This window comes from Phyllobates terribilis, unplaced genomic scaffold, assembly GCF_046119375.1.
Source record: "Phyllobates terribilis strain yellow unplaced genomic scaffold, ASM4611937v1 Scaffold_4__5_contigs__length_816908805, whole genome shotgun sequence".
In the NCBI taxonomy this organism is placed as follows: Eukaryota; Metazoa; Chordata; class Amphibia; order Anura; family Dendrobatidae; genus Phyllobates; species Phyllobates terribilis.
In genome coordinates this window covers 209,069,024-209,141,112 of record NW_027362764.1, presented here as the reverse complement: position 1 = coordinate 209,141,112, position 72,089 = coordinate 209,069,024, and the positions used below count along the sequence as shown (strand labels likewise).

Below are 72,089 nucleotides of genomic sequence, written 5' to 3'. Positions count from 1 at the left end.
GAAGGGGTTTGGCCCAGAGGAGAGAACTTGGGAACCCAGGGAGAACATCCACGCCCCGCTTCTCCTTAAAAAATTTCTTTCAGGCCTAAAAAAGAGGGGGCGTAAGGGGGGGGTACTGTAGTATCGGTGTCTCTGCCCCCTGACAGGCAGAGACGCTGTCCCACTTACCGCCGCGCTCCCTGCCCGGTGTCCTCCGGCGCCCCTGCCTCTGTTGCTGCCGGCACACACAGCTTCCCGGGCACTGTGCTTAGGGCGCGCGCGCGCTCCCTCCCTCTTAGAGGTGCAGCGCGCGCCGTCCTAAGGAGTCCCCGGCCAATGGCCAGAGGACCTCTCATATAAAAGGCACCTCCTCCAAAATGGAGGTGCCCATGCAAGGTTGTAGCTTTGTGTGTTATACTCTGCTTCAGCCCTCAGGTCCCGCTGCTAGCCTGACTACCAGTCCAGCCCGCCAGCCTGACTACCAGTCCAGCCCGCCAACCTGACTACAAGTCCAGTCCGCCAGCCCGACTACAAGTCCAGTCCGCCAGCCTGACTACAAGTCCAGTCCGCCAGCCTGACTACAAGTCCAGTCCGCCAGCCTGACTACAAGTCCAGTCCGCCAGCTTGTCTACTCTCCAGCCCGACAGTCTAGAGTCCAGTCTGCCAGTCTGTCTATGGGCTCTGCCTGCCTGCTTACCTGGAAGCACCTGTCCGTTACCTGCCGTGCCTGCTAGCCCGCTTACCTGGAAGCACCTGCCTGTTACCTGCCGTGCCTGCCAGCCCGCTTACCTAGAAGCACTTGCCTGTTACCTGCCGTGCCTACCAGCCAGCCTACCAGAGGCTCCTGCTTGTTACCTGCCGTGTCTGCCAGTCTGTCTGCCCGGATCACCCGTCAGCCTGCCTGCCGTGCTCATCTGCTGTACCGGTCAGTCCCTGCCTTCTGACCCGTGGGAGACACCTGCTCTCATACAAGGTCGGTCCCAGAGTAGCACCTGGTCCCTCTGCTCGGTCCTTCCCTGGTCACGGAGTTGATTGAGCCGCCGTATGACCTTGGTCGGTCCGAGTTGATACCTAGTTACGCCCCTCTGGTCCCTCCTTGCACCGCAGCACAGAGGTTCCACCACCCGGATCCGTAACATTCAGTATAGTTTGTCCGTGTACCTGTGACCGCATAGGCGGTGTCCGTATCCTGAAACCACATCAGTAGTATGTGTCTGCTATCCCGAGACCTGTCAGTCTGAACCTGTCCTAGTGGCCTTCCTGTCTGCACAGTCTGAACCTGTCCCAGTGGTCGTCCTGTCTGTACAGTCTGAACCTGTCGCAGTGGCCGTCCTGTCTACACCGTCTGTTCCTGTTCCAAGTGGTCCTTCTGTCCTGTCTAAACGTTGTTGACCTTTGGGATCAGCTGCTACTGCCCGAAGCCGCCCTGGAGTGACACCTGGCAGCTATCTGCTGCACAAGCCTGACCTCAACACAAGAAGCTCCAGCAAACACCAAGGTAGCTGTTTAGTCACACCCCTCCAGGGTAAGTCCGGTCTGTGGCACAGTGGGTCCACGAACCTTGTGCGCCACCTTCGAGCGTAACAGTTTGCTCAGGCCATGGATCCCGCTGATCCCAAGATTCCCAAGGCCTCGGACCTGTATCAAGAACTTTCTCATCAGTGTGATCAGCAAGAATTTTTGTTTTCATATTTGAGGACTGTAAATCCCCGGTTGGATGCTCTGACCACAGCCGCTTCTTCTGCTCCAGCTCAAGTTGTCACAGCTATGGGCGAGTCTACCCTGCCTGCGACCTATGCTCCAGGAGTTAAACTTTGCTTATGGGCTCCACTATGATACAGCGGAGACTCTAAACTGTGCCGTGGATTCTTGAACCAGTGCACCCTGCACTATGAACTTTTGTCCCATCAGTTCCTGACTGATCGGGTTAACGTGGAATTCCTAATATCCCACCTTGCAGGAGAATGGATTAACCCCTTGTGGGAGAGAGGGGATCCTTTGACCATGGACCTACAGGCCTTCGTGGTGGCCTTCTGGAAGGTCTTCAATGAACCTGGTTGTGCTTCCTCCACTGCATCTTCCGTGCTCTGACTGCGTCAGGGAGAACTGTTCGTCAGCTAGTATGCCGTCCAGCAGAGGCGTATCTAGGGGGGAGCAGGAGGGGCATGTGCCCAGGGCGCAGCCGCCGGCAGGGGGGCGCAGTCGGGCCGTCTAATGCGGCGGTCCGATGTGTCTCCCCGGGCGGCTGCGTTCTTCCGCCCCTCGGACTGGGAGTCGGCAGTTCTCTGAGCCTGTCAAGCTAATACCCAGCTCAGAGAAGCTGCAGCGTGCCGGCTCCCAGCTTTGAAGCTCTGATCTCAGGGTCAGAGCGACGCTAGCAGCGTGATCAAGTCATGTGACCACGCTGCTGACGTCACTCACCGGCGCTGCAGCTGCAGAGGCGCACATTGGTGGAAAGTGCTCTGTGCTTCATAGCTGAAGACACCAATGATGGAATACAGGTGAAGATTCATTGTGGTGGTGATTTACTATCAGGGGGGGGGTAATTTATTGTATGGCTGGGGGGTGATTTACTATGGGGGTGATTTATGCTATGGCTGGGGGGTGATTTACTGTGGCTGGGAGGTGATTTACTATGGGGGGTGATTTATTGTATGATTGGGGGGTGATTTACTATGGGGGTGATATATGGTATGGCTGGGGGTTGATATATTATGGGGGTGATTTATGGTATGGCTGGGTGGGGAAATTTACTATGGGAGGGTGATTTACTATGGGGGTGATTTATTGTATGGTTGGCGGGTGATTTACTATGGGAGGCGATTTATGGTTTGGCTGGGGGGTGATTTATTATGGGGGTGATTTGTGGTTTGGCTAGGGGGTGATTTACTATGGGGGGGTGATTAATTGTATGGCTGGGGGGAAATTTACTATGGGGGTAGATTTATGGTATGGCTGGGAGGTGATTTATTGTATGGCTGGGGGAGATTTACTATGGGGGTGATTTATGATATGGCTAGGGGGTGATTTATGATATGGCTAGGAGGTGATTTATGGTATGACTGGTGGGTGATTTATTGTATGGCTGGGGAAGATTTACTATGAGGGTGATTTATGGTATGGCTGGGGGCAGATTTACTATAGGGGAAGATTTAGTGTGAGGGGAGATTTATTGTATGGCTGGGGGAGATTTAGTGTGGGGAGAGGGGTGGGAGAGATTTTGTGTGTGGGTGATTGGTGCGGACACAGAATGGGGAGAATGGGTGTGTACGCAATATGGGGAGCGAAGGAGGGGACTGTATGCGGACACAGTATGGGAAGCAAGGTGTATGTGATGTGTGCAGACACAGTATGGGAAATTGGGGGGGGATGTGTGAGGGTAAATATATGAGGAGACAGTATGGTTAGCAGGGGGGATGTGAGAGAAGACAGTATAAGGAGAAGGAGTAGGAGGGGAGGGGGAAATAATGGGAGAAAAGTGTGAGTGGGCACAGAATAGAGATAGAGACTGAGTAGTGTTGGGGGTGTAGTATGGGGGGACAGTGTAAGGGCACAGCCAGGAAGGGATAGTAAGCCAAGGAGGGGGAGTGTGGTGAGTGGGCACAGTATAGACACTGGGCACTATAGGGGTGAAGAGGCGGGCCAGTATGGTAAGGAGAGGGCAGTGTAGAGAGCATGTACCATAGGAGGGACAGGGTGGGGGTCATATTTTGTGCAGGAAATATAGTGAGGGGCAATTACTTATTCAGGGGCTCAGCGTAGGTCAGATATTTTTATTCAGGAGCATTATAATGACACTGCTATCTTTGAGAGCCTCTTGTGGAGATGTGCTGCAGAAGACCGAAGAAGAACCGTCTGCAGAGACGAGGTGTAGATGAGAAAACTCATCATGGCGTCTGGACAAGATGAAGAAAAGAAAGCGAAAGACTCCAGAGACAACGTCATCATCTATCAGGTACCTGGGTGTAAATGTTTTTTTGTGATACTAATTCTCATATTTTTATTTATGTTAGGAGCGTTAAAGGGGTTGTTTAAGTTTGTGATGAGTCTGCAGTCATTCTATGTGACTGCAGGCTTCTGAATTCTCACAGAGCGCACTGCACGCTGACAGGATTCTCTAATGCCGGCGATTTGTATACTTGCGGTCACATGCTGACTAAACATGCGTGGCCTCACTCAATGACAATGAATTGAGCGAGGCCAGACACGTCTAGTTGGAATGTGGCCAGAAGTATACAAATCACATACTTGCGCAAGGCAGAATCCTAAAAGTGTGCAGTGCATGCGCTGTGAGAATTCAGAAGCCTGCAGTCATACAGAGTGACTTTAATCTCAAACCTGGACAAGCCCTTTAATTATAAAATGAAGCCTTGTAGCAAATCCTAACAGTGTGTAATATACGCGCTGTCAGGATTCAGCTCTGCTTGCAGGTTCCAGTAGTCATCACATGGACACCTAACTCATATGCGCTTTTCATACTTACAGTCATGTGACAACTCGCTTCTCTTTCTGCTTCTCTCAGTTTTTCACTGAACATTGAGAGAATTAGGCAGAGCAGCTCGTCGGCATGTGACTAAGTGTGCAAATCGCATATGTGCTTGGTGGGGAGGGGGGGGGCACCAAACTGAACTCTTGCCCTGGGTGCCAGAAAGCCTAGATACAGACTCCCCTACCATCCCTAAATGGGTTCCGCACCTATCGCCGAGCAGGATACCAAATCCCTAACTGACCCTAGAGCTAGCACCTAGGTAGGGAGGGGAAGAGGTGAGCACTAGTCAGCCCCCACTGCAACCAAAGACAAACAAGGAAAACAGACAAGGGGATACACTTAGCTTTGAGAAGACACCAGAGTGAAGATGACAACAATCCACCAAGAAACTACAAGAAGAAACTAACCGACTGCTAGAGCTCCAGTCCAGAGCAGAGGAAAATAGTTCTATCAGCAGTGACTCTCTGGAGACACTGAGGGTTTTTAAATATCAAGCAAGGGTGTGTCAATTAGCAGCAGAAGGTGGAGATCACTGCTGGGTCCTATCGAGAGAAGGATACCACTACACTACAGAGATGAAAGGATCAAGAAGGTGTCTGCAAAGCCAAGCGCAGTGACCTATAGCCGGATCCAGAACGACTGTGTGTCAAACCTGATACACCCGTGACACTTTCCAAAGACCGCTGTTTCCTGAACCTTCAGAAACAGCCATCCTTGTTGAACCCATGCAGGTTGATCATGTTAGGCTGGCAGAGCGGCAGTCACAGACTAGTCGTGCCAAGGGAGTGTGCTTCGGCTGTGGGAGCACTTTATTTGTGACTGTCCTAAGAGATTTAAACTTCTAAACCTAGGGCCTGTGGTTGAAGCTTCCCTAGATGTGAGAGGAGACTCTTCATCTCTGACTTTGAACATTGCCATGTCCTATGGAGGAATCCAGTTCAATGAAACAGCCTTTCTTGACTCTGGTTCGGCGGGAAATTTCTTACTGCAAGCCATGGTGGATCGGTATTATATTCCCATTTGACGCCTCCAGAATCAACTGAGACTGTCATCTGTTGAGGGGAAGGTCTTCCCTGAAGTAGTTCAAGTTGTCATTGAACCAGTAGAGCTCCAGAGATTGTAGCACTCCATTCGGAGAAGATTGCTTTCTATGTGCTGGCAGACATTTTTCACCCCTTCTCTTAGGTCTCCCATGGCTGAGAACCCATGAGCCTGTGCTTGATTGAAGTCTGGTGAGGTGCTTTAATGAGGAGAGTCGTGTCACGAGAAGTGTCTGGTTCCAGTGCTTCCAGTTGGGTCGCCATCCTCTCCGGCAGGCGATGATTCCAATTGCCGGTTTCCTAAAGACCTACTGCCTGAAGGACATATCCTGGGTGAGACCAATGTGAAGATCGACCCTGTGAAGGTATCTTCTAGTTCCAAGTGGTTGCAGGAGGCAGAGGTATCCTCCAAGTCTCTATTATCCACCAACCAGGAGGAGAAGTCCCAATCCATCTTCGTGTCATCCAAGGGGACAGCTATTCCTGTCGAACTAAGAGAGACTCTGCAAATGAAGGTCCCGGTTTCCAAATCTGCTCTGTTCTACTCCGATGATGTCCAGCTGGTGAGAGGCATCCTGATCAAGAAGAAGGTGGGAGATGTGATCTTTTTGCCAGTGGCTCGGAGAGAACGTGGTTCTGATGAGAGGTCGTGGGAGTTCATGAAGAAGAATCTGGCTCTATCTTCTCTACGAGGAGTCATCGGGAGCTTGAAGAAGAGGGGGCGTAAAGGGGGGGTACTGTAGGGCCATGGCCAGCGCTCCTGCATGGTGTCCCCTTCTCTCTCCATGCAGGGACGCCATCTTACTCACTGCACCGGTCCTCAGCACGGCCCCCGGCATGCTCCTGCCTCCTGCTGCTGCATTGTGTCTTTGCAGCACGTCTGGTGCGCACGCTCCCCTGTTTTTAAAGTGGCAACACACGTACATGGTAAATGTCCCCAGCTAACATCTAGGAGGCATTTAGTTAATGTGTTCACCTGCAAGGTGTCTCCCAGCCAATAGCTGGAAGGCATCTTGTATATGAAGCACCCTTTGTATATAAGGCACCTGGCAGCTACCTACTGCACAAGCCTGACTTCACCACTACAGGCTCCAGTGAACACCAAAGTAGCTGCTTAGTCACGCCCCTCCAGGGTAAGTCCGGTCTGTTGCACCGTGGGTCCACGAACCATGTGCACCACCTTCGAGCGTAACACATTGCATGGCATCTACAGTAGTCTTACCATTAATAAAGTTCTAACTGCCGTAAAATATATATTTTTCGGTAAGAATAACACCGATGTCATCAAGTTCATGAAATTCTATTTTCTATATGAAGCACTAGTTACATGCCAACAATCTGGATTTTGAAAACGGCCATCAACCTTTGTGTTGGATTGCTTGTTGACAATGTGCTGAGTGATATTCTTGGAAGTGTATTAACAAGAAATGTGCATCCTTATGGGGATCTATCAGAAAGGGTTCTTTCTTTGAAAAGTCACACATCTCTCTGAAAAAGTGGCTACACATTGCTTTCCTCTGGTCTTTGGAAACCTCTGAAAAACAAGCTGCCAACTGATTGGAATATCCGTACGCGCCATAGTTGACGTTTAAAACTTTTATTGTGAAGTACCATCTGTAGTTTATTTTTATACTGACCTAATTTTGTCCAGTGCCGTGGTCATAATGTTCAGGGTGTTGAGTCTTGTTTTAGTCATAAAATAAAGATATACAGCGAAGAGCATGTCCCTCTAGGGAAGGGGTGAGGAACCTTCTTTTTTCCAAGGACCATGTGGATATTTAGACCATCCTTCAGGGCTCGTACAAATTATGCACTAACTCCGCCCAAAAAGTAAGTCTTGATGCTGGCACTGGTGTCAGAACGTAATCTTTCATTGCACATGCCTCAGCATGAAGTATGTGCTCCCCAGGAACATGCCTAGGGGCCGGAGAAAAAGGTCATTGCGAGCCGTAAATAGCCCTAAGGCGTGAGGTCTCCACCCCTGCCCTAGGGGGACATATGCTAATAACATTTGTGTCAAGTGAAGTTTAAGTCCTAGCGGGACATGATCTTTGCTTGATCCTATAAAATATTCGAAAATCTCAATAAAATATATAAGAAATGAACAGCCTATAAATCCTAATTGGCATTATGTAATAATTTATTTCCATTGTGTTGGTGTTGCAGGAGAATTTAACAATTTATACCAGTTACTCCTACAAATTATGGTCATCACTTAGCGCCCTGGCAGCAGAACCTTCTGTAGACATCTTTCTGGAATTATCCAAAGCAGAAAACCTTATTATTGCAGATTGTAAAGAGTGAGAGAAAAACAAATGTTTAGATCTTTTCTTCTCCTTATCTTCAAACCACCTCATAGTTCTAAAGACCCCCATGCACACTAGACTAATGTCGGCCAACTCTGCAGTTATCAACGGGTTCGGTTGACGGTCCAATGTGGGGAAGATGTTGATTGCGCGTGTCCGATTTTGGCTTGCCAATCACATTGTTCTCTTGGAGATAAGTCTCTGGCTGGTGTGTAAGCCTGCCAGCTTTCTCATAAAATACTTAGGAACGCTCGGCCGAACGTGCACTCCATGTGAGAGTTAGCTAAGATGGCTGCCGCTGGAGCATCGTTCGGACGACATCCATCTAATATATATGACCAGCTTAAGGCTACACTCCAGAACAGCTGTTGTCCTACTGGGTAGAAATCCTCTATTTTTTTTTCCTTTTCAGGTTCCTAATTTATTTTTTGTGTGTGACCGTGGCAGATTCCAAACAAAATGGTCCCTGAAATAAAAAGAGATGATACTTGATGTAAAGTTACAAAAAAACTTCAGATAAAGCAAAAAAGATCATCATACAAAATAATCACTATTTTGCTACATATGTTGTGTTACATAAGTCACACTTTGTTTTTTATTTTTATCGAACCTAGGCTTGTAAAATCTATATGATAGTGGAGTCTAAATGTTTTGCAGCAAGTGAACAGAAGTTTTATCCAAACCATTGCTTTCTTGATGGACTTTAATTTATCATACTGATGTTTTCCCACTGAACAAGTCCTTCTCAGTAACCTGGTAATTGAGCTTTGTGTGAAGCTCCAGGTCTGCATTTGGCAGGAGGAAGATTCTCTTAGTCTTCGGGATTTGCACGACACTCATTTTAACAAAATCTTCCCACACATTACTGCAAAGGCCACTAATCTATTATACTGGCTTATCAGAGATTAGTGCTAAATGGATAAAATCTGGCACTTAGTTTGACATTAATTAGTCATGCCTTGTACAGCAAATAACCAACTGAGGCTTTTTGGAATGATGATATTTTAAAGGAAAAAGATGTGTACTGCTTAAGCAATTTTGCGATTGTGCTTCCTTATCTTAAACATTTTGTAATAAAATATTATGCAACTGCAAATCTCTCTCATTGGAATTTAAGTTTCACCTGTACATAAAAATTCAATACTTTTTTAGCCATACTTCAATGGAAAAGACATTGGTTGTGAATAAAAAAAATGTCTATTAGGATCCAACTAATGGAGAACCAGAACTGAAGCAAAACAGGATTTAAGATCCACAAAGGCTTTGAGCTCCACAAGCGGGTTAGTCTAGAACAGGGGTCCCCAACCTGTGGCTTGGAAGCCATATGTGGCTTGCAGGTCCATGATATGTGGCTCGTGGCTGTGTGCCAGCTTGATGCATTAGCACTAGGTATAACAGTTATGAAGAGCTGGTATCTAGATGGTGACTTTTGTGAATAGCCTCACACAGAAGAACAGATCTGGATGCGCATGCACAATGTACTTGCCAGGGAGCGTATAGATTTGGTAAGCTGGAGATATGATGATTTAGCCAGTTAGAGGGTTGCTTGAAGCTGAATGCAATAGTGTGATCAGAATGCCAAACAGGGATAAGGTGGGAACCCCTGGATGTAAGTGTACTGCCTTGATGTAATTTCTATGGAGAAGCTTTGGCTGTCGTTATACCAGTTTTGGCAGCTCTGGGAGTCACTGTAAAGTTGCTAAAAGCAGTAGTCGTGTAATAGTTACTGTCCGATTATGCTCTGGCACTGTACAGGAAAACAGTGTCCCAGTCCCAATGTGCTGTTAGTTGTGGGGTGCATCATACTTACTAGCATGCTGCAAGCCTCCGCTGCCTCCAGGCTTCCATCCTCATTACAATTCAGGGGACACAAAGTTCATTACAACAAGCAAACGTTTAATAGTCAGTTAAAGTTCATGAGGGTGTAACAAGGGCGACAGGGCACAACACTTTATGGTTCTTACTTCCTTAGAACATATCTTCAGCTATACCACTCATTCGTCCTGGACTCTCCCTAAGCCCACTGACTCCGTCAGCCTCAGGGATTTCCTGTCCACTTCAGCAGTGCACCCGGGACGGGACACCCGCCCTTCATGCGATTCCACATCCACCGACCTCAAAATGTCCGAAGACCAGGCAGTCTCCCTAGTAACTGGACCGAGCCCTAGGTTTCGGACGTTGCAAAAATATCCACGAGGAATATCAGTACTGCCTCCTACTGCCTCGAACGATTGGCACATGCTGGCCCTAGCAGCCCACTGCACCTGAAGTTGACCTTGTCATGGTACTTCACTATCTGATTCAGGGCCGGCTCCAGGTTTTTGTGGGCCCCGGGCGAAAGAGTCTCAGTGGGCCCCTTTAGCACATACCACGATTCATGATGCACAGATACGGCGGAGAAATATAGGTTTACAACACGGGGCCCAGCCTGCCACCTCATCCTTCACATATGCAAACATGCACGCACACACACAGTATGCAGACATACACGCACACACAGTACGCAGACATGCACGCACACACACACAGTACGCAGACATGCATGCACACACACACAGTACGCAGACACGCACGCACACACACACAGTACGCACGCACACCTACAGTACGCAGACACGCACACACACACAGTACGCACGAACACACACACACAATACGCAGACACGCACACACAATTCGCAGACACGCACACACACAATACGCAGACACGCACACACACACAATACGCAGACACACACACAATACGCAGACACGCACACACAATACGCAGACACGCACACACAATACGCAGACACGCACACACGCACACACACGCACACAGTGCACAGACATGCGCATGCACACAGTACGCAGGCATGCACACACATACACACATGAACATGGTACACAGATATACACACACACAATACACAGACATGCACAGATACATACACATACATATTTGAACACATTCTTAAAAACAAATATAAAACAGACATAAATATATATACACAGTCATACAATCACACATGCGCACACACACATAAGAAATATTTTTTATATGGGGATTGGGAAAGCTTGCTCACCTGCCCCTGTGTCCCATCCAGCTCTTCAGTCATGTGACAGTGCAGGGCCTCAGGCGTGTCACATGGCCCTGGACCATCAGGTAGGCCCACTCGCCGTCAGGGCCCGGCCGCTTCCCCGGCATCTGTGCAGGGCCGCCGGTGCTGTTCAAGCCCTGCTCTGCTACATGCAGCAGAGGTCAGTGTGCGGTCAGTGTGCTGCTGCTCCACCAATCAGTTGATGTATCATCAACCTGGGAAAGCATGATCCAGCATGTATAGTGCTGAGAGGGTTAATAGGGCGTATCAGGGCCGTTTTTTTATGAGCAGTCATAAGAGATGGGAGGGAATGGCTGCTCACATATCCCCATCCCAGAGCATGGTTTTTGTAAATAAAATGGAGACGGAGTGTCTCATTCAGTGTCTGTGGCTGGAGGTGTGGAGACCTCCAGGCTGTGTTTTGCTAAAGGACACTGACCATGAGTGGGCAAACCCGCACTACTGTATGGACTGTTTAATTTCTGTTTTGTCATTCTGTGCCGGACAAGACTGTGTTTTGTTTACTTCTAAAAGTGCAGTTTATGAAGTTATAATAAACCTGCCTTGGACATTTTAAAGGAACCGCTTCCTGTGCCTACCTCAAAAGCAGCTGAGTGAGTAAAACCCTACAGCGCGCATGGTCCCATTAAGAAGGAGGGAGCGTGCGCACACCATAAGCACAATGCCCGGGGATCTGCGCACGGTGCGCGTACCAATGGCAGCAACTGAGTAGGAAGAAGGAGGAGCAGGACGGGGGCCGCTGCAGTGAGTGAGTTGGCGTCTCTGCCAGGGGTGGGAGGCAGAAGGCAAAGATGTTGGTGCTACAGTATCCCCCCTTTATGCCCCCCCTTTTTCAAGCCTGCAAGGAATCTCTCCAGGAGGAGAGGGGCATGGATGTTCTCCCTAGGCTTCCAATACCTCTCCTCAGGATCAAACCCCTTTAAATCCACAAGAAAAAAGGTTTTTCATCTTACCCTCTTGGTGGCCAGGATGTTCTCTACCTCAAAAACGTCTTAAGTGCTGACTGGAGCAGGAGTGGTACCAGGATCTTTGAAAAAGGACTGAGGACGACAGGCTTGAGGAGAGACACATGAAAAGAATTGGGGATCCGTAAAGAGGCCGGAAGTCTGAGTTTGTAGGCTACAGGATTGATCTGTTATAGAACCTCGAAGGGACTGATGAAGTGATGGTTATAAGGTGGTACCTTGAGACAGACATACTTAGATGACAACCAGACCTTGTCCCCGGGATGAAACAGAGGCGGATCCAGACATCTCTTGTCTGCGTGTCTTTTCATCCTTTCAGAGGACTTCAATAATGTGGACTAAGTGTCCTAACAGAGCCTAAAAATAACCTTGACAAGGGATTCAGCAACAGGAATGTTGGAGGTAGTAGAAACAGGGAACGGAATATTGGGATGTTGACCATAGATCACAAAAAACTGAGATTTGGCACAGGATTCACTGACATGATTGTTGTAGAAGAATTTGGCCCAAGGCAGAAGTTCAACCCAGTCACTGTGTTGGGCATTGACGAAGTGCCGCAGGAAGTTGGTCAGGATCTGATTGACCCACTCTATCTGACTGTTGGATTAAGGGTGGTAGGCCGAAGAGAAATCCAGAGTGACATTAAGTAATTAGCAGGTGGCCCTCCAGAAGCAAGAGGTAAACTGACGCCTCTAGTTGAAACAATACGAAGCCGTATACCAGGGAGACGAAAAATATGAAGAATGAACTTCTCTGCAAGCACTGGAGCAGTTGGGAGATCGGACAGTCGAGTGAAATGGGCCATCTTAGAGAAGCAATCCACAACCACCCAGATGAAGGTACTCCCGACTGATACTGGAAGATCAGTGATGAAATTGCAATATGCTGCAAGGGAGCAGATGGTACGGGCAAAGGAAATAGCCGACCGGTTGGAAGCTGTTTCGGGGTTTTGTTCTGGGCACAAGAGGGACAGACTGAGACGAAATCCATAATATCTTTGCTTAGGGTCGGTCACCAATAATGTCGGAAGATGAGGAGAGGTGTTTGCTTCTGTCCAGCATGGCCAGCCAGCTTAGACGAGTGACCCCACAGCAGGACCTACTTCCTATCTGGTTCAGCCACGTACGTCTTTCCGGAAGGTAGCCGAGACAAATCCAACGGGCCACCGTAAGGTTTGGGGGTCTCAATGATGTGTTGAGGCTCCTCCTCCTGGTCAGAAAAATGGAAGGATCTGGAGAGTTATCTGCTGGTCGAAAATAGAAGCGGACGAAGAACAGAGACCACCTGGCTTGTCTAGGGTTAAGTCGCTGTGCGGACGGCAGAAAGGCAAGATTCTTGTCGTCAGTGTATAGAACCACTGGATGCATCACTCCTTCTAGCAAGAACCGCAACTCCTCCAGAGCCAGTTTAATCACTAAAAGTTCTTGATCGCCTATAGAGAAATTGCGTTCGGGAGCTGAAAAGATCTTGGAAAAGAAGCTGCAGGTCACCATGCGACTGAAAGAAGACTTCTGAGTGAAAGTGGCTCCGGCCCCAGAAGAAGAAGCATCCACCTCCAGAAAGAACTGTTTGCTATGGTCCGGACGATGCAGCACAGGGGCTGAGGAGAAGGCTTGCTTTAAAGACACAAAGGCGTCTGCCACATCTTAGGGTTGGACACCTTGCGGATATAGGAGCAGGCCGAGAGGAGAAATGTGGAATAAACTGGCGGTAATAGTTCGTAAATCTGAGAAACCGCTGGATAGCTTTCAGAGCATCCTAATGGGGCCACTTCAATATGGTGCATACCTTCTCGGGAGCAATTTTCAGGCCGGTCTCAGAGATGATATACCCAAGAAACGGAAGAGAGGTCTACTCGAAGACGTATTTCTCATATTTGGCGAACACACAAGTCTACCATATCTCTGTAGAACCTGGCGAACATCCTCTTGTGAGTAGGCAGATCGGAAGAAAACACCAAGATGTCATCCAGGTAAACTACCACACACGTGTAGAGGAGGTCCCGGAGGATGTTGTTTACCAGTTCTTAGACTGCTGGGGCACTACAGAGCCCAAACGGCATAACACAATACTTGTAATGGCCGTCGCAGGTGTTAAAGGCCGTCTACCATTCGTCTCACTGACGAATACGAATCAGGTTATACACACCCTGCAGGTCGAGTTTCGTGAAGACTCTGGAACCTCTAAGGCGATCAAACAGCTCGGAGATGAGAGGAAGGAGATATTTATTCTTGATCGTGATTTGATGAAGACCCCTATAATCGATACAGGGTCGCAGAGAACTGTCCTTTTTCTTCACAAAGAAGAAACCCGCTCCAGCCAGGGAGGAGGACTTTCGGATAAATCCCCTGGCAAGGTTCTCTTCAATAGACTCGGACATAGCACGGGTCTCCGCCTGCGACAGGGGATAGATTCTGCCTCTTGGAGGGGATGCGCCTGCAGAAGATCAATCGGGCAGTCATACGGCCTATGTGGTAGTAAAGTCTCAGCCTCCTTTTTATCAAAAACATCAGCGTACATCCAATATACTGCAGGCAAGCCAGGCAAATTAGCTGGAGAAACCAGAGGTCGAGCAGGACGAATGGGAGCAAGTCAAGTCTTGTGGCACTCTTTACCCAAAAGGAGTACTACTCCAGATTTCCAATCAAAGACAGGCTCGTATTTTACAGCCATGGCAGACCTAGAAGCAGAGGGTGAGACAGACCTGACAGCACATAAAGAGTAATCTTCTCCGAGTGCAGCATTCCTACCCGAAGTTTCACTGGCTCAGTAACAGAAAGGATGGATTTGGCGAGAGGTCTTCCATCCACCGAAGAAACCACCAACGGGTCCTGTAGATGTTGGATCGTGATTTTATATTGCTCTACAATGGCCTGTTGGATGAAATTACCTGCAGAACCAGAGTGCAGGTAGGCTGACTCAACAAAACAGATGTTGCCATAGGAAACAGCTACTGACAGAGTCAGCGATGGAGAGGAGTGATTCTCGCCCAGGGTGGCCTCTCCAACATTCCCTAGGCTCTGGAGTTTCCCGATCTCTCTGGACAGGAGAGGATTATATGCTCAGAACTGACACAATAGAAGCACCTTCCCTTGGCACAATGGGCCTCAAGACGATGCTTGTCCATTGTCACCTGGTCAACTTGCATGGTCTCTGGGGAGAATGCTGAGGCTTGCTTTAAAACTGGCCTTTGAAAGGTAGGTGCCAGGCGTACAGGTCTTCTCTCACGAGTTACCTCCTTGGAGCGCTCCTGGAACCTAATGTCTATCCGTATTGACAGAGACACCAGGTCATCCAGTGAGGTGGGTATGTCATGACCGGCCAGCTCGTCTTTGATTTGCCCAGAAAGGCCCTCCCAGAAGGTGGCCACCAGAGCCTCATTATTCCAAACGAGTTCAGATGACACAGTGCGGAAACGTCAGTGCACTGGCCCACTGCGAGGTTTCCCTGGAGCAGTCGGAGGAGAGAAGAGGCAGCTGAGGACGCATAGCCGGGCTCATCAAAAACCTTCTGGAAGGCTTCTAGGAAGGACTGGAGGTTCGACACAAGAGGATCCCTTCTCTCCCGTAGGGGCTCAATAGCCACGCCAGAGCTTCGCCATTGAGATGGGACATGATGAAGGCCACTTTGGCCCGATCAGAAACGAACTGATGGGCCAAGAGCTCGAATAATAGTGTGCACTGGTTAATGAACCCCCGACATAAAGCAATGTCCCCACCATAGCGTGGAGGAGCAGACAAATGGGGTCCAAAGCCAGGTAATAACTGGCAGACTGCTGAGACACATCCGAAGTAGTTGTAGCTTAAGTAGTTGCAGATGCGTGTTTACTGTCCACAGGTAGGATAGAAATGTGTCTTGTTGGGTTTTCTGGTGGGGTGAGCAACCTCCTAGTATAGATCAGAAATGGGGGAAGCCTGAGAGCCTGCAGATTCGATGTCCCGTGTAAACTGGGTGGTGGAACCACTGTATCTTGATCCGAGGAGATCCTGGAGGGGCGGGACCTGGTGCTACACCAGGACTGATCTCGGATAGATGGCAACTGACCCCCAAGGGCAGGAGGCAGGAACCGCAAGAATAGTAGATTTGGCAAGCACTGGCTAGCACGGCTGGTACAGTGACTGGCATGACAGAAACACAGGCAGGCAGGTAGTGGAGGACATGACTGGTATTCTGGTAGGCTGATGCAGGCGGCCACAGCTGATAGACAGATAGGCGGGCACAGCTGATAGGTAGGCAGGCACGGCTGAAACACAGGCAGGCAGGGAGGCACGGCTGATATACAGGTATACTGGAATATGAGTAATGGGACCTGAGAACCAACAAGCATTTTAGAAACAGACTTACAACGTTGCCCAAGTGGAGGTTGCACGGCTGCAACATGTGGACTCAGCCTAAAGAACTCACTGAATTTTACTGTGGTACTATAATGGGATGCCATCATTGTAACAGTTTGTGAAATCTCCTAAATATTCCATTATCAACTGTGAGTTGTATTATTTAAAATTGGATTCATTTAGGAAGCTGAACACCTCAGCCGAGAAATGGCAGCCACATAAAGTTATAGAGTGGGATCGCCAATAGTACCACGCACAATGTACATAAAAGTCATCAACACTCTGTTGACTCAATAACTATTATGACAGAGTCGCAGGCAGAATACTGGAGGGGAGATATGTTTCACCGAGACTATTGGTTTCAGTGATGTGAACCATTAAAGTTTCTCCTGCACATTAGATGCAAAGAGGGTTAATAGCTATGTTTACAAGGGCATGCATTACAGGTGGATGGCTAAGTGCTGGGAAGGATGCCATCCACCCTATCTCCACTCCAGGGTGTGGTTTGGGGCTATAAAGAGAAAACCTGCTCCATAGAGGAGCTTGCAGGTGTTGTGCTGAACCACATGTGATTTACCCTGAGTGGCCGGACCCCGGCCGATATACAGACTGTGCTGCATATTTGTGTTTTTGTTTTGCCTTTATGCTGAATGGGCTGTTTTACTTTATGGATTCCAGGTTAGTTTATGAAGCTTAATAAGCTAACGCAAAAATTTAGAGACTGTTATGCACACGCCCGGGCTAAGCGGCGTGTGCGTGTGATTGGTAGTGATTCCACTGGACCGTGCCGGAGAGTGAATGCCTGGAGGGGCGTGACTAAGTATTCACCCGATCCGACCAGGGTCGCACGACGGCATACGACGCCAGTGCACCAAGGAGGAACCGAGCAGAGGGACCAGGTGCTACTCCAGGACAGACCCCGGACACGGCTGTTGACCCACACAGGGGAATACAGGAACAGGCTGGTAGGCTGGCACACAGACTGGTGGGTATAGGCAGGCACGACTGGTATGCAGGCAGGCGGGTACGCAGGCAGGGGGGTAAAGACAAGCACAGCTAGAGTGCAGACAGGGAGGCACTAGCAGGTAGGAACACAGGCGGGATAGGACCCAGTACACACCGGGACTCAGGAACAATACAGGCAGAGGGTTACAGGCAAGCACAGCTAGAGTGCAGACAAGGCTGAGCAGGGAGGACAGGGCTCTGTTCACACGGAACAGACAGGAAGGGAAAGACAGAGCCAGATACTCACACAGTACTTGCAGAGACAACAAGCAGGAGTTAGGTACGAGTTCAGACTCTGCAGAAAAAGGAAGGGAACGGACATAGAGGCAAAACAGGTAAAGGACAGGAGAGAGTTCAGACTGGAACTGAGTGTACGGAGGAGACCGACACTGCAGAGGGATACAGGAGCGGGTCTGGGAATACGGCCCCCAGAGAGGCGGAACGAACAGGCAAGGAGCGTGTTCAGACAGGTCAGACAAGATACAGGAATGGGTCTAGGTAATCGGCCCCTAGAAGGCAGGAGGAACAGGCTAGGAGCGTGTTCAGACAGGTCAGACAAGATACAGGAACGGGTCTAGGTAATCGGCCCCTAGAAGGCAGGAGGAACAGGCTAGGAGCGTGTTCAGACAGGACAGACAAGAGAACACAGAAAGGACTCAGTTCAGACACGGGAACTAATACCGAAAAGCAGGAGACATACAGGACTCAGTTCAGACACGGGAGCTGATACCGAAAAGCAGGAGACATACAGGACTCAGTTCAGACACGGAAACTGATACAAAAAGCAGGAGACATACAGGACTAAGTTCAGACAGGCCTGGAAATACAGCCTCCAGGAAAGGCAGACAAGGAAACAAAGACGGGACCTGGCACCTTCAGAGTGCAAGCACACACTGAAGGAAAACACTATGCTCAGGCAGGGATAGAAGGGAGCTGCTGAGCTATATACCAAGTGTCAGACAGCAATAGGCTGAGGACGCACAAGGGGTGTGACCCACAGCAGGTACAAAAAGCAGGAAGTGATCGGGCGCCGCCCTTAAGCAGCAGAGACAGACACAAACAGACAGCATGGAGGGAAGCCAGAGAGACATTCTGGACAGGAGATCAAGTGCGCCCTCTTGCACAGTGGGAGATGGACCACCATGCAAGGACGCCGCCAGGTATGTTACAGAGACACTGTTCCGTGTCTACCTCCGTGTACAGCCAAGCAAGCCGCTTTACCACACTACATAGTTCCAAACCTCCTCTGGCATTAACATTGGCACACATACTGTGCCTAGGTTTATGTGGCCAATCAGCTGCATGCAAGCTTTACATCACCAAGAAAGATGCCAAGCATCTGATATAGTGGTGTAAAGCTGTTACCACTGGACTTTCGAGCAGTGGGATGTTCTGTTGAGCACTGAATCACACTTTTCTATCTTGTATTCTGATGGAAGAATCTGAGTTTAGCAAATACAATTTTAGCTACAATGTGCCAGCTGTGAAGTTTAGTGGAGGAGGGACAATGCTATGGTATTGTTTTGCAAGGGTCGGCCGCCTAGGTGCCTTGATTCTTGTGAAGGGAAAATCCTTATGCTTCAGCATACCAAGACATGTTGAACAATTGTATACTTACAACTTTGTGGGAACAGTTTGGGGAAGACCCCTTTCTTTTCCAGCATGACTGTGCCCCAGTGCGCATAGCAAGAATCATGAAGACATGGTTGGGTGAGTTTAGTGTGGAAGTTTTGTTTGCTTGTCCCATATAAAGTCCTGACCTCAACCCCATCATGAACTAGAATGGAAACTGTGAGCCCAGTCCTCTGGCTCAATATCAATGTTTGACCTCACAAATGCTCTTTTGGATTCCCACAGATACTTCCGAAATTTTGTAGAAAGTCTTCCCAGAAGTGTGAAAGCTGTAGAGGCCAATTCCCTATACAGATATACGTATAAAAGTATTGGCAAACCTATATATAACATATGTGATCCACTAACCACAAAATAGGGGATAACATGGTGCTTTCTGGGTCTTTGTTCAATGGGGCCCCCCAGCGATCCTGAGAACAGGTCTCCATATTGAATTGACCGGAGCTACTCAATGCTTGACCTTAGCTCCATTTATTGTCTATGGCACTACCAGAGAAAGAGGAGTACAGCTCTCCAATGTTTCTTACAGACCCATTGACAATGAATGGAGCGGAGGCTGAGCATGCGCAATTCTGATCCATTCAAGTTTCTTGGTTTTGCAGCAGTAAAACTCCCAGTGATCAACAAGTTAACAATATGTATAGGGGATTACTTACCCTTTTGGGAAAACACCTTTAATGCCTATGGATTTAGAATGGAGTGTCATAAATGCTTCTCTCAGTGTGATGTGTAGGTGTCCCAATACGTTTGTCCATATAATGTATGTCTCTGTAAATAAAACGATGGTAGGGTTGATATATATAATAATGATTAAAAAAGTTGTCTACTACTAGGACAACCCATTCTCATTCCCCATGTTTGGCTCCGATAAAATAAAAACGCTCATACTCCCCTCCCTTGTCGCCAGTGGTGTCGGCACTCGCGGTCCCAGGGCTCAAATGAGTTTATGACAACCCCTTTAATATTTTTTTTATCTAATTTATCCAATTAAGGACTACCTATCTGATCCTTAAACTTGTGCTATAAGCATACATTGGTGCAGGTTTAAGTCAGATGCCCAAGCATTTGCTCATCCAAATGACAAGACCATGGAGTGAAAAAACAAAAGCAGATAGCAAGTGTAACGGGTCTGGGAGGCGGAACCTCTGAGCAACTATACAAGGGGGCGGTCCTTGTAAGGAAGCGGGTGGCTCCCAGGGAAGACGGGCAGGTAGTCACGGCAAGTGACAGGGACAGTCTCTGGGTAGAAGGGCAGGTAGTCACGGCAAGTGACAGGGACAGTCTCTGGGTAGAAGGGCAGGTAGTCACGGCAAGTGACAGGGACAGTCTCTGGGTAGAAGGACAGGTACTCACGGCAAGTGACAGGGACAGTCTCTGGGTAGAAGGACAGCAGGCAGGTGACTGGTGAGCGCTCCCAGGTGAGCGGGCGAGAGTCTCTGGACAGGCAGGTGGTCACGGCAAGTGACGGCGGAGCCTCCAGGTAGGCTATCAGGCAGGTAGCAGATGAGCGCTCCCAGGTGAGCAGACAAGAGTCTCTGGACAGGCAGGTGGTCACGGCAAGTGACGGCGGAGCCTCCAGGTAGGCTAGCAGGCAGGTAGCAGATGAGCGCTCCCAGGTGAGCAGACAAGAGTCTCTGGACAGGCAGGTGGTCACGGCAAGTGACGGCGGAGCCTCCAGGTAGGCTAGCAGGCAGGTAGCAGATGAGCGCTCCCAGGTGAGCAGACAAGAGTCTCTGGACAGGCAGGTGGTCACGGCAAGTGACGGCGGAGCCTCCAGGTAGGCTAGCAGGCAGGTAGCAGATGAGCGCTCCCAGGTGAGCGGGCAGGCTGGTCCATAGACAGACTGACAAGTGTCGGAAGGCAGACCGTCGGACCGCAGGCTTGCAAGCAGGTAAATGGATATCTGGCAGGTATCAAGCAGGAATCTGGCAGGTGACTGGCAGGTAAAAGGCAGGAATCTGGCAGGTGACTGGCAGGTAACAAGCAGGAATCTGGCAGGTGACTGGCAGGTAACTGGAAACGGGACCTGAGGGCTGAAGCAGAGTGAAGGCTTTGCAACAACATTGCTCGAAGACCCTACCCACAGTCCCGCACCGAGGAAACCGAAATTTAGCATTGAGATTTACCGAAAACCAGGCTCCAGATTTCTACACTTAGGTTAAGTGCACACGTAGCGTTTTTTTATGCATTTTCGCGTCGGTTTTTAGCCGCGGAAACGCAGCAAAAATGCTTGGCAATCGGTCTGCCAGCTATTGCAATGGCAATCCTGATGTGCTGTGCACATGATGCGGAAATTTCCACTCAGGATTGCAATTGTGGAAAAAAACACAGCATGTCATTTCTATGCAGCTTTTCCCGCCCATTGACTTAACTGAACCTCAGGAAATCCGCAGGTATAATATTTATACCTGCGGATTTGCTGCGTTTCAATTAAAGCCAATGGGCGGTGAAACAATGCGGAAATGCACATAGAAGTGGTACCCGGGTCGGCAGAGGAGTACTACTCCTCTCATATGACCGCCGCTTCCGCTGATAACAGCAAGAGCGGCGTGGCTGAGGGGAGCGGTAGTCTCCTCAGCCCAGCCGGGAACCACTCGCAGTAAAAAAAAGAAAAAAAAAGTAAAAATTTAAAAAAAATACACCTGTCCGGCGCCCCTTGGTGTCCTCCTGGTCCTCGGCGATCTGATCACGTCGGCGGTACACTGCCAGGAGCGCGCTCGCTCCCAGCAGTGTACTGCGCTGCCAGGACCTGCGGTCACGTGACGGTCTCGTAAGCTCTCAGCTGAAAGCTCACGTGACCTCACTTTATGGCACCGATGCTGCGTGGGAACATTCTCAAAAACGTTCCCACCAGTACTGGTGTTGAGGTCACCGGGGCTGATCAGCTGATCTTCAGCTGATGAACCCCGGTGACCTCACTCCTGCAGCAGCAATGTACACTGACAGGAGTGATTTTACACGCCTTGTCAGTAGTGATGAACGAGTATGTTTTGCTAACCCTTTCGCTGAGTATGCTCGGCCGAGCACCGAGTATTTATAGCGTGCTCGGTGATATGTTTGAATCACTCCCGTGTGCTTGATTTGTGACGGTTTGACAGCTTTAATACATGGAATGTGTAAGAAGCAGACATTCCTCACATGTATCAAAGCTGTCAAAAAGTCGCAAATCATGCACACAGCAGTGATTCAAACATATCACCGAGCATGCTATAAATACTCGGTGCTCGCCCGAGTATACTCGGCGAAAGGGTTAACAAAACATTCTCTGTCAGTATACATTGCTGTCTTCTACAGCAGTGACAATCGTAACAGCGTTAATTGTGGACTACGTCGTGACGGTGGACAGGTGAGGGATGTTTTTTTTTATTTTACGTTTTTTCAGGAGACAAGGGATTCGGGGACTGGACGTACAATTAATTTTTTTTTAAAACCGTGTTTTATTTCATTAAAATACTTTATTCTGGCTGTGTATTTATTGAAAAAGCGGCGACCACTTAACTATGCACTTAGTAATGGGGGCATCTTATAGATGCCCTCCATTACTAACTTTTACTTCACGTCAGCCGCCAATACAAGGCTGACGTGAACCCCAACCCCACTGCTACAGGGCAGTGGGAAGAGCAGAGGCTAAGCGCCAGATTTGGTGCATCTTATCGATGCGCCATTTCTGGGACTGCTGAGGGGTGATATTATTAGCAGCGGGGGAGCTAGTATCCATGGCCCCTTCCCTGGCTATTAATATCAGCCTGCAGCTGTCTGTTTAGCCATTTCTGGTTAGATTTTATAGGGGGACCCTACGTCAATTTTTTTCTGGGATCCCCCTGTAATCTAGCCAGTAAAGGCTACGCAAACAGCTGATTTCCCTCTGCTGGTCATAAAAATGAAGCGAGAGCCCACACCATTTTTTTTTTTAAATTTTAGGCTCTGTGCGCACGAACCGGATGTAGCAGCACTTTGGACACATATTTTTGCTGCGTCCAAAACGTGGCATTCTACGGGAGGACGTCGCGGCTAATGAAAAAGCTGTGAGCTGTTAATAATGGCCAGGGACCGTGTTTGCAAATGGCACCTTCCTAGGCTAAAAATAGCAGCTCACAGCTACTGAAATTACATGAATGGGAATGCTAATGAGATTGGGTGAATGGGATTAGCTGAGACCCAGCTCTTTTGTTTGGTAATGACAAGGTGTCAATCAGACCCTTTCATCACCAAACCTAATTAAAGTGAAGTAAAGAATTAAATAAACACACAGACACAGAGTAAACACTTTCTTTGAAATACAACAGACACATTCAGGGCCGGCTCCAGGTTTTTGTGGGCCCTGGGCGAAAGAGTCTCAGTGGGCCCCTTTAATACATACCACGATTCATGAAGCACAAATACCGCAGAGAAATATATATATAGTACAAGGCCAAAGATTTCACTTCTTACATTACATGAGTGATATCTATTGTAAATTCTACAAAAGCTCAGAAATCGGCGAATCCTCACAGTGCAGACCGGATAGTATAGTCCTCCATACAGTATTATTAGTACCACATTGTCCTCTATACAGTATTATGGGCCCTATATAATGCTCCATACAAAATACTGGCCCCCATATAACGCTCCATACAGAATACTGGCCCCCATAAAACACTCCATACAGAATACTGGCCCCCATAAAACGCTCCATACAGAATGCTGGCCCCCATAAAACGCTCCATACAGGATACTGGACCCCATAAAACACTCCACACAGGATACTGGTCCCCATATAACGCTCCATACAGGATACTGGCCCCCATATAAGGCTCCATACAGAACACTGGCCCCCATATAACGCTCCATACAGAATACTGGCCCCATATAACGCTCCATACAGAATACTGGCCCCCAAATAATGCTCCATAAAGAATACTGGCCCCCATATAACGCTCCATACAGAATACTGGCCCCATATAACGCTCCATACAGAATACTGGCCCCTATATAATGCTCCATGCAGGCTATGCCCCCACATAATGCCCCATGCAGGCTGTGCCTCCCCCCATAATGCCCCATGCAGGCTGTCCCGTCCCCCCACATAATGCCCCACGCAGGCTGTTCCCCCCCCTATAATGCCCCATTGCAGGCTGTTCTCCCCCCCTATAATTCCCCATGCAGGCTGTTCTCCCCCTCCTATAATGCCCCATTGCAGGCTGTTCTCCCCCCCCCATAATGCCCCATTGCAGGCTGTTCCCCCCTCCATATAATGCCCCATGCAGTTTGTTCTCCCCCCCATATAATGCCCTATTGCAGTCTGTTCTCCCCCCTATAATGCCTCATGCAGGCTGCCCCCCCCCCTCTAATGGCCTATTGCAGGCTGTCCCCCCCCCCATAATGCCCCATTGCAGGCTGTTCTCCCCCCTATAATGCCCCATTGCAGGCTGCCCCCCCCATATAATGCCCCATGCAGTCTGTTCTCCCCCCCCCATATAATGTCCCATGCAGGCTGTTCTCCCCCCCCTATAATGCCCCATGCAGGCTGTTCTCCCCCCCTATAATGCCCCATTGCAGGCTGTTCTCTCCCCCATAATGCCCCATTGCAAGCTGTTTCCCCCCTATAATGCCCCATTGCTGGCTGTCCCCCCCCATAATGCCTCATTCAGGCTGTTCCTCCCCCCTATAATGCCCCATTGCACGCTGCCCCCCCATAATGCCTCATGCAGGCTGTTCTCCCCTCCCCCCTATAATGCCCCATTGCAGGCTGTCACCCCCATATAATGCCTCATGCAGTCTGTTCTCCCCCCCATATAATGCCCTATTGCAGGCTGTTCTCCCCCCATATAATGCCCCATGCAGGCTGTTCTCCCCCCCTATAATGCCCCATTGAAGGCTGTTCTCCCCCCCCTATAATGCCCCATTGCACGCTGCCCCCCCATAATGCCTGATGCAGTCTGTTCTCCCCTCCCCCCTATAATGCCCCATTGCAGGCTGTTCCCCCCATATAATGCCCTATTGCAGTCTGTCATCCCCCCATATAATGCCCCATTGCAGGCTGCTCTCCCCCGCTCCTATAATGCCCCATTGCAGACTGTTCCCCCCATATAATCTGTTCTCCCCCCCTATAATGCCCCATGCAGGCTGTTCTCCCCCCTATAATGCCCCATTGCAGGCTGCCCCCCCCCCCCTATAAAGCCCCATTGCACGCTGCCCCCCCACATAATGCCTGATGCAGTCTGTTCTCTCCTCCCCCCTATAATGCCCCATTGCAGGCTGTTCCCCCCATATAATGCCCCATGCAGTCTGTTCTCCCCCCCCCCATATAATGCCCCATTGCAGTCTGTTCTCCCCCCTCTATAATGCCCCATTGAAGGCTGTTCTCCCCCCCCCTATAAAGCCTCATGCAGGCTGTTCTCCCCCCTATAATGCCCCATTGCAGTCTGTTCTCCCCCCTCTATAATGCCCCATTGCAGTCTGTTCTCCCCCCTCTATAATGCCCCATTGAAGGCTGTTCTCCCCCCCTATAAAGCCCCATGCAGGCTGTTCTCCCCCCCTATAATGCCCCATTGCAGTCTGTTCTCCCCCCTCTATAATGCCCCATTGGAGGCTGTTCTCCCCTCCTATAAAGCCCCATGCAGGCTGTCCCCCCCCACTATAATGCCCCATTGCAGGCTGTTCCCCTCCCCCCTTCATAATGCCCCATGCCTCCATACATTAAAAAAAAAATCAAATACTCACCTCACTTCTCACCTGCTGCCGCTGCTCCGGCCTCCTCAGCATCGCCGGCGTCTTCCCACTCTGCACTGTGATGGCTCACAGAGAGAACGGCGGAAAGACATCATCGCGCCCTCTGACCTGAGATGTCACAGTCAGGGGACGCGGAAGAGACACGAGCTGCTGCGGAGACACAGGGAGAGGTAAGTATTGTGCCGGGGCCCTGAGCAAGCGGGGGTAGTTGTGGGGGTGGCAGGCGCTGGCACCGCTCTCCTCTGCTCACGGGTCCCATAGCGCCGGGGTGCCTGAGGGCGAGTGGGCCCCCCCGCCTGCTCAGGGCCCCGGAACTTGCTCGGGTGCTGACGCTGGACACATTCTTTAATCATTTAAATTAACCAATATACTCACCCCAGTTCTGACGGTAATCCAAGGGTTTAAGCAATGTCCCACCAAATAACTTTATTTAGCTCCAAAAAGCATTCACTGATGTACAAAAATGCATCAAAAACCGCGTCAAAATCACACATTTTTTCCAGTGTTTTTCCTGCCAAGGAGATACAGAAACGCTGCGGAAGTATCCGCTTCAAATCCTGAACGTGCGCACATAGCCTAAAGGTATGTTAATCAGTATGACAGTGCCACACTGCCCATACCTTTAGTTAACATGGACATTCTTGCTGACAGGTTTCCTTTAATGATACAGCATGATATGTGGCACAACGGCCTTAAAGGCCCTTCACACTTTGTACTTTCATTTATTTAGTTTTTAGCTTTTAATTACTTTTATTTATTTAGCTCTTGTTTATTCATTCACTTATTATTGATAGCTACTTCTGCATTGGTGCCGTCCGCAGCCCGCCCGCTCCTCGCAGCCGGCGCTCGCTGTGGTAGTGTGGTGAGTGATTCAGCAGGTACTGTGTAGTGTATCTGACACATCCAGGGGGCGGAGCCAATCCCCCGCCACAACGTCACCTCCGCCATGCCTTGCGCCCTGGCTCCGCCCCTGCTCCTGTCTCCCGCCGTCCTCTCGCTTCCCCCCTCTCCTCGGCTCCTGTTTCTTCTTCCCAGGGACCGCGCCTTGTCTGTCAGGCGGAAGGGTGGCCGGGACCAAAATCACGAGAGGGGGGACAAGCTGTCCGTATAAGCATACTGAGAGCTGTCAGTAGTGAAGGAGTCCTAGGATGGCAGCGGGGAGAGCCGCCTCTTACTCGTCTCCATCCTCCAGCTTCAATGCTGGCTATGGGAGCAGCCACAGCGGGGCGGCGGCCAGTGAGGACGAGGATGGACAGAACCTCTGGTCAGTGTTGTGTGAGGTGGGGGCTGGGGGTCTGGTGCACAGCCGCGCCGCTCAGTCTAGCTGAGGCCAGGACCGTTATCAGGCGCCGTGACACTGCGGGGAGGGCTCGCGGCTCATTAACCCTTTCCAGGTTTGCGTCCAATTTCACCATCGGGGTGGAGTAACGATACCCAGTATTAACCCTGTGCGGGCGGGGCCCGACGTGGTAGGTGACAGATGACTGCACGGGCGTGAATACACGGGTGACGCGAGGCCGCGCATTACCTGTGTGGGAGTGGGCGAGGCGCGGGGTACCTGTGTCTGAGCTGTGTGCGCATGCGCGGCTGGGTGGGCGCGGCCTGTGCTGTTTGGGTGTTGGAGGCTGTGGGTGAGAGGAGCAGTATCTGTGGTGGCAGAGTCCTGAGCCCACACTGCTGCAGGGGCTGCAGCTCCCAGAACAATGGCGGCTCCTGCATTATTGCTAATGACTGACTGACAGTGGAGGATGTTACACAGGATTATTATGGAAACCCATGGACCTTGCTTCATAGTAAACTGACTTCTGTGGTGCTGTATTCTATAGTGTACGGCCATATTGAGATAGGTACTGGTGACTGCACAGTGGTGGGAATGTGCCTGATGTACAGACAAAGGGGTTGGTCAAGTCTATACCGCTGCAGCCACTCAGTGATTTGAGCAGCGTATTCTGCCTACATGGCAGAGCTACTGAGCTCACTGATTGGCTGCAGTGCTGTTGACACCAGGGCTGTGGAGTCGGTAAGCCAAACCTCCGACTCCTCAATTTCCATTACATCGACTCCACGACTCCGACTCCCTCATACTTGGCTCATGTTTAAGTGATAAATTTACTGTAGCACAGATTCATCTCAGCTAAAAGTCTAGACCCTTAGATCAGTAATAGGACAGACATTTATAGGAGATTTCATAACTTTCCCAAATTCTTATGAAAAAATATTCCCCACAAACTGCATTCAACTACTGTACCCAATTTATTATATATTTTCGGAGTCGGTCCATTTTATACCGACTCCACAGTACTGGTTGACACAGGACACCAGTGCTGCAGCCATTCAGTGAGCCCAGGTGCTGCTGTGAAGGCCAGATGCTGAGCTTACTGATTGGCTGCACTGTGATTTATGTATCATCACTGCTGCAGCCAAATAACAGCCAGGGGCAGAGACTCTGAATCCCGGGAGACGTGTTGTGTGTTTTTGTTGTTGTTGTGCTAACTATACTTATCGGGACATTTTCTGACAGGAGAAAACCCCTCTAAGTCTGTACGTCAGGAACTTTCCCAGCACAAGAACCACAATGTGAACAGGACTTGCAACAGCCGTACAGTACAAGAGCACGGCACTCTCCCGAAATGAGTTTACTATGGGGCAAGGTCCATGACATTCCATAATATTTTTATGTAACGTTCAGGGCTGTGGAGTCGGTATAAAATGGACCAACTCTGACTCCTAAAATATACACTGCTCAAAAAAATGAAGGGAACACTCAAATAACACATCCTAGATCTGAATTAATTAAATATTCTCATTGAATACTTTTTTCTGTACAAAGTTGAATGTGCTGACAACAAAATCACACAAAAATCATCAATGGAAATCAAATTTATTAACCAATGGAGGCCTGGATTTGGAGTCACCCCCAAAATTAAAGTGGAAAAACACACTACAGGCTGATCCAACTTTGATGTAATGTCCTTAAAACAAGTCAAAATGAGGCTCAGTATTGTGTGTGGCCTCCACGTGCCTGTATGACTTCCTTACATCGCCTGGGCATGCTCCTGATGAGGTTGCGGATGGTCTCCTGTGGGATCTCCTCCCAGACCTGGACTAAAGCATCCTCCAACTCCTGGACAGTCTGTGGTGCAACGTGACGTTGGTGGAAGGAGCAAGACATTATGTCCCAGATGTGCTCGATCGGATTCCGGTCTGGGGAATGGGCGGGCCAGTCCATAGCTTCAATGCCTTCATCTTGCAGGAACTGCTGACACACTCCAGCCACATGAGGTCTGGCATGGTCCTGCATTAGAAGGAACCCAGGGCCAATTGCACCAGCATATGGTCTCACAAGGGGTCTGAGGATCTCATCTCGGTACCTAATGGCAGTCAGGCTACCTCTGGCAAGCACATGGAGGGCTGTGCGGCCCTCCAAAGAAATGCCACCCTACACCATTGCTGACCCACTGCCAAACCGGTCATGCTGAAGGATGTTGCAGGCAGCAGATCGCTCTCCACGGTGTCTCCAGACTCTGTCACGTCTGTCACATGTGCTCAGTGTGAACCTGCTTTCATCGGTGAAGAGCACAGGGCGCCAGTGGCGACTTTGCCAATCCTGGTGTTCTGTGGCAAATGCCAAGAGTCCTGCATGGTGTTGGACTGTGAGCACAACCCCCATCTGTGGACGTCAGGCCCTCATACCACCCTCATGGAGTCAGTTTCTAACCGTTTGTGCAGACACATGCACATTTGTGGCCTGCTGGAGGTCATTTTGCAGGGCTCTGGCAGTGTTCCTCCTGTTCCTCCTTGCAGAAAGGCTGAGGTAACGGTCCTGCTGCTGGGTTGTTGCCCTCCTATGGCCCCCTCCACGTCTCCTGGTGTACTGGCCTGTCTCCTGGTAGCGCCTCCAGCCTCTGGACACAACGCTGACAGGCACAGCAAACCTTCTTGCCACAGCTCGCATTGATGTGCCATCCTGGATGAGCTGCACTACCTGAGCAACTTCTGTGGGTTGTAGAGTCCGTCTCATGCTACCACGAGTGTGAAAGCACAACCAACATTCAAAAGTGACCAAAACATCAGCCAGAAATCATTGGTACTGAGATGTGGTCTGTGGTCCCCACCTGCAGAACCACTCCGTTATTGAGAGTGTCTTGCTAATTGCCAATAATTTCCATCTATTGTCTATTCCATTTGCACAACAGCATGTGAAATTGATTGTCAATCAGTGTTGCTTCCTAAGTGGACAGTTTGATTTCACAGAAGTTTGATTTACTTGGAGTTATATTCTGTTGTTTAAGTGTTCCCTTTATTTTTTTGAGCAGTGTATAATAAATTGGGTACAGTAGTTCAATGCAGTTTGTGGGGAATATTTTTTCATAATAATTTGGGAAAGTTATGAAATGTCCTATTCCTGATCTAAGGGTCTAGACTTTTAGCTGAGATGAATCTGTGCTACAGTAAATTTATCACTCAAACATGAGCCATGTATGAGGGAGTCGGAGTCGTGGAGTCTGTGTCATGGAAATTGAGGAGTCGGAGGTTTGGCTTACCGACTCCACAGCCCTGGTAACATCATCCGCAGTCAGTCATTATTAATAATTGCCTGCTGGAGCCACCATTGATCTGGGGAGCTGCAGCCATTGCACCAGTGTGTGCTCTTGACTCTGCCACCACAGATAATGAGTGTCACATCTCATCCACCTCCTCCAATACCCACAGGCCGTGCCCACCTAGCCGCACATGCGCACACAACTCAGGTACTGCAGCCCACATGTAAAGCGATCACGTGATCATAAAGGCTATTAGTATGACGGAGCGCATCGAGGTTGCCGTGGCAACCGGCTACTACTGAAGGTCCCCATCACCACCATATTTGTACTTCTATACGTCATAAAAAATAGTTAATTTCATGCTCTAACACAATAATGTGGCATTACAGTATATATGATCGCAGGTCCAAGGCCCACTGTCCCTTAAATGGAATCTGTCAGAACCAGAGATGAGCACAACACTTTACACATCCTCGGTGCAGGTCCGTTCTCTCCGGCTGTGGACAGGAGCTGTGTGACTTACCTGAGCGTCTGTGTTCCCTGCTGTGATGTCATATGTGCGGTGTGCAGAACACAGGTGACGTCTGCCCAGCCCATCCAGGGGTGGTAAGGAAATTCATGCAGCTCCTGTTCACAACCGGAGACTACTGACCTGGACCACGGACCAGGCTGGCGTGAAGCTATCTGCTCATGTTTAGTCAGAACAATCCACTGCCACCTCCTCCAATTATCTATGTAGCCATGTTGCTCTGTGAAAGACTATGTCATCCATGGCTTTATTTATGCAATCTTTTGGCCCCTGACTGACAAATAGCTCTTTTTAATCAACATGCAAATGAGGCTGAAGTGCTTTGGGCATGTCTGACCACTTCCAAAGCTCCTGTCTCTTTTTCCTGCCCAATCCCACCCTCTCTGCTTGACTGACCACTCACTGGTTGTGTAGTCATGGTTGGCTCTCCTTCACAGAGGAACATGTTCATTTAGTTTGGTGGGGAGGGGTTGGATTGTGAATATTGAGATTGCCTAAGTAAGACCATCAGAGCTCTCTTGTTACTATGCCCCAACAGATGCCTGGGTATGTTATTCTACACTGGGTAAATATTCTGGCATATTGACATCTGAAATGTATTTTATGGTAGACTTGCCATTGTATCCAATATGCTAAGTTCAGATTTAAGCAGATCTGTCCAATAAGGTCATTCAGTCTTGTCTGCCCACACACATGGGATGGTTGGTAGAATGATGATGTGTAAAGCAGATGATGTGTACATGGGTTGTCCAGCGGCGCTCACTTCTGCATCTGGAGGTAAGTGGCGCTGATGACATTGGGTATCTCTTAATGAATCAGGAGCGTCTCACTCCAGCACAGCCCCTCATTAGGAGCGGCGTGAACAACTCCGGTCTAGATCAATCGGTGCGATTGTGTCTGCACACGCATCCAGACGTCAGCATGTGTTTGTGCCCACTATGCGTTTTTTTTTTAAGCGTTTCCGCAGCAGCAATTCCGTTTTTTAGAAGGTCTGCAGTGTTCCCCAATGATAATCCTCATGTGCTGTGCACATGCTGCGGAAATTTCCGCTGTGCATTATCATTGCAGAAAAATCCGCAGCACTACCAATTATTTTGCGGAATCGCGGCGTTTTCGCCACCATTGACTTGCATTGGACCGCATGACAGCCACATCACTGCTTCCGCACATGCGGATATCATGCAGTTCAATGTGCAGATGGTACCCGGGTTTGGAGAAGAGGAGACTCTTCCCTTACCCGGGTACCATAGTACCTGTAAAAAAAAGAATAAAATGTATATTTATTATACTTACCTTCCGATGGCCCCCGGTCTCCATAGCGATCTGTCCAGGCTCCCCGGCAGCTCGCGATGGTCTAAAAGGACCTGCGGTGACGTCATTTAGTCATGTGACGGGTCACGCGTCTGCTGACGTTGGCGGTCTCGTGACCCGTCACATGACTAAATGACGTCATGGCAGGTCCTTTTAGACCATCGCGAGCTGCCGGCTAGCCAGGATGGATCGCTATGGACACCGGGAGCCATCGGAAGGTAAGTATAATATTTATTTTTTACCATTCTTTTACGGTCACACTATATAAATCCATGCCATTTGCATGGATTTATATAGTGTGACCAAGTTGACAAGCACTTTCCAAGTGATGCTAAAATCACTTGGAAAGCGCTTGTCAACCCGCATGCGGAAATGCAAGTGAAGAACGCTTCACATCCGCTTGTCCCTGGCAGGAAAAACGCATGTAAAATCCGCATGCGTTTTTCTGACAGGGAGATGCAGAAACGCTCAGGAAAAATCCGGAGCATTTCTGTATCGTGGGCACATATCCCAACTCACAGTTGTGCCCTCATCTTTGCAGACGACATCAGCACCGCTTACCCTCCCGATGGAGGAAGGGAGCACCACTGGACAATCAGTTTAAGTGAAATGTGGTTCCAACTTATGACTTTATTGGGATCAGCTAGCTTTCTAATGTACAGTGGAGCTTCAAACACCAGAATTTTCCATATTGTTGCCTAAACTTGACCTAAAACTACATCAGATTTTTACATATGTCCTGAAAGTAGAAAAAGAGAAATCAAACAAATGAGTCAGAAATATAGACTTTTAAATGAGGAAAATTATCCAAAAATCAGGTGTGTGTGTGAACCTTTCCTCTGAGCATCTGGTTTGATGCCCTTGTACAGCATTTAACGTTTCTGGTAATTGATTAGTCCTGTACATCGCCTAAGGCCCCCTTCACTCGTCTGCTTAAAAGAAAAGACAGTCTGTTTTTACTCTGTGTGGTTTTATTTTGGCTGTACGTGTGTACCATCCATGTGAAGTATTGGAATAGAATGCAGAATAGAAATGACAGATTTTTAGGTGTTAAAGATGAGAGAGAGAGAGAGATATAGGGTAAATAGATATCAATGAGATATAAAAATTATTATTATAGTAAGCTATTATATAACACCAACATATTCCGCAGCACTTTACAATTTTAGCAGGGACTTATACAGATGTTACAGAATAAGCATAACTCAGATATAAAAAGGAGTGCGGGCCCTGCTCGCAAGCTTAGTCTATACTGTACATGTATACCAAATGAAAAAAATGACGTTTTGGTATTCAGCAAAGATAAAGCAGACAGCTATGAGCTGATATTATCTTGCTGGGAAGGTCCGTGGTTATTTGGCTCTTCCCAGCATAAAAATACCAGCCTGTAGTCGCCCCAGAAGTGGTGCATCACGTTAGTTGTGGCAATTCTGGTGCTTCGCTCTTCACCGATTGCCCTGGTGTGTTGACAATTGGCGTAATGGGGCTCGGGGTTGATGTCAGTTGTGATTTGTCCAAAAACACAGCTGACATCAAGTCCTGGTGTTAGTAATATCAGACACCGACGGTACTAACCCAGTAATAAAAAAAACAACAACACAAAAATACTTTCTCTGGTTCACCAATTTATTAAAAATAAAAAAAATCCCACGCAGGTCCGACGTAGTCGACAAATGGAAACCTGAAAAACATAAAAAGAGAGAAACAAAAACTAGACACTGTCTCGCGTTCACCAATCTATTTGCAAAAAGAAAAAAAAAAAAAAGTTCCCACGCAGGTCCAGCGTTTCCGGCGACATTCCCCGAATCCGGCTCATGCGGCTGTCAGCGAGATGCTGCAACGGTGAACAGCAGTAACGGTACTGACATCACCTCTCTTCAGTCGCCAGATCTCGCCTAGCGCAGGTTGACCCGGCGACTCAGCAGGTACTCTGCCTCCGTGGGACCCGCCGTGCTCCGGTCTCAGTGTTTTGACTACAGTTGCGAGGTCACGTCAACTGCATAAGTCACCGCTCTAGGCAGTCACTGACCTCAGCGCTTGTGCTCCAAGGATGACTGCACTCAACACTGCGCACTGCTGATGTGACATCCCCTCTGTAGGCAAAAGCAGTAGGACAGGAGCTGTGGACAACCCCTGTAAAGCAACGATAAATCGGCACATTTTTGGATAGTCTTGTCTAAATTTGCACTATATAATTGTTAGAATTTTTATATCTGCCACAATGTGGTTTGTCTAACCCCTTTTGCAGCCATCATGGGAAAGATCCAAACACCAGTGTGTACCCTGTGTAGGAGTATGTCCACACAGGACATTCATTGTCCATCTGTGGATGAGCTTTGGCAAGTTCTGCTGTGGATTTTCCCATATTCAGCCCCATTTAGAGAAGCGGCAAAATCCGCAGTGAGATCAGATGTTACACATCTGTATTTTAATGAGGTAAAATATGCTGTGTGTGGACCTGGCCTCAGGGGGGACGTATTTCTGCAACCCAACCCTTATACTGGTTACACTGACACAGCAGAAAGCTCAGCGAGAGCTGCAAAATACAAGGTCACTGATCAAGAACCTAGGCTGCAGTGTGTAAACAAACACAATATTATATATACTGTATGTTTCAGTAATGCTGGGCAGAGATTAAGTGCAGGGGTAACAAAATAATTGGCGCAATATTGCATAATGCCAACCTTTAGAGGGGCTGCCTTTTCTTGTGTAGATATGTAACATTACCTTGCTTCAATGTCTCACTATTTCTACAATCCCTGCTTGCGATCAGATTTGTTTTGCTGCCTGTGTATCTCTGAATTTAGACAATAAATAGCGGTCGACTGAATGATGTTTCAGCTATAGTTTAGTCTGCAGCTATCTCTCCGACGCCTCCATGCACAGGTGTGCTCACTCCCTGTGTTCCGAGAGAGCCTCTGCCCTTCTTCCCCTCCCGCAGCATCATCTGTAAGGTGAGAGTCGAAAGGCCCACATACATATTAGACAGTCTGTGAGTTTGGCCACCATTGATCTAATCCAAGGGTGGGCAATTAATTTTCCCGAGGGGCCACATGAGACCGTGACTGTTGAAGAGAGAGCCAAAACAATAGGCTAAAATTAATTCTGCTCAATAATAACATTATTTTATATTATTACTTTTATAAATTAATATTGTGCAGGCTCATCCCCCATATATTCCGTATGAGCCTGCACACAGCCCCCCTATATACCGTAAGAGCCCCACATAGCCTCTTGTATACAGCATGTTCCTCACTTAGCGTCCTATATACAGCATGAGCCCCCTATATACAGTGGGCATCACACAGCCCCCTATATACAGTACAGACCAAAAGTTTGGACACACCTTCTCATTTAAAGATTTTTCTGTATTTTCCGGACTATGAAAACTGTACATTCACACTGAAGGCATCAAAACTATGAATTAACACATGTGGAATTATATACTTAACAAAAAAGTGTGAAACAACTGAAAATATGTCTTATATTCTAGGTTCTTCAAAGTAGCCACCTTTTGCTTTGATGACTGCTTTGCGCACTCTTGGCATTCTCTTGATGAGCTTCAAGAGGTAGTCACCAGAAATGGTCTTCCAACAATCTTGAAGGTGTTCCCAGAGATGCTTAGCACTTGTTGGCCCTTTGGCCTTCACTCTGTGGTCCAGCTCACCCAAAACCATCTCGATTGGGTTCAGGTCTGGTGACTGTGGAGGCCAGGTCATCTGGCATAGCACCCCATCACTCTCTGGTCAAATAGCCCTTACACAGCCTGGAGGTGTGTTTGGGGTCATTGTCCTGTTTAAAAAATAAATGTGGTCCAACTAAACGCAAACCAGATGGAATAGCATGCCGCTGCAAGATGCTGTGGTAGCCATGCTGGTTCAGTATGCCTTCAATTTTGAATAAATCCCCAACAGTGTCACCAGCAAAGCACCCCCACACTATCGCACCTCCTCCTCCATGCTTCACAGTGGGAACCAGGCATGTAGAGTCCATCCGTTCACCTTTTCTGCGTCGCACAAAGACACGGTGGTTGGAACCAAAGATCTCAAATTTGGACTCATCAGACCAAAGCACAGATTTCCACTGGTCTAATGTCCATTCCTTGTGTTCTTTAGCCCAAACAAGTCTCTTCTGCTTGTTGCCTGTCCTTAGCAGTGGTTTCCTAGCAGCTATTTTACCATGAAGGCCTGCTGCACAAAGTCTCCTCTTAACAGTTGTTGTAGAGATGTGTCTGCTGCTAGAACTCTGTGTGGCATTGAGCTGGTCTCTAATCTTAGCTGCTGTTAACCTGCAATTTGAGAGGCTGGTGGCTCGGATAAACTTATCCTCAGAAGCAGAGGTGACTCTTGGTCTTCCTTTCCTGGGGCGGTCCTCATGTGAGCCAGTTTCTTTGTAGCGCTTGATGGTTTTTGCAACTGCACTTGGGGACACTTTCAAAGTTTTCCCAATTTTTCACACTGACTGACCTTCATTTCTTAAAGTAATGATGGCCACTCGTTTTTCTTTACTTAGCTGCTTTTTTCTTGCCATAATGCAAATTCTAACAGTCTATTCAGTAGGACTATCAGCTGTGTATCCACCAGACTTCTGCACAACACAACTGATGGTCCCAACCCCATTTATAAGATATCCCACTTATTAAACCTGACAGGGCACACCTGTGAAGTGAAAACCATTTCCGGTGACTACCTCTTGAAGCTCATCAAGAGAATGGCAAGAGTGTGCAAAGCAGTCATCAAAGCAAAAGGTGGCTACTTTGAAGAACCTAGAATATAAGACATATTTTCAGTTGTTTCACACTTTTTTGTTACTTATATAATTCCACATGTGTTAATTCATAGTTTTGATGCCTTCAGTGTGAATGTACCATTTTCATAGTCATGAAAATACTGAAAAATCTTTAAATGAGAAGGTGTGTCCAAACTTTTGGTCTGTACTGTACATACAGATATCCCATATACACATGAGGGGGGGAAAAAAAAAACCCTACTCGCCTTGATCCTGCAGCGTTCTGCCTCCTCTCTCCGATACACTGACTCTCCGCAGTGCACAGCTGATGTGATGAAATGACGTCATCATGACTGCTGGCTCACACAATAATTGGTAGAAGATGGAGCTAGCGGCGCTGATCCCCACCAATGTATTCACTGCAGTCTGCATCCAGAGAGTGGTGGCGGTGGATGGATGGCAAGTGGGGGAGGACACGGTGCGGCCCGTGGGCCACTGTTTAAGCCCTTCGGTGTCTCTGTCCATGGGCCACTTTTTGCCCATTTCTGATTTAGGGCTCTTTCACGTGTCAGTATGAGTGGTGACAGTTTCCACACGTTCTGGAGACACCGACACACGCGGACCCATTCAAATCTATGATTCTGTGCACAGGTCAGTGTGTTTCCATGGACCATGTGTCCATGTGCTCCACACGCTGACATGTCGTGTGCCATCAGTGTGACACGGACCGGCGCCTGGGAATCGGCACTACAGGTAGCGCTGTTCCCAAGTGCCGGGTGTTAAACACTGCCCTTGTCATGGTTCCCTGCCGGCGCTGCGATCAGCACCAGCAGGGACAATGATGAGGGTAGTCTTTGCTCCCGCAGTGTCCCCACTTGTAAAAATAAGAATAAAATAATAAAATCCATATACTCCCCTGTCCGGAGATGCCCCCGCTTTAATCCTCTGACCGCTATAGCCGGGGAGAATGAGCCGCTCCGGGGCTGCGCTCAGTGAGTGACAGACACCGCTCCGGAGCCGCTCCGGAGCCGCTCATTCTCCCCGGCTCCTCTGCTTCAGCAGTCAGAGGATTAGAGCGGGGGACACCTAGGAGAGGTGAGTATTTGGATTTTATTATTTTATTCTTATTTTTACAGGTGGGGACACTGTGGGAGCAGACACTACCACTACCCTCATCATTGTCCCTGCTGGTGCTGATCGAAGCGCCGGCAGGGAACCACAATGAGGGCAGCGTTCAGCATCAGCGCTTGGGAACAGTGCTAACTGTATCGCTGATTCCCAGGCTCTGGTCCGTGTGCTCCTGAAGCTGCACATGGTTGACGCACTCGGGACACTGATATCTTCGGTACCGTTTTTTCCAGTACCGTAAGTATCCGGACGTGTGAAACCGGCCTTAATATGCATAGGGGCATTTAGAAATGGTGAGAAACTGAATCAAAGTAAATTATAATGTCACCCTACCTTTATACAGTGGCATGTAAAAATTTGGGCACCCCTGGTCAAAATTACTGTTATTGTGAACAATTAAACAAGTTAAAGATGAAATGATCTCTAAAAGGCCTAAGGTTAAAGATGACACACTTCCTTTTGTATTTTAGGCAAAAAATATATATTTTCATTTTTTACACTTTAAAAATTACAAAAAGGAAAATGGGCCGATGCAAAAGTTTGGGCACCCTTGGAGATTTGTGTGCTCAGATAACTTTGACCAAGGTTTCAAACCTTAATTAGCTTGTTAGGGTTATGGCTTGTTCACTATCATTGTTAGGAAAGCCAAGGTGATGCAAATTTCCCAGCTTTATGAAAACCCAGCCTCCTCTAACCTTGTGCTAAAAAAACAGCAGCCATAGGTTCTTAGCAGCTGCCTAGCACTCTGAAAATGAAAATGGTGGAGATCCACAAAGCCGGAGAAAGCTATAAGAAGATAGCAAGACGTTTTCAAGTTGCCCTTTCCTCGGTTTGAAATGTAATTAAGAAATGGCAGTTAACAGGAACAGTGGAGGTCAATATAAGGTATAGAAGACCAAGCTAAATTACAATAAGCTTCTCGTAGGATTGCTAGAGAGACAAATCAGAATCCCCACTTGACTTCAAAAGACCTTCAGAAAGAGTTAGCAGACTCTGGAGTTGTGGTACATTGTTCTACTGTTTTCATGGAAGAAAATCTTTCCTGTGTCCTCACCATAAAACTCAGTGATGGAAGTATGCAAAAGAACATCTAAACAAGCCTGATGCATTTTGGAAATAAGTCCTGTGGACCGATGAGGTTAAAGAGGTTATCCACTACAATAAATAATGCCCCATCGATTTAAACAGTGGAAAGAAGTGTTTTTGTAAATACCTCCATTGTCATTCTTGCCTGTGAGCGGCGCTATCACTGATCACTCACTGGGCATCAAGTTCCAGGAACCCAGAGGTCTAACCCAGGTATTTACAAAAACACTTCTTTCCACTGTTTAAATCAATGGGGGCATTATTTATTGAAGTGGACAGCCTATTAAAATAGAACTCTTAGGCCCCAATGATAGAGGTATGTGTGGAGAGAAAAGGGCACAGAATTTCAGGAAAAGATCATCTCGCCAACCATTAAGCATGGAGGTGGATCAATCATGCTTTGGGGTTGTTTTGAAGCCAATGGCACGGGGAACATTTCACGGGTAGAGGGAAGAATGGATTCAATGAAATTTCAACAAATTCTTGATGCAAACATAACACCATCTGTAAAAAGCTGAAATTGAAAAGAGGATGGCCTCTACAAATGGATAATGATCCTAAACACACATCAAAATCCACAATAGACTACCTCCAAAAGGTACAAGTTGAAGGTTTTACAATGGCCCTCACAGTCCCCTGATGTGATCATCATGGAAAATCTGTGGCTAGACCTCAAAATAGCAGTGTATGCAAGACTACCAGGAATCTCACAGAACTGGAAGAATTTTCCAAGGAAGAATGGATGAAAAGCCTCAAACAAGAATTGAAAGACTCTTGGCTGACTACAAAAAGCGTTTGCAAGCTGTGATACTTGCAAATGGGGGTTCTATTAGGGGTGCCCAAACTTCTGCATTGGTCCATTTTTCTTTTTGTAGTTTTTAAAATGTAAAAGATGAAAAAACCCAGCAGCCACCGCGGGGAGTGCGTCACTGAGGGACACCTCACTTGACGTGACATCAGCTGAAGAAAAAGTCGGTTGCCGTCGGTGGTCACGTGATACCTGTGAGTGGCCATTACAAAAACACTTATGGGCACATGCTAAATACATTGGGGCAATTGAAAAAAGTACTGGACAACTCCTTTTAAGATCATTTCATCTTCAACTTGGTTAACTGTTCACGATAACAGTAATTTTGACCAGGGGTGCCCAAACTTTCACATGCCACTGTATAAGACAAGGTAACCCTTCTTCCTGTCCTGAGGGTTTATTACATTTTATCAGTAGAGGTTAAATGTAGGCAAATAAAATGAGTATCGGCTGCAAGGCTCACAGTATTACATAGTCTGGATGACTCCATGGCAGTCAGCTTTCAGAAACATTAGGGCATGTTTTTTACATGGATTTTTGTGCTTCTTCCTCACCTAAATCCACATGAAAACTGTCCATAAACCAGCTCCCATTATTTTCAAGAGTAATAGATGTTTTCACCTGCTGAGTTTGTGATTTTAGGAGTGTTGCACAGTTTTTGGCCCACTCTCGTGGGGACAACCCCTTTTAATGCTGTCTTAATTTTTACACTAATAAGTAAATTTTTTTAAAACTGTTGAGCAAATCGCCGATCTTGATGAATTTGGGCCTAAGTTGACGTCTCTTTTTAGTTGGCTTACTTTGTGCTACAAATGTGCCCCACAATTCGGGCGTTTTTGTGATGCACCACACCCCTTTCCTGATCAGCCTGCTCACTGAGGCCAGACCCCTTCTCCGCAAAGGCACAGAAAGTATCTAAGACGCACCATAACTATGGGTAATGAAAGGCAGGGTTTTTGGTTTTTCTTTTACTCTAATTACACCATAATTCTGGCACATTTAGCTTCATAAATCTCCCCCTTTTCCTGTAATCGGGTTGTCAGTCAGCATGCTGTGCTTTCTCTTCCGTAAATGACAGAACATGCCATGGAGCTCCCAAAGGTCTCATTAAGATGTCAGTTGTGTATAAGAAAAAAATTGACCTATGTGATTTTCATTCTTTTTTGGTTCTTATGTCCATTTTCAACATCAGTGTGGCATCTGTTTTATTCAGATGGGGGGGTTACAAACTACTACTTAATAAACAATAAAAACCGTTTAACAGCCAGGTGACATCTGGATCGCATCGGAGTGCTGTCTTTTTTATTTTTTCCTCACAGACCCATTAATTTGAATGGGATATATATTATTATAATATAATTTAATTACTTCTTTTTTTTTGCGGAAAAAACACGTACATGAAAAAAGAGTATCTGAATGAGACCTAAGGGAGACTCGGATTCAAGTGTAAACCTAGACTTAGAAAGCCAACTATTGTTCACAGGTTAGTTTTCTACATGTGTAGAAAGGGGTTGTCAGGTGGTGGGTTTCTTCGTTTTATTCATGGAAACATACTGTAAATGTTCTAGTGGCCTGAAATGCTCGTGGACCATACTGTTGCTCAGCCTTTTCGTTATATGTCAAAGGGCTGAGCATTACAGCTGTTCTGATCTGATTTTGTGCTTGATCCAACTCCGTAGAACTCCTGATCCTTAGATCAGTGGTTTTATGTAGACCCTATGTTGGTGTCATCACATGTCATATCTCTACAGGTCGTCTATCCTAAGTGAAGTCTCCACACGCTCTCGCTCGAAGTTGCCATCTGGGAAGAATGTGCTGCTACTTGGTGAGTAAAGGTGTATACAGTGTTCAACTGATGACATTATTTTGTTTTTAGTAGCCAAAGAGTTAATCAAGTTTTTTTTTTTTTTAAATAGGTGAAGATGGAGCAGGAAAGACAAGCTTGATAGGAAAACTTCAGGGAATTGAGGAATACAAGAAAGGAAGAGGAATGGAGTACCTGTACATTAATGTTCATGATGAAGACAGAGATGGCAAGTAGACGTGATGTAAAAGTAGGCCGGAATATACAAAAATAAGTGGCTTCTCGTTGTTTTTTAGCCATGTCATCATTTTTACGAACAGCAATATTATGAATCCTGCTTTGAGCAGGGGGTTGGACCAGATGACCCAGGAGGTCCCTTACAACTCTACCATTCTATGATTCTATGATTTCTACAAGGAGTTTTTTTTTTTTTATAGAATTTATATGTTTAGGTATAGCACTTTGATTTATAGCTAGGGCTATGGAGTCGATAAGCCAAACCACTAACTCCGACTCATCAATTTCCCTGACTCCCGACTGACTCCACAGCCCGGCCTCACTACAGATTCATCTCACTGCCTCACTACTGAGCGTGTACATAAAGTGCAGCACAGATTCATCTCACGGCCTCACTACTGAGCGTGTACATAAAGTGCAGCACAGATTCATCTCACTGCCTCACTACTGAGCGTGTACATAAAGTGCAGCACAGATTCATCTCACTGCCTCACTACTGAGCGTGTACATAAAGTGCAGCACAGATTCATCTCACTGCCTCACTACTGAGCGTGTACATAAAGTGCAGCTCAGATTCATCTCAACTAAAAGCCTAAACCCTTAGATCAGGAATAGAACAGACATTTATGGGACATTTCATAACTTTCCCAAATTCTTATGAAAACATTTACAGCACATACTGCATTGTAATATTGTACCCAATTAATTATATATTTTAGGAGTCGTTCCATTTTATAGCAACTCCAAAGCCGACTCCACCAAAATGGACACAGACTCCAACTTCACAGCCCTAGCTCTCAACAGTTTGCTTTAAAGGGAAACTGTGTTTGTTTGTTTTTTTATTTTGGCAATGGTTCTTCTTTTTTCATATCACAATCTTTATTGAAAAAAAAAAGTAATCTTGTAATTTTCACACTGGCTACTGGAATTTTTTTTTTAACTCCTTGCTGTCCTTTTAGAGAGTTTTTCAGTAAGGTTCCTTGTCAGAGGCAGGATCACAATGACAGATAACACCTCTATATACAGCTGAGAGCACAGGATCTGCCAATCACAATAGGTGATGTCACACCTGACCTGCACCCCCTCCCTTCACAATGACCTTTGCACAGGTTTATTTAATGGTTTAATACAAAAGATGGTGTCAGTTTGTGAATTGCTGCTAATGTATATGTAATGTTTCGTGAAACAGGAAGTTAAATTAGTATTCCTATCTTAATATGTAGCAGAGTGGAGTTATAGCAAATACCTTCAATTATAAATGTAGTATAGTTCTCCTGATTTGCTATGTTTCCTACATAATGTGCAGGCCATTGCAGTAGCTCAGGTATCCATTGTTACGACCATTAGCAACTAACTCCCTATATAATTGGTCGTAACCATGGATACCTAAGCTACTGCAATTCCCTGCACAGTGGGGTAAGTGACATAGGTTATCAGGAGAACTATACTACCTTTCTAATTGGAGGTGTTTACTTATATTATTATTATACCTACTACATATTGGGATAGGATCTTGGAGATGGGAATACCCCTTTAATCTAACAAAGCACCAGGGAACCGTGTTAAAATTGCAAGATTCCTATTTTTTATTAATTAAAACCTAATATAAATAGTACCATTTATACACACACACACACACACACACACACACACACACACACACACACACACACACACACACACACACACACACACACACACACACACACACACACACACCTACACACACACCTACACCTACACCCACACACACACACCTACACACACACCTACACACACACACACCTACACACACCTACACACACACCTACACACACCTACACACACACCTACACACACACACACACCTACACACACCTACACACACACACACACACCTACACACACCTACACACCTACACACACACACACACCTACACACACACACACCTACACACACACACACCTACACACACACACACCTACACACACACACACCTACACACACACACACCTACACACACACACACCTACACACACCTACACCTACACACACCTACACACACACACACCTACACACACCTACACACGTGTATAAATAGTACCTATGCTATAAATAGTTGCAGCTGAACGACATCAAAGTGATTGTGGCTTAGATCCGGTACCATACACAGCGTGTGGACAGGATTGTTGCTGTTTTATGAAAAGGGCAGCCATGTTTTTCTTAATTCAGTACAACTACTAGAGGCCTGAATAAAGCAGAGTGCTGCATACTATCCATTACATAAGGCTCCTTTTGCTTTTCTCCTCTCCCTTGTTTTTTTTTGTCTTTTGTGATGTGAGCTGTAGATTTTGTTGGATCTAGTTAGATACAGCAATTTTTTCGTGTTTTTTTTTTTTTACATAAACATTGGGAAACACTGCTGTTTATTTACCTCTTTAGTCCCACTAGACTGGAACATGTTTGATCTCTTGTACCAGGGGTGGGGAACCTCAGGCCCCAGAGCCATTTGCGGTCCTCAATAACCTTTTCTCCGGCCCCCAGGCAGATTTCTGGAGACCGCAGTGCTTGGGCCGTCAGCTGTGCTTGATGGCTACCAGCCCTTTAATTTCTTCTTGGTCATGTCAGCATGATCACACAGTGTTCACTACTGAATGCTGAGGCGCATGTAGTGAAAGATTATGTCTCGACACCAGTGTCACTTTGTGCGCTCGCTCCGCCCACAATCTGTACGGTCCCTCACGGATGGTATAAATACCCAAATGGTCCTTGGCAGAAAAACGGTTCCCCACCCCTGGCTTATACCATACACTAAGGTGTGTTGAATTGGTCTGTCAGTTTAACTTGTATATTTACCTTTGAACACCATTATACAATCTACATTTACAATTAAAGGGGTTGTCCATTACTAAACAAACAATTATGAATAGTTTTGTTTGTGCACACTAAAATAAAAGTAAAAAAACGCAAACAAAAAACCAAGTCCTTATACCCCAGACCGTTGTCATTCTTCTGTTGTAGGATCTCTGCTCTCCTTTCTTCAGGTGGCATTGTAATGTCATGTAACCACTGCAGCCTTCACTTTTCCATAGGAGCTGATCGGCTGCAGGGGTCACATGACATAACAATGTCCACACTGATGGAATAGTGAAGGCTGCAGCCGATCAGAGGTCACATGACATAATATCATGTGACACCTGGTGGAGACCCAGTGGCGACATTGCTGCCGGTCCGATAGGCAAGTGTGCCATTTTTTATTCTAGGCTGCGCAGTCTCGCTATTTGTAAGGGATTATCCAGTAGGTGACAACACCTTTTAATCTACACAAAGTTTTGTAAATTCATTGTATTTCCTGAGTTACAGAAAATCTTTTAGTTTGGAGCTGAATACTTGGGCAGCTTTCAGGGCTAACATTTCCCAGCATTCTTTGCTGGCTGAATGCCTCATGATTTGTACTTTAAGAATTTTTATTTATAGGCTAGATACTTTAAAATATTCAGATGGACGAAAAATGGATCCATTCACCCCATTATTTATTCTAGAAGGTGAGCAGAATTGTGATTGCAGCTTTGCAGTGTAATACATTATCATGAGTAATCTAACATACATCGAAAGATAATCCGCTATAAATTGCACATTGAAATCGAAAGAATAATCTGCGAAGTCATTACAATTGCTTTATGAGGTTTTGGACATTGGGTACATTACAGTTTTTCGTGATCTCACGTGGTCATTGTAATAACTGCATGTCTCTCATTCTAGATCAGACCAGATGTAATGTGTGGATCTTGGATGGTGATCTGTACCACAAAGGGTTATTGAAGTTTGCGATGGATTCCAGTAGTGCTAAGGACACATTAGTTATGTTGGTTGTAGACATGTCACGGCCGTGGTTAGCCTTGGATTCGCTTCAGAAATGGGCAAGTGTTACCCGGGAACACGTGGACAAGCTGAAGATTCCTCCAGAGGAAATAAAAGAGATGGAAGAGAAAAGTAAGTGTAGAGATGTTTTACTGTTTGATGGACTAATAATATAAAATGAAGGTTCACTTCATGACTCTCTCATGTGACCTGCATACGTTTCAGAAGGTGATAGTGCGGTCTGTGCATTAGGATTTCACTAAATGTAATGGGAGATCCACTAACTCGCATTCGAAGTACCCCAAGCCCCAAAATTGCCACCAGGAATTTGTGTTCCTTCAGTATGATTGACATCTCCTCCTTCACTTTCCCCTGTCACATCTTTAGCGCAGGCAATCTCATGCAAGTGCACAACATGCTGCACAGAACCTGACAGGGACAGTGAAGGAGACGTCAATCATGCCAAGTGGGTGTGATTACAGCACTTGAGGCCAGGACTCGTCCAGGGCAATAGATGTTTTGACAGATTAGTCCTGGCTAATTATCATATCATGACCTGCAATGTCAGTGTTCTTGCAGCAGGGTTTTGTCACACATGTCATTAAAATGTAAGAATACAACTCTGAAACATAATGGTAGCAGTTTGGGGTTCCTTATGGGACCTGACGGGTTCCCTTTAAAGCCGAAAATGACCCTGTTGTGCATGCTAATCGTTGGTGCAGTTCCCAGCTTATGACTCTTGAAAATCACATTTTATTAGGTCTGAGTGATTTGTGAAATGTCTAAAAATGTTCTGCACCAAGTCCAAATAGTTTCTCTGAATTTTATGTTTGTTTTTTTTCTCCAGTGGTTAGAAGTTTCCAGGAGTATGTCGAACCTGGAGATGACTTCCCTGCTTCTCCTCAAAGGAGGAATACATCCTCACAAGATGATCTGGATGAAAGTGTGACTTTGCCCCTAGGAGAAGACACTCTTACCCATAACCTTGGCATTCCTGTAGTAGTTGTTTGCACAAAGGTCAGTTGCTGGGATGGCATTTTTGTTGCCAGTTCGGCAGGCCCTGAGGCATTGGTGACTGTACCATCTACACTGCCATTATCAATGTAGTGGAAGGGCCGGCTTCATTCATTTGTTTCATGTGCCTTTTACCTTTCTTGTACTTCAGTATTTTTAGATAATATCTTGGGTATAATAAACTACTGACTGGGACTTTGAGAGCTTGCGTTTTTTTAATATTTGTATCTACACTAGTTTCATGTGTTTTTTGATCGAGAACTGGAGGATTCATAGGATCCAATGACACATGAAATTTAGATCAGCTGATAACTTTTTAGGTATTTTCTGAAAATGTTACTGTCGAGTTGCACTTTTCTGTTACACTTCCAATATTATAATTCAATTTTTTCTGCCAGTAGAATCATGTTTACTCGTTCGTTTTCATCTATTGTCATGTCATGTGTATATAATGTTGCATGTTCACTGACCTGGAAATTTAATGGAGGTTTAAAATAAGTAGTCAAAAAGAACTGGATTCTGTAATAACATACTCCCCTCATTCATGCACAGTAATGCCAGTACTCTGTTGGGCATAGAGTAATGAGGGCTTTCCAAATCGGTGAACATGACGTTTTAGAAATTACTCAAATTAAAGTATTTTATAGTCCTGTAGGGAACTTGACCCGTATATAAACCATACTGGGAGTATAGATTTTACTACTTTAATTTTACCTAAAACCTATTATTACATATGCAAATTAGGATTCCTCGGTGCTCCTCTGACGTGGCCATGGGTTCCGCGCACCATTTCGGCCCCTTATTTAGCATCCTCTGCACTTTACCTTAGCTGGATTGTCAGTGCTTGTTGATAGAGCGAGCGTTGCCTAAATTGTATTCCCAGCCATGCACATCCGCACTGACACTGCAGTATCTTGTGTAGTGTGGTCGCACTCTAGCAGACGCTCGCCGCACATACTAGCGAGTGGCACAGCGGCATAAGAGTGCGCCCACACTTACACTGTGTGCGTATTCTGCTCCTGCTGTCAGTGTTTAACTCGCAGGGGTGGGGATTCATTTCACATGGCACTCACTCTTCACAACCGAGTAATGCCAGTCACCCTAAGTGGGAAGTGCAGAGGATGGTAACTTAGGGGGACAGAATGGTGCACTGAGCCCTTGGCCCCTCACCAAAGGTGCACCGAGGAGCCCTCGTTTCCATATGTAATAAACAGATTTATGTAAAACTTAAATAGTGAAATCTAGACAGGTATACATTTTTTTTTATAGGGGGCAAGTCACCTATATTACTATAAGTGGTTTATTTTGATTTTTGAGGGGCGACAGACTCCCTATTAACTGAAAATTTTTGTATGCACGTGATTTTTGTGATCATACCTAGCAAACTTAAAACTACTAGAGCTCTGGTCCAATAGTGTAGAGGTAGTCAGATGGTAGTGTGTATTATCCGCTTCTGTTGCTCAGTTTATAGTTATACATTGATGATTGTTGTATGCAGCTTATTGACTAGTACCTTCAGACATCAAGCCGATCGGCACAGTGAGGAGCAGAAACACAAAGGAGGATTCATGAAATGCTGATTAAAAGCGGCTTTTACTTGCGCTGCTGGTCAGCCCACGTGGAAAGATGAACTCAAGATGAGAAATTCCAATGAAGGATATTTTATTTTATTTCAGGTTATAAAATCGACACGTTTCGAAATTTATCTAACTTCTTCATCAGGACAAGGTATAACCAAACCAACCATTTCTTTATAGACCTTCCTTTGTGCACTGAGACACAGTCATGATGTAGCAAAAAGGGCCTTTCCCAAAAGTTGGAAGTATACAAATGTGTAAAATATTTTGGTACTGACACATTAAGTTTTCCTTTTCCCTTGAACTCCAAGACCTTGGCCAACCTCTTTTAAAGGGAATCTGTCACCAAGTTTAAAAGAGGTTGGCCAAGGTCCTTGCGTTCAACCTGAAATAAAATATCCTTCATTGGAATTTCTCATCTTGAGTTCATCTTTCCACGTGGGCTGACCAGCACCGCAAGTAAAGGCCGCTTTTAATCCGCATTTCTTCAATCTGGTCTCTTTTATATGTGGCTCGGCAGCAGCTGGTATATGCTTTTTATATCTTTGCGTATTGCAACTTTATAAGGTGAGCGCGCAATCACTTTTATTTATTCAAGTGTTAATCAGTTGAAGCCCTATTTTGCACTTATTTGCTTTCCAGCCTTCCCTTTTTTTAACCTGAGGAGGATTCACAAAACTGTTGCAAAGAAAAATCTTGTTTCCCATAGTAACCAATCACCGCTCTGCTTTAATTTAGTTTTTAGAAAACTGTCGCTGCACTCATTGTGGTTGCTATCTGGCAACACACAGATTTACTTTAAGACAGTTTTCCTAAAATCTGCCCTTTTAAAGGAGTTGCCCCATTAACAACATTTCTCACCTATTCATAAGGTAGATAATGAGTGATAGATATGGATCTGCTGTGGTCACACATGCTCACTCCTGCTCCCTTCACATTGGGGATTTTGGCATCAGTGAGGGTCCCAGAGTTTGGGCTCCAGACCATCTTAGAAACCTCTCGGCTTATATAAATGTAACACTAATGGTGTTGGGCCAGAGAAACTCTTCTTAGTTTTACCAAACTATTAAGTGATTTGTAGAATTACTTTTATTTCTTGTTTTCTATTGTTATGATTTCAACTGTGTAATTTTCCCAACTAATCGTTTATTTCAATAATTTCATTACCTTTGCAGTGTGATGCTATTAGTATTTTGGAAAAAGAACATGACTACACCGATGAGCACTTTGACTTTATTCAGTCATATATCAGGAAGTTTTGTTTACAATGTATCCTTTTTGCATTCAGAGCTTTGCCTCACAGATGATATCTAAAGAGAACCTGTCATCAGGATATTCTACCGCAAATGTAATGGCGCTTCAATGCTGTATAAATCCTCACCTTTCTTGTAGAAATCCATAGTTGAGAAAGTATGCTAGAGGTGCAAGTGCAGGGAGTGGACATTGCACTTGCAGCTCTGCCTCCTCCCTCCCTGTTCCCCTCTCGCTCGCTGCCTCCTGACTCTAGGTCACTCCTGTTTCTGTGACCTGTCGGGCAGAGAAGCAGCAGAGCTGTAGGTGCAGCGCCATCCACTGCACTTATTAGCATACAATTTCCGCTATGGATTTCTCTAAAACCGCAAAACTGATTTCTACAAGAAAGGTGAAGATTTACTCAGCAGCAAATGCCCTTTACTTGCATGCTCTTACTTTGGGGTATAAAATCCTGATGACAGAATCTTTTTAACTCCTAAAGGGTTTATCAAAACTGATTGTCAGTAATTTCAGCAGCTTTGCTGCCCTTCTCGCTACTGAATGTGTCAGGGAGAACATGAGTATTGTTCATTTTGAATCTTAATGTGCCTGATGATTTGTTATGCCAGTAGATAAGCAACTACCAAAGTGTCTGACGGCAGTTTGTCCCCCTCTCCACATTGAGAAGTACATATTTTAGGCGATCGGGGGAGGTGACTGTTGGCTGACCCTTTTGGCAAGCTTAAAATGATATTTCAGCAGCAGATGGAAGGAAGGGAGACACAGTCATTACTAGTGGGTAGGCGGAGCCCACATAGGATAGAACACCTCAGATTAAAAAAGAGTGTTGCCCCTCCAGCTTGGGCTCCTCCTACTCCAGCTCTCCAGTCTAAAATTTGAGGTCACAGAGGATGGTCGCTGCTGGAAGCAGCTCCTCAGAAAATTTTTTTATTTTTATCGGACAGAGACTTGGACCCCCGTGGTCTTGAGGTCTCAGGGGTCTCAGCGCTGCTGGACCCCCACCCCTCCCTTGGCGGATCTGCATTACCCTTTGAGAGAGGTCCCTGCAGAACCCTGCCGGCCCCGGGGGATGAGGGATGCTTCCCTGGCGGGGACGCAAACCGCGCATCTGGGGTCACTGCGTTCTCCGCCCTGGGGGGAAGCTTGGGCACAGCGCCACAAATCCCTGGGGGTCCCTGTGGCGCTCAGCTGGGTGAGTACTCAGCATGTTAATGTGTTTTGAGTGCCTCAGCGGCTGCTGCGGCAGCCGCTGCTACATGTATTCATGTGGTGACTTGTGTTTTTTTGTCCGCAGGTGGATGCCTGCAGGACATGGAAGCGGGGCAGGAGCGGAGAGCGGAGGAGTCGCGCGCGCTTTTTTTGAAGCCGGCGGGGGGCGTGGCTTCGCGCCTTCCCGGTCTTTTGCGGGCAGGAAGCGCTCTGAACGCGCGCTTTCACCTGCCCCTCCTCTTCCGGTTTCTCTCTCCTCACAGCGCGGCGGCCATTACTGAACGGCTTCCATCGGGCTCCTCACTCTCCTCTCCTCCCGACAGACCGAAGGAACACTGCACCGCGGCCAGCTGGGTGAGTCGCTTCTGCCTGTCAGGGCAGAAGCTTAACCCCTCACCCCCTCAGCGCAGGGCACCTTTCTGAGGCACAATAAGGTGGCAGACTGTGCTGTCCTGCAGCTATTACCTCATATAGAGGTTCCTTTTTTTGTCTGGGGCTCGCACATCCTTTTCATTTCACAGAGGTTGTGGGGAGTCTGCGACATTAACCCCTTATTAGGCGGTCATCCCTTAATTCGGGGTCAGCTGGGGTAGCTCTCTCTTTAAGAGCTTTAACCCTTCAGCTTTCTTTTAAGAAACCACACTGTCCTACTTACTGACAGGTTTAACCTGCCATATACTGTGTGAGGGCATGTCAGATCAGGGTCCAGGAGGTGCAGACCGTCTCCCAGGTCCGCTACAGGATCAGTCTCGCATGTCTGACACGCAGGAGTCCTCGACGGCGTCAAGCGCAGCGGTCGGGGGTTTCGGTGATGGGGCAGTGGTCAAAATGGAGGCCCTCACTCGTTCAATTGATGGCCTGTCTGACCTTCTAGGTTATTGGGTGTCAGCTAGATCCTCTCATGGCAGGAAGCGCCACAGGCCGGTGCTGCCCTCCCCGCGCAGCGACTCTGAGATCTCTGTTATGGAGGGTTCCCCTTCAAGCTCAGATGGGGAGATGTCCGATTCGGATAAGGAGGATCGGCAGGGGCACTCTGCCTCTTTTTTGGGCCGTGCAGAGGCTTTTATTGGAGCCATGAGGGAGGCGTTACAGTTTCCGGAGGAGGTAACTAGACGTCCTGGTAAGTCGGCCCGGATGTTTCAGGAGTCGCATAGGTCGCGCTTGGCATTACCATCTCTGGATGAGCTTAATGGGGCAGTGGAGAAGGAACGCCTGTGTCCAGATAAACGTTTTCAGGGGACACGGTTTTTTTGAGGCACTGTATCCGTGTTCCACGGAGTTGATTGATAATTGGATTCCTTCTCCTGAAGTGGATGTCCCTTTATCCCAGCTTAGCAAATCCTCATTACTGCCTGTTAAAGGGAAGGCGAGTCTGCAGGATCCGCTGGACAGAAAAACGGAGATGGCGGCGAAATCCATCTACGAGGCCGCGGGTCATGGATTCAGAGCGGTGCTAGGATCCATGTGTGCTTGTAAAGCTTCCCTAAGCTGGTTGGACCATCTACGGACGGCGTGGCAGGATGGATCCCCGCTATCCGAGGTAGATGGGCTTTTCAAGTTGTTGGAGGATGCGGCCCGATATGGCAGTGATGCAGGTTTGGATACCGCGTCACTGCTGTCCAGGGCGCAATCCTCGGCGGCAGTCAGAAGAGCACTGTGGCTCAGACAGTGGACCGGGGACGCGGTTTCCAAGCAAGGTTTGCTATCTTTAGCTTACAAGGGTGGTCAGTTATTTGGATCTGACCTCACGGAGCTGATTGTCAAGGCAAAGGCAAAAGAAGCGGCCTTACCACAGCGAAGAACTGTGGCTTCTGCGTCGGGCAGGCCTAGTGCCGGTAGTAGTCGGCGGCCCTTTCGGTCCAGGGGACGGTCCGGTCAGCCCTCTTGGGGATCGGGTCGTCCCTCTTTTTCAGGAAAAAAGGCTTCTCAGAAATCCCGCACTCCCTGGAAACAGAGCTTCCGTCAAGACAAGCGGCAAGCTGACAAAAAGCCCGCTAAGGCGGACTGACGCCAGGTTTTCACTCGAGGGCTCTCGAGTGGGGGGTCGCCTGCTCCAATTCGAATCGACTTGGGCGTCCTGCGTTTCGGACGCCTGGGTGACGCGGGTTGTGTCAGCAGGCTACTTCATAGAGTTTCTTTCTCGACCCCCGGACAGGTTTTGCCGATCTCGCTTTCCGTCAGAGCCCGAGCTAGTTGCCGCTCTACGGCAGGAGGTCGATTCCCTTCTGCAGAAGGGTGTGGTGGTACCGGTTCCGCCGGAGGACCGGGGAAGAGGGTTTTATTCAAACCTCTTTGTGGTCCCCAAAAAGGAGGACAAATTTCGCCCCATTCTGGATCTCAAAAGATTGAATCGGCATGTCCGCACCCGGAAATTCCGCATGGAGTCGCTTCGCTCGGTTGTGGCGGCTCTGTCGCAGAACGACTTTTTGGTGTCAATCGACATTCGCGACGCTTATTTGCATGTTCCCGTCGGAAGGGCCCACCAACGCTTCCTTCGTTTTGCCATAGGTCAGGACCATTTCCAGTTTGTGGCCCTACCATTCGGGTTGGCCTCGGCACCCAGAGTTTTTACAAAAATTCTGGCACCTCTCATGGCGATCCTTCGAAGACAGGGGGTTACGGTTCTTCCCTACCTGGACGACCTTTTAATTGTGGCGTCCTCAAAGGAGGAGGCGGTGACGGCTCGCAATCTATCCCTTCAGCTCCTGGAGGACTTCGGGTTGCTGGTCAATTGGAAGAAGTCGTCTCTGGAACCGTCGCAGTCAATCCTGTTTTTGGGGATGCATTTCGACAGCAATGTCCCTTCGAAGGTGTATGCGCCTTTTGGGTTTGATGGTGGCGTCAATGGAGGCACTTCCTTTTGCCCAATTTCATTCCAGGACTCTCCAAATGCTCATTCTGAACCGTTGGGATCGATCACAGGCTTCGCTGGATCGCAGTGTTATCATCTCCCACAGGGTGCGAGAGTCTCTAGAATGGTGGTTACGTCCGGAAGCGTTATCCCTGGGGAAGTCCTTCCTCCTTCCGAGGTGGTCGGTCATAACCACCGATGCCAGCCTGTCAGGCTGGGGGGGTGTCTGGAACGATCTCTGGATTCAGGGAGTATGGTCGTCGGAAGAGTCTGTCCTGCCGATCAACATCCTGGAATTGAGGGCGATTTTCCTTTGCCTCCAACACTGGACGGTCCCTTTTAAACGGTCTGCCAGTCCGAGTGCAGACAGACAACGCGACGGCGGTCGCGTATATCAACCATCAAGGTGGAACGAGGAGCTCCAGGCTCATGATGGAAGTGTCTCGGATCCTGGTACGGGCCGAGGCCAAGGTGCCAGCCATCTCTGCGATTCACATTCCGGGAGTTCAGAATATCACGGCGGACTTCCTCAGTCGCGAGAAGGTGGATCCCGGAGAATGGAGTCTTCACCCAGAAATTTTTGCACAGCTGTGCTCCCGTTGGGGAACTCCTCAAGTGGATTTGATGGCATCAAGGTTCAACACCAAGTTACCGACGTTCATGTCCAGGTACAAGGACCCGAAGGCTGTGGCGGTGGATGCTCTGGTGGCTCCGTGGGACCAATTCGAGCTAATCTATGTGTTCCCGCCGATATCCTTACTTCCTCTAGTGTTGCGTCGGATCAGACTGGAAAGAGTCCCGGCTATGTTAGTAGCCCCAGACTGGCCAAGGAGGACGTGGTTCTCGACGCTGGTGTCGCTTCTGGCTGCGCCTCCACTTCCTCTCCCTCTTCGCCCGGACCTGTTAACCCAAGGGCCCGTTCGTCATCCGGACCTGAAGTCTCTGCGTTTGACGGCGTGGCTCTTGAGACCGAAATCTTGACTCGTCAAGGTTTTTCAGCCGAAGTCATTGCCACTCTGCGAGCTGCCAGGGGTCCTGCCACTACTAGGATCTATCACAAGACTTGGGAGGCCTTCTTTTCATGGTGTTCGGGTTCTTTAAGGAACCCGAGGATTTTTTCCATTCCCAATTTGTTGGCCTTTTTGCAGTATGGCCTGGACAAGGGTTTGGCAGTTAGCACTCTGAGGGGTCAGGTTTCTGCTTTGTCCTTGCTGTTTCGGAAGGCTATCGCCTCGCGTAGGGACGTTCGTTCCTTTTTTCGCGGGTAACCCGTCAGTTTCCGCCGCGGAAGGCGCTTGTGTCCCCTTGGCGGCTCAATCTGGTCTTGGAGGCTCTTCAACATGGGCCTTTTGAGCCTATGGACTCCGTTAGCCTTTCTTTGCTTTCTTGGAAGGTTGCCTTTTTAGTGGCAGTCACCTCTTTGAGAAGGGTTTCTGAACTGGCGGCTCTTTCTTGCTCGCCTTCTTTTCTGGAGTTTCTCCCGGATCGCGTGGTGCTTCGCACACGGGGCGACTTTCTACCTAAGGTGGTGTCACAATTTCATGTTAACCAGGATATTGTGTTGCCCTCGCTCTGTCCGGAACCGAGGAATCCGAAGGAACGGGCCTTGCACTCATTGGATTTAGTGCAGGCTTTGAAGTTCTATTTGTCTATTACTCAAGGTTTTCGGAAATCGGACTCTCTGTTTGTGATTCCAGCAGGTCGTCGGCGTGGTCAACGAGCTTCCAAGGACACTATAGCTCGATGGATTCGGTCGGCCATTTTAGAGGCTTACCGACTCAAGGGCGAATCTTGTCCAATTAAGATTCGAGCTCACTCCACGAGAGCTGTGGGTTCATCGTGGGCTTTTCATCAAGGGGCCTCGGCAGCTCAACTCTGCCGGGCGGCTACCTGGCGCTCCGTCCACACTTTTACAAAGTTTTATAAGGTGGACGTCAGTGCTTCCGCTGATGCAGCCTTAGGACGTAGGGTCCTGCAGGCGGCTGTAGTTTAAGTTATCGTTAACTTGTATTTAGCGCTAGTTGCGCATTTTTCTAGGTTGTTGGGATTCTGCCTCTGTTGGTTTTTTCCCACCCTTAATTTTTGGACTGCTTTGGGACGTCCCACTAGTAATGACTGTGTCTCCCTTCCTTCCATCTGCTGCTGAAAGACGGATTTTGGTAAGACCTTACCTGTAAAATCCTTTTCAGCAAAGGAAGGAAGGGAGACACAGCTCCCTCCCATGGCAGAAGTGTGTTGTTGTGTTTTCAGATGCTGCGTGACCCTTCTCTGATAGCGATTATCTGGGCTGAGGTCGGCACGCTAAGGCTCTGTTCCAGCATTGCCAGCTCATCGCAGTGGTCAGGTCCAGTGAGTAGTACCTGGGACTGTGTGTTTTTTTCTGTTATATGCATAACCTGTCTCTTGTTTTTTCTCTGAAGTTCTTCAGAAGGGGTTATGTTGCTCCGCTGGTGATATTTGCTCTTCCTTAGCTTGTGTACGGACTGGAGAGCTGGAGTAGGAGGAGCCCAAGCTGGAGGGGCCGGACAACACTCTTTTTTAATCTGAGGTGTTCTATCCTATGTGGGCTCCGCCTACCCACTAGTAATGACTGTGTCTCCCTTCCTTCCTTCGCTGAAAAGGATTTTACAGGTAAGGTCTTACCAAAATCCGTCTATTCAGTAACCATATGATATTTTAACACTGGGGCGGGCAAATACCTTGCAGTTTAGCCTCCTCTTTTCTTTTCAGAAACCATCTTGATTCCCATATTTCACACTTTATTCCGCTCCGCTCAGCTATAAATCCCATAATTCCTTAATACATTAAGTGGTCAGCCAGAGCCAGTACCATCTTTGTTTGTTGTGGAAATTGTCCTTATCCTCTCCTGTGTATTCTTCTTAATGAGTTAATCCATTATCCGTATACAGTAAAAGAGGCTGAATTGTGATCTACATTATAACTGCGACAGTCACTGTTTAGTCATCATAAGTAACTGTGATAGAAGTTTCTGCCTCCTTCCTCACCCGCTGTGAAGAACCTCTGTGATGCAGTCCATGCAATTTCATTATATAGTCTGTTCTAGTAAATGAGATGGTGACTGCCTGAAGAGAAAATAATGGCATATAATCACATAAAAAAACGGGAGAAGTAACCATGAATGTTGAGACAGAAAGAAACAACTAAATAATGTAATACTAGCTGGATTATACATACTGAATACAAAAAAACAGTAGTGTTACGTTAAAGAGGAGCTGTCACTTTATCAAAAAGTTACATGCCTTGTAAAAATCCCTGAGCCACCCTGATTCTGTCACTTCATTGCAGAGGTATTATTACTTCTTTTGGAGCACAGTGTATGAAATTTATGAAGAAAACGCCCCATTGGACTATAAGCAGTCTTCTCTAGGGGTGTGTGCCTTCACGTCTCCAGATGCTGTCAATCAAAGCTCGGCAGCATCTGACACATATCAGCTGCCGAACTTTGATGACAGCATCTGGAGGCGTGAAGGCACACACCCCTAGAGAATACACCCTGAAGACCCCCCCCCCCCCCACAGTTTTATATATTGTGCTCCAAAAGCAATAAGTGTGAATATCTCTGCAGAAAGGCAAAACGGCGCAAAATGGAAAAAAAGCTGCAGAATCAGGGTAGCTCAGGGACTTTAAGAGGTTTTTAAAGGGGTATTCCCATCTCCAAGATCCTGTTCCAATATGTAGTAGGTGTAATAATACTAGAAAATTCCTCCAATAAGAAATGTAGTGTAGTTCTTTTGATTTTCCATGTTGCTTACCCAATGTGCAGGGCATTGCAGTAGCTTAGCTATCCATGGTTACTACCACTAACAGCTAACTGTCACTATATGAGTGGTTGTAACCATGGATCCTAAGCTACTGCAATGCCCTGCACATGGGGTAAGCAAAATAGCGAATAAAAATAACTATCCTACATTTCTAATTGGAGGAATTTGCTAATATTATTACACATTCTACATATTGGATCTTGGAGATGGGAATACCCTTTTAACTCAATATTTTGAGCATGTAACCAGTCCCCTTTGAAGGGAATCTGTCAGTAGGATCAACCCTCTTAGTTATGGTTATATAGGTCATAGGTAGCTGCATAAAGTGATACCTTAATATCTGCGATCTGATGTCTTATTCCAGAGAAATCCACATATACGAAAAACATGGATATTTCTGGAATATATTGGGTTGCAGATATCAAGGTATCATTTTATTCCGCTTCCTATGACCTGCATGTTTATATAGATGGCTTAGAAGGGGTTGATCATACTGACAGATTCCCTATAAAGGGGTTGTCTGTCCTTACGTTGGCCTGCAGTCTGACTACGTGCTGTGAGGATTTGCAGGAAGCAGATGGTCATGTGACCTCAAGTATGCAATTTGCATACTTCCGTCCACATTCCGACTAAACATGTCTAGCCTCACTCAATACACTTGGTTTGAGTGAGGCTGCGCACTTCTAGTCGGCATGTATGCAAATGGCATCCTTGCGGTCCTGCACTCACCGCTCCCGGTCCTGGAGAATTCTTGCAGTGGGAAGTGCGTATGATGTGAGGCTTCACAAGTCTGCAGTCAGTGACTTCAGACTTGTACCCCAAGGCCGGAAAACTCCTGTATTGAAGTCCAAGTTGCAAGAATGCAGGTAAGAAACTGGTTGCTACTATATTTACAAAAAAAAAAAAAAAAAAAAAAAAAATAGTTTGGCACCACTGTTATCAATACTGCATTAAACTGTTTTATTTGTATGTATTTTTCCGAAAGTAAAACACAATCTTGTTGTGAAACGTGTATTTCTTCTACTACTCCCCAAGCTTGTACTGTATCATTATATTGTATCTTTCTGTAGACTTTTAGCATGAAAATTGTTCCTTGCACATGTGACTGGATTGCTTTTTCCTGGTTACTTCCTTGACCTGTTCTTTTTAGATGGTGCTGCACTAATTTATACATCCATGAAAGAGAACAAAAATATTGACCTTGTATATAAATATATTGTTCAGCAATTATACGGATTTCCTTTCAACATGCCTGCTGTTGTTGTGGAAAAGGATGCAGTATTTATGTAAGTGCCCAAATCCTATTTATTTCAAATCCCCATCCCACTTGATCCAAAATATACATTGCCTTAGGACCATCGACAACCTGACATCTGAAATTGTATTCTGATTATACGTAGAGAGAGTGCGCAGATTTTATTTTTATAGGTGCCAAGCATCTAAAATTTGCACGTTTCTAAAACCAATCAATGTTTCGATCTACAAAAAAAATATAAATAAAAATACCTTGATATTGGAAAGATAGTAAGCACTGAAGACATGCCTGTACATCTAAATTTGCAGAAATTATTTTGTAAAAACTAAAAAAAAAGTTCGAACTTCCCCCAACTGCCTTCTAGTAGGTGGTTTTCTGCCACCATTTGAATGACCCCAACTTTTTGTGCCACTTTGTGCAGTGATATGAGACAGCGGCACCAATGTATGTGCTAGTAATCGAGGTGTGGGGGATATTATTTTTTTTCCTCCTAAGAAGTATCTTTTTAATGTTCTGCCATTTCATATTTTTTTTCTTCAGTCCAGCAGGATGGGACAATGACAAAAAAATAGGTATTTTACATGAAAATTTTCAAACGCTAAAACCTGATGACACTTTTGAAGATATCATCACTAAGCCACCAGTGCGGAAGGTAACGAACAGCGACGTCTTGTATACCTTTTATTTTAGGTTTTGCAGAATGCTGTACAATTGCACTTGTCAATTGCATGGGTTTTTGACATTGTGGTCCATTTCCATGGGTAAGGCAGGATTCATACATCGGTGTTTCACTGTCCGAGTACAGCTGCCTGACCGGTCTCTTGACCTGAACTTGACAGTTGATTTGTGAATGTGTGAATCAGAAGTGACCTTTATTTGCAGTCACAGCTGTTTCATTTGTAGTGCTAGATGAAGCCATCCCAGTGATACTAATTTTCACATGTCCATTTTCCATAATGCTGGAACTGATGATGTCACTACTTTTGTAAATGCTGATGGGAGCAATAGTGACATCACTCAGGTGCTGTAGAGTCCTCTTATTTTCCCTCTGCCTTGGTGGTCTTGGCTCTACCTTGCTTCTCTAATGTATGTTTATCTAATACTCGACCAATACATTGACGCACAAAACCTCTTGAAAAAGAAATGAATAGATCACTTCCAAAAAAACTGTGCTAGAATTTTAAAGCTGCAAATATCTTAAATATGTTTTCCATGAATACATTTTTCACCTCCTTTGCCTTGCTTTAGGTAAAAAAAATTATAAAATTTGCATTACTCACCCTCTGCTGTTCCAGGGCTGCCTTTCCACCGCTGACCCTGGTCTTTGTTGCCCAGCTACAGTGCATTTGACCACTGCAGCCAATCACTGGACTCGCCGCCCTCTGGTCTTTTTTGTCACAACTTTATTTCTAAATCTACGGAGCTGTGTGTAGACTTTTTTGGATGATTAGCTTTTTCCAGTATATGCAATTCTTATAAAAAAAATTTTTTAGGCGGTGGGATGTTTTTTTGTACTTGTATATGCAGTGTATTATATCTGCCTCTTAGGTCCAGCAAAGGGTCAAAGCTTGTAAAGTAACTATTAGGTTTCCATACTTGGCAGCCTTGGGAGATTGTTACACCTCTACTTTACTATAGGAACTCATTGCCACCTTAGTGATAGAATAGAGGCAGAAGGTGGGTGAAGAGCTTCCCTCCCTCCATCTCTTTAACTCTCTGAAGATCCTTTTGCATCTCCAATAAAATGGTAATAAACGTGTGTTTACATTCAAACAATTGTTACCTCATTCATAGAAATAAAAACTGCTAATGTTGAGATCTTTCTCTACCAGGAAGCACACGAAAGTGGGGGGGGGGGGGGGTCTGCAGCATTGAGAAGAAGCAGGGTGCTGCTGGGAAGTGTAGTTTTAGCAGATAAGGATATGACCATCCATTCAACTATGTGAAGCTAGATGCACAGAGAAGAAAAAATTTAAAAAAAAAAAAAAAAAATTGCAATAATGCTTTTTATTCCCTTTTTTTTCAAGAGCCATAACATTTTTTTTTCTGCCTTTCCGCTGACATAGCCGTATGTGGCCTGTTATTGCAGGACAAATTGTCATTTTCGAATGACGCCGTTAATTTTACCATATAATATATTGAAGAAGATGCTAAGTGAGGTGAAATTGTGGGGAACCCCTTGAAATTTGCAATTGGTTTTCAAGTTTTGTTTTCTTGATTATTGTCTGTCTGATATAAACGACCTGGCAACATGATTCTCTAGATCAGCACGAATACGGCAATAGTAAACTTATGATTAATGTTAGTGGTTTAGAAAATTCAGATGTTTGTGAGAAAAAAAAAATGGTTTGTTTCCACTTTTTCATTTACTCAATATTGAGTATATGGTCCTCATCGCGGATTCCTATAAAGCCTGGCCTCAGACTGGACTTTACAGGAGAACCAACATGGCATTGGCACCCTGCAATCTTATGGATGTCCAGGCAGGATTGTATGGTTTAAAAGCCGCCCTCAATGATTGACAATAGCATTTAAGGGGTTAATGGCAGTGATCAGAGCAAACTCCGATCGCTGCTATCCTGTGGGGAGCAGGTTTAGATTCTGAGCCACTCCACAAAGAAAGACCCTCTCCATGACAGGTATGTCTGTTAATTAGTAAACTGAGGGGGTCAATATTGTTTATTTCTTGGCCATAAATATCAAGCTTTTTAGTCCATACTGTACATATATTGCATCTTCTTTTTTTTTTTTGTCTTCAGTTTGTTCATGAGAAAGAGATTGTTGCAGAGGACGACCAAGTATTCCTTATGAAGCAGCAGGTAAGTGTGTCCTTGTTTCTGCAGCAGTCCAGACAATGTATGTGTTCACAATAATTTTATGTTGATCAGTGTGGATTTTACTTTTCTTTTAATCATTATGACATGCCCTCTAATGTAGAGTTTCTTTCTAGTCACAGCTGGCAAAACAACCACCCAGTTCTGCAGGTCGTCCAGTAAGTAGAGCTTTAATACCTAATGGTATGGAATATACCCATTGTCACCGCCACATTTGTAATGTATAAAAGATTAAAGCTAAAATACGCTTTATGGCATAAATACAAAAAGTCATGGACCATACATTCTCATTTGATATTGATCTATTACTGTTACTTCGTAGAAATGAACATGAGGTTCTCAGTGCACATTTTGATCAAGCTGTATAAGCCCACTAAGTGATAGCGGTCATTCTTAAATGGGTCCTTTCTCTATGGCACAGCACTGTGTGGCATCTGCTGCCACCACAACACCGCAACCTCCAGGGGTAGTCACCCAGCATCATTGCTGCTAGGCTAAGCCCCCTTGGCCTTGGACCGCATGGCCCCTCAGTCACAAAACCACAGCACTGTACCATTTGAGTAGCTCTCAAAAGGTCACCTTTCTATGTGATCACACTGAGAATAATTAGATAATGAGAAGCAGCTTAGCTAAAAGTCTTCTGTGCCCCAAAATGTCCACCTCTATTGGGATGGCAATCAAGGAAGAGTGGGTGTGACTATAATAGAGACTTAATCTGTTCCAACTGAAAAGTGAGAAAATTCACGTATACAGATGTTTTCCATGAATGTATGTATTATGTGTGCTGTTTAATAAAAGGGCTTAAGGGTCTCTGTGTTAACGCGTGCTTCAATGTACTGCAGGATGCATCTCCTCGGGTACCTGGTGGCTCTCCAAGGACACCCAGTAGATCAGGAACTTCTAATGTTGCCAGCGTGTCACCAGTGCCTGCTGGTACTAAGAAAATTGATCCCAACATGAAAGGTATCTGACATGCTGACCTCTACAATCAGCAGACAAATGCCACTGAAATGTTTGTATTAACCATTTCCTTTCTGTTTTCATCCCAGCTGGAACAACAAGTGAAGGAGTACTTGCAAATTTCTTTAACAGCTTGTTAAGTAAGAAGACTGGGTCACCTGGGCCTGGTGGTACAGGCAACTCTGCAGGCAATTCAGGAGGTAATGGTCTGCCTACTGCTACCAAAAAAACAGGTACTCCACCTTTTTAGTGTATCAAAATAAATTTCTGTGACACCTGTACATAAGGTGTAGATAATGGCTCACCTGGAAAAATGAAATCTCTATATCGATTATGATGAAAATGGAAATAAAAGGTGGATAATAGACTGGAAAATACCTGGCAAACCAGAACTACTTGTGTTGCAAAAACAAAAAATGCACGTAGCAGCCAATCAGATTGCAAGAATCCCAGACAAACTCTTTAAACTTGTAAGACGTTATACCCAACGCAGACTACAGTCACTATGGGTAACTGCACCACTTCATGCTATACTATAAAAGAAAAGTGGAAGTATTTTACCTCCAGTGGCGTTGAACTGCAGTAGCCTTGGTACTTCACACATTAATTTATTATAATTACAAAATCCCAGGGGCAAAAAAAACGCATGTAAAATACAAAAAGCAATCCATCTCATGACAAAGCCTGACTGGCGTTTGACTTATTTTGGCTTCTTCTGGGGCATAACCTCTACAGTCCTATCAGCCATCATATACTAAGCCACATCCAATGTCTTCTCTTGGCTTAATAGTTGTTACACGTAGAGGTTGTGCCCATTAACTATTATACACCACTATTATACATTAACTATTATACACCAAGTCATATTGAAGAGTTAAAAGAAGACATTGGATGTGACTTGGTAAATAATGGTTGATAGGACTGTAGAGCGTCTGCCCTGGAAGAAGCTGGAATAGGTGAAACTTGAGTCCAGTTATTGGTTGGTGTGATTGTTTTTGCGTTCGGTATGTGTTTTTTTTCTGATTTTGTGAGTACAAGACATTAATGTGCATTGTAATGAGGTTGTAGTAATTCTTCATCATTAGCGGTCAGTGTTTCCACATCTCTTTTATAGCATGAATATCGCAGTCAAAAGCAAAGTGGTGCAGTTTCCAGTAATGACTGCTCCGTCTTATTATACAACTCAAGACAAATCTGTAGCTGTGTTTGTAACGTATAGCTTTTGCATTGACGGACAGAAATGTCAAACTATGTCTCTGGCGATCTCAATGCTCCATCTAGGTCAATGAGTGCAACTGTAAGACGGACAACCTCCTAGTATGAGCACATTCGGCAGAGTTCATGTGCCTGAAACCTATTTAATCTTGTCTTTTAGGCCAGAAACCGGTTTTAACAGATGTTCAAGCTGAGCTGGAGAGAATCTCGCGTAAACCTGACATGCCATCCCCTACTTCACCAACCTCCCCTACAGAAAATGAAGCATCTTGAAGATTGCAAAGACAACCTCGGAGTTATGTAAATTTGCCTCTGCATTTTACTTTCTCAGTGATCGTGGAACCGCGGAGACAGAAACTTTTTTTTCTCCCCCTTTTTTTTTTTTCTTAAAAAAAAAATGAAGACACTCATTGTTTTGATATTTCCCAAGTTAACAAAATATAGCTGTGGAATAATATAAATCAATACTGGACTGAGATATATAAATATATAAGGTTTTTTTCTTTTTTTTTTTACGGCACAGATTTTCTTTTTTCCGTTCATGTAATTTTCTTCTATTTTGTTAGGCCACTGTTTGGTAGAAGTGCAATTCCTTGCAGTTACTTACCAAAAATGTACATGAATAAAAATGCAATTCAATAGGCTACTGATGGTTTGCCATTTTCCACTTAAATTGAAAAATTATGGAAAATCGTAAAAGCAAAAAAAAAAAAAAAAAAAGGCTTGTCAGATAAATGGAGGGGCAAGTGAATCTTTTGTGCGTTTTGTAAAATACAAAATTCAGTAATGAAAACTGGCATTGGTAAATGTTGCTGCTGTGCTCCACAATATAATGACGTACGGTATGGGCCGGTTCTATTACCAATTGACCCCAAGCACTACATGACTATTTTGTAAGATTAGCTCCACTGTGTACAGCTCAGCAATAGCCGGCGTGGTTTACATTGGTGGTTCACAGAGTTCTGTTTTCTTCAATCAGTTAATAAAGTTGTATTTATTATCTGCATAGATTTAACTTTTTTTTTATATTTAAATTGAGATTATTTATTTTACTAGGTTGGCCTTATTTTAGTTCACTTTAGTTAGAATAAGTACTACTGAGGAACCTGGCAATATAACAGCAGCTGGGATATCATTTCTATACAGAATCTGGATTACCAGATGTTTCAGAACCAAAATTTTTCTTTTTATTTTTTGGGTGTGCGTGTGTAAGCTTCTCTAGTGTAAACTTCAGGGGATGATTACTTAATGTCAGAATCTCAATGTGTGATATTCATCTTCCCCTCCTCAAGCTCGGCACGTTTTCTAATCTGAGGTTTCAGGAACAAGACTTTTGTGTAGTTCTAGTCCTGACATGGTGAACTGTTGAATCATTTCTGATCTTGGATCCATACAGTTAATCTTAAACACTGAAAAAAATCAATGTATCCTAAGCACATATTTATTGTTATTACTCATCTTTTGCAGATTAGTAATTCATTTGCATGAGATGGGTTTTAGTTTCTCAGATGTTTCTGATTTTTGCAGTTGATAAGAATTGCCAGGAAAATTGCATGCTTTATGGATTACAACAATGTTACTTTCCACCAAGATTTTGTGTATATATGACCCACAACTCAACTCCATATGTATTTGAGTGTCAATTCTCACTTTTACAAAAGATATTAACGGATTTACGTACCATTGAGCTCAGCTGCAACAATTTGTATAGTGTAATTGTACCAACAAGTTGGATACTCCCAAAAATGTACTTTTCAGTCGAAAGAGAAAATATATCCATCAAAACTATTGTGTGTGGTTTCTTTCATAGCAATTACTTGCCACATGGAGTATAAAATGAGAATTCCCATAGCTAGGCTGACAGGTTTATAAAGGCAGAAAAATCCGAGAAAGTTTCCCCCCCCTGATTTCACCCACCTGTCCGAGGGCCTATGGTGGCACGATTGTGAAACAAAATCGTGTGGCAATTGGCCATCACGGTTGGTGGAGTTTCAGCAGTACACAGGTGGACAGCCGCCACGTCTGGGCTCACTTCTAAGACTTGTTCAGACGACTGTCATCCATGTGTTGTCTGTACACAACACACAGACCTATTTTATGGGGCTATGCAAACTGACGGCCTGCAATAAAAATATCGGACATCCATATGTTAAGTGTTTGCAGGCTGGGTGCTAGAAGACATTTGGTAATCCTGCACCTGAATTTTTTTTTTATTTTGCATATTAAAAAAGCTTAGAGATGGTAAAAAATGGACGAACTGAACACAAATAGATTTGCGCACTAGTGCAAGAAAAAAAAAAAAGATTGTGTTGGGAAAAAAACCACATGTAAGTTCTAGATTGGCGAGTCAGGTTGGTCCTTCTGCCGAGCTCACAGGTACAAAGTGAGTTTTGAATACATATTATATGTGAATATAAATCAGGCTGGAAAACTTGGGAGTTCCCAATAAAAATATTTTGTGGAACTATCCCCTTTTCCCATGACAGCACCACCTGAGAAGGGAAAATCCCTACTCTTTAGACTTCAGCTACTCTTCTAATTTTTACTAAACAGCTATATAAAAAAAAAAATCTTCGTTACTTGCCGGTAACGGGATTTTCCAGATCCCATGACAGCACCACCTGAGAGAGGGTATCCACTCATCAAGGACAGGAAACCTACTGAATAAAAGGGCGGTACCTCTCCTCCGCATCAGTTTGGTTTCCTGTCCTTGACGGAACCTGTGAAGGAGCGGTACGACTAAGCCTCCCTTTGAGCCTTTAAAAGAATTAACAGTCAGTACACTCACCTTTAAAACAGTGATAGTGTTGGCCCTGACGTCAGCCCCTTACAGGCACTATTGGTTAACCACCTGTTTACACAGGTCACGGAAGATAGCTGGGTCTGGTCTTAATATAACTCTGTTGCCCCAAAGTGGCCTCCAAATTCCATAGAACCCAGAAAATCGTTCTCCTAAGAATTCAGAGGAGCAGAAACTTCACACCCTAGATGTTAGATGGGTTTTGGTAGAATATTTGGCTGTAACCAAACAATGGAGGGAGAATGAAGCTTTGTTTGTGGGAGTTAGGAATGGCCTCAAAGTAACAAGGGGCACTATAGCTAGATGGATCAGGGACGCCATTAGCTTAGCATATTCTTCCAGTAATGTGTCCGTTCCAGAGAACTTGAGGGCTCATTTCACCTGGGCTGTGGTGACCTTCTGGACGGAGAAAGTGGAAGTGTCTATCGACAAGATATGTAAGGCAGCGACATGGTCATTGCCTTCCACCATCTATAATCATTACCAACTCTGTCTTTCTTTGCTGATCTATCCTTTGGGAGAAAGGTGTTACAAGCGGTGATCCCTCCCTAAGCTGTCTGTTTTATATAAATCTCTCAGGTGGTGCGGTCATGGGAGGAGGGGAAAATTTTTTGTTACTTACCGGTAACGGGATTTTACAGAGCCCATGACAGCACCCTTATATTCCCTCCCTTTTATCACTGGTTGGTGTGCACCATGTATGGGTGTATAGTGAGAAATGTTTAATTGGTGATGGTTGTATTAATAGCTGTCTGGAGGTCCTCTCATGTTCTGAAACCCAACTAATGCAGAGGAGAGGTACTGCCCTTTTATTCAGTAGGTTTCCTGTCCTTGGTGGGCGGATACCCTCTCTCAGGTGGTGCTGTCATGGCATCTGGAAAATCCTGTTACCGGTAAGTAACGAAGATTTTTTTTTCTATAGCTGTTTAGTAAAAATTAGCTGAAGTCTAAAGAGTAGGGTTTTTCCTTACGGAGAGTGGCAAGCCAGGTCTGGCACGCCAGTATGAGGAGACTTAAACGCCATGCATGCTCCTCTGGGAATCTAAATATGCAAATTGTCTCTTCAGTGAGGAAGAGGACTTGAACTCTAGAGCCACCTATTGGAAGCAGACAATATTGACCCTATAACGAGCCTTGCAATATGACTTACGACAAAAGCCAAACCAGTATCCCAATTTGCAGACAATGTTTCATCAGAAAGGCAATACCCTGAAACACTGTAGAGGCTTTTAATTCAAAGAATACCTTCCCAAACTGAATCATGGTGGAGTGGCAGCTTCATGTGTAGGAGTGGATAGTGATAGAAGGGACAGGTGTGTTTCACCTTCCTTAGGCTTCATTCACACATCCATACGAGTGTTACTGTCCTAGAGAAACGGACCAATTTATTTATTTTTCTCTTTCCCAGGTGGCATCTTAGCTACGGCCTCATTCACACATCAATGTTTGTATGCCAAAACCAGGAGTGTCTCCACAACACACAACACGTGTCAATCTTTTAAATTATAGTTTTTCTCTGTAAGTTCCGTTCCTGGCTTTGGCATAGAAACACTGATGCAAAATACTTACGTGTTAACGAGACCTACATCTGTTTTTTTTTTCTCTCAATTTTTTTTTTTTTTTCACTGAAACAAGTAGGGTGCTTGACCTTTTACTTATCTCTTGAATCTTAAAGTATCAGTCAAAGGGTCTGTCTGTGACTTTTACATTGATGGCCTATCTTTCTGTGAAGAATGGCACCAGAGAGAGAGCCCGCAGAATCCCACCGCTGAACCACTTGTGACGGATCCACACCTCACCACCCGCCTGACACAATTACGTCAGACGGAACACGTGATATGGATCTTCCCTTTGCACCAACGTGACATTCTTCACGCCCTTGAGGACGCTTAAGGTCAGATTGGTACAGTTCTACATACACCCCCTGTCCACACGGGTATAGGAAGGCATCGGGAGTGAGAAGAGGTGGCCAACTCAAGTCACTGATGTGGCACCACACTCGCTCAGTCCTCTGAGAGGCCCCTTCACTAGCTCCAGTGAAACAGGACCTTGTTGGCCTGGTAGAGCTGCCACCAGTTTCTATTATATATAATTCCCGCTAGGTCCGGGGAATTATATCGGGCCAGAAACCAGCCCGGTAGCATGTTCGTTGAACCAAACCACGGACGTGAGAGTTTGTGGATCGAGATAAAAGAGCAGCCCAAGGTTAAATTATTTAATTGCCTTAAGAGCACACCAGACATTACACTATATACATAAGGGTTATACATACATAATGGGCAGAGATGCAAACACAATAGTAGTGGTACAAAATATGTAAGCAGTTATTGAGAGTCAGTTACCAGTCAAATGGAAGGCCTGGCTTGCGGGGGAGGGGCTGCCACATGGGAGGCTCGTGGTCCCCTTTGTTGCAGGACTTCAAACACACGATGTGTCGTCACGACCTCCCAGGGAAAAAGACACGGAGCTAGGGCTGCTGGAGCTCTTAACCCCTCTGGGTCACTCACCCTCGCCCCCCTGGCTGGACCTAAATCTCCACCCCTGGTCTCTCTCAGCTAAAAGCTCCAATAACTAAAATTGGCTATACTTCCTTAATGGACGGTCTTAGGGAGCCGATTCTGGTGTCATCGGATCCAGCCGGGCCCCTGCTATGCGGGGAGACCAAACACTAGCCCTAGAGGTTTCCGAAAGGTTGTGCTGTGTATCTCCCTATCCCTGCACACTAGACTGTGCTGGAAGCTAGAGTGACATTCTTCATGTTCGGGTGGTTCCAAAAATCTATTTAGTGTATCACTGGGATGTATCTTATTCCCATAACTCTGTATTGAATTATACTTGTCTGACACAAAGGATATGCCGCATGGCTGGGGTCCACAGCTGCTGTTGGGGGGTTTTGTCACTCAATGATCCTCAGCTTGCTGCAAAAGTGTCCGGTTACAGCTGTACACTGTAGATCTGTATAATCCCCCGCCAAACAGGGCACAATGATTGACATGGGATTATATCTCCAATATTCTTCACATTTTCGTATAGGTCATCAATGTCTGATCGATGGGGATGTGGCACCCCTGCTGGTCAGCTGTTCTAAGTACCAGCTGCATGTAGCTCCGTTGCGGAGCCAGGTTTCACACTCCCCCCCCGATCAGACAGCGATAACCTGTCCTAAGGATAGGCATCAATGTAAATGTCTCAGACAACCACTGTAAGAACGGATGGGACTCTGAAGGCAATAATGTTTTCTGTGTTTTGATTTGTTTTATACGGATCCCCATAGACTTTAATGGCAGAGTCTGATCTGCAAAAGGAACAAGAATAGGACGTGCTCGAGTCTCATGGACTGTGGACACAGATTGTTTTTTTTTTCTTTTATACCAGATGTGTGTATGTACAATGAAACTATGCTGTCAGTGTGCTGTTCAAGAAAAAAACATGCAGGACATGGATGTGTGAATGCTATATTCAGACCATGTCGGAGTCTCCATTCCTGACAACGTTGGGGCTTCCTTCTGAACCATGAAAAGACTTTGGGCTTCATTAGATATTTTTTTATGACAGTGGTTTCCATCTTTTAGGCTGGACATAATAGATGTGGCCTAAGGCTGTGTTCAAGCGGCCAAGGGTCTCCTGACCCAAACTGGACAGTTTCATTGGTGTATATGTTCGTGTGAATGAGGCCTTAGATGACTGAAGTAACTGGATCTGTCAACAGGACAATGATCCGAAATAGTGGCTTGCTGACCAAATGGCTTAAATAAAATTGGAAGTGTTGGATGGGCCAAAACTCTTACTGAAAAAACTTGTGTGCCCCGACCCTGCACTGTCCCCACCAGTGTTGCTTCCAACATACAGTCCTGTGGTTTTTTTTATTTATCATGAATACATTGGTTTGTGTTTTCAGATACGGTGATATCTAAATTAGCTGTTCTAGTATTTAATCCTTTTATTTTTACATTTTTCTTCTTAAATTGTGCTCCAAAGGATTGTCTGTCATCTACGTTACACACTAATTTACATCAATAAACAACTCACCATTTAATAGGGTGTTACCTGCAGAGTATAGGAAGTGACACACATATTGATTATAAAATATACATTTTATTGCCAATTTTTTAAAAACACATAAAATAGGAAAGGATGCTAAAAAAATGAACTGGGGCTCGACCATATATATTGTCTATACAATTTGCAACAGATGCAATAAATTTGTAGCCTAGGAACATCAAAGCCTTATTAAAATTATTGGAATGAACCTCTAAAAAAATAAAGTGCTATCGTGCCATTATACTTCCAAAACAGGTATAGATACAAATAAATATATGTGTATATATAGTGCAAAAAAGAAAACTAATACACCACAATATATTGTGTATATATAGTTAAAGTAACCTTAAACGTAAGGTAGTAATATTTTCCTAAAGTGCACAGTGCAAAGAGATGTCCAATACATACATAAGGGGAAGGTTTCCCATATAAATATAAGGCTATTACATTCAGTGACATTCAACTGCAAATAAACAGTCACCGTTACAACTGAGGTAAAGCTATTCTAGGCAATTGTTAGTAATAGAGGAAAATCTGAAATGCTATTTACCCGGAAGAAGCAAGCAGGGCGAAACGTGTGCGTCAGGGCTGCACTGTGGAGCCAGCATATCTTTATAATTTGGTCTACAGGTAAATAGCATTTCATATTTTCCTCTTAACAGTTGTTGAAGAGATGTGTCTGCTGCTTGAACTCTGTGTGGCATTGACCTGGTCTCTAATCTGAGCTGCTGTTAACCTGCAATTTCTGAGGCTGGTGACTCGGATAAACTTATCCTCAGAGGCAGAGGTGACTCTTGGTCTTCCTTTCCTGGGGCGGTCCTCATGTGAGCCAGTTTCTTTGTAGCGCTTGATGGTTTTTGCAACTACACTTGGGGACACTTTCAAAGTTTTCCCAATTTTTCGGACTGACTGACCTTCATTTCTTAAAGTAATGGTATCCACTCGTTTTTCTTTACTTAGCTGCTTTTTTCTTGCCATAATACAAATTCTAACAGTCTATTCAGTAAGACTTTCAGCTGTGTATCCACCAGACTTTTGCACAACAGAACTGATGGTCCCAACCCAATTTATAAGATATCCCACTTATTAAACCTGACAGGGCACACCTGTGAAGTGAAAACCATTTCCGGTGACTACCTCTTGAAGCTCATCAAGAGAATGCCAAGAGTGTGCAAAGCAGTCATCAAAGCAAAAGGTGGCTACTTTGAAGAACCTAGAATATAAGACATATTTTCAGTTGTTTCACACTTTTTTGTTAAGTATATAATTCCACATGTGTTAATTCATAGTTTTCATGCCTTCAGTGTGAATGTACAATTTTCATAGTCATGGAAATACAGAAAAATCTTTAAATGAGGTGTGTCCAAACTTTTGGTCTGTACTGTATATGGTCGAGCCCCAGTTCATTTTTTTTAGCATCCTTTCCTATTTTGTGTTTTAAAAAATTGGCAAAATGTATATTTTATAATCAATATGTGTGTCACTTCTTATACTCTGCAAGTAACATAGTTTTTAAGGTTGAAGGAAGACTAAGTCTAGTTCAGCCCATAGCCTAACATGTTGATCCAGAGGAAGGCAAAAAAAAACCCATGTGGCAAACACTAAGCTCCACATTGGGGAAAAAAATTCCTTCCCGACTCCATACGACAATCAGACTAGTTCCCTAGATCAACGCCCTATCAAGAAATCTAGTATATATAACCTGTAATATTATACTTT

The 72,089-nt window shown here is 45.9% G+C and overlaps 1 protein-coding gene across 2 annotated transcripts; it reads left to right on the top strand.

Annotated features, from left to right (window-relative positions):
- Positions 1 to 26,489: 26,489 nt before the first annotated feature.
- On the top strand, positions 26,490 to 65,317 carry DYNC1LI1 (dynein cytoplasmic 1 light intermediate chain 1). 2 transcript variants are annotated; one of them, XM_073678038.1, is made up of 13 exons: positions 26,490 to 26,826; positions 41,448 to 41,521; positions 41,613 to 41,729; positions 45,480 to 45,710; positions 46,426 to 46,595; positions 49,345 to 49,438; positions 58,416 to 58,551; positions 59,061 to 59,172; positions 61,280 to 61,339; positions 61,471 to 61,512; positions 62,197 to 62,317; positions 62,404 to 62,514; positions 63,690 to 65,317. In XM_073678038.1, the coding sequence occupies exons 1-13, from the start codon at positions 26,711 to 26,713 to the stop codon at positions 63,800 to 63,802; spliced, it is 1,497 nt and encodes a 498-aa protein (XP_073534139.1). In that variant the 5' UTR covers positions 26,490 to 26,710; the 3' UTR covers positions 63,803 to 65,317. The 2 variants fall into 2 exon arrangements, with proteins under 2 accessions (XP_073534139.1, XP_073534138.1); XM_073678037.1 differs by having other exon boundaries at positions 62,404 to 62,547.
- The last annotated feature ends 6,772 nt before the right edge of the window (positions 65,318 to 72,089 follow it).

Excerpts from the sequence above, each read along its gene's own strand:
- DYNC1LI1 (XM_073678037.1), top strand. The coding sequence starts at position 26,711 with ATGGCAGCGGGGAGAGCCGCCTCTTACTCGTCTCCATCCTCCAGCTTC. Across the intron at positions 26,827-41,447 it reads GAGGATGGACAGAACCTCTG|GTCGTCTATCCTAAGTGAAG; the intron begins GTCAGTGTTGTG and ends ATATCTCTACAG. Across the intron at positions 62,548-63,689 it reads TACTGCTACCAAAAAAACAG|GCCAGAAACCGGTTTTAACA; the intron begins GTACTCCACCTT and ends CTTGTCTTTTAG.